At 34.2% G+C, this 68965-nt stretch overlaps 5 protein-coding genes across 14 annotated transcripts; 2 read left to right on the plus strand and 3 right to left on the minus strand.

Moving 5' to 3' along the window:
- Window positions 1-3747: 3747 nt before the first annotated feature.
- LOC132629961 (polyadenylate-binding protein 7-like) lies at window positions 3748-8154 on the minus strand. 2 transcript variants are annotated; one of them, XM_060345406.1, is made up of 6 exons: window positions 7878-8154; window positions 5652-5770; window positions 5349-5542; window positions 4982-5214; window positions 4827-4887; window positions 3748-4301 (listed from the first exon to the last, which is right to left on the minus strand). In XM_060345406.1, the coding sequence occupies exons 1-6, from the start codon at window positions 8041-8043 to the stop codon at window positions 4274-4276; spliced, it is 801 nt and encodes a 266-aa protein (XP_060201389.1). In that variant the 5' UTR covers window positions 8044-8154; the 3' UTR covers window positions 3748-4273. The 2 variants fall into 2 exon arrangements, with proteins under 2 accessions (XP_060201389.1, XP_060201388.1); XM_060345405.1 differs by having other exon boundaries at window positions 3748-4306.
- A 1176-nt stretch (window positions 8155-9330) lies between these two features.
- LOC132629962 (uncharacterized) lies at window positions 9331-13675 on the plus strand. 9 transcript variants are annotated; one of them, XM_060345409.1, is made up of 6 exons: window positions 9370-9425; window positions 11347-11392; window positions 11723-11907; window positions 12002-12088; window positions 12178-12267; window positions 12606-13675. In XM_060345409.1, exons 5-6 carry the CDS (start codon window positions 12225-12227, stop codon window positions 13526-13528), a joined length of 966 nt encoding a protein of 321 aa, XP_060201392.1. In that variant the 5' UTR covers window positions 9370-9425; window positions 11347-11392; window positions 11723-11907; window positions 12002-12088; window positions 12178-12224; the 3' UTR covers window positions 13529-13675. The 9 variants fall into 9 exon arrangements, with proteins under 9 accessions (XP_060201390.1, XP_060201392.1, XP_060201391.1 ...); XM_060345408.1 differs by having other exon boundaries at window positions 9383-9425; window positions 11670-11907; XM_060345413.1 differs by having other exon boundaries at window positions 9383-9425; window positions 11670-11907; window positions 12017-12088.
- A 4235-nt stretch (window positions 13676-17910) lies between these two features.
- Window positions 17911-27328, plus strand: LOC132629963 (uncharacterized). Its single transcript, XM_060345417.1, has 12 exons — window positions 17911-18141; window positions 18754-18881; window positions 19592-19654; window positions 20598-20719; window positions 20954-21069; window positions 21158-21965; window positions 22417-23148; window positions 23297-23518; window positions 23649-23744; window positions 23829-24023; window positions 24229-24342; window positions 26765-27328. The coding sequence occupies exons 1-12, from the start codon at window positions 18047-18049 to the stop codon at window positions 27023-27025; spliced, it is 2952 nt and encodes a 983-aa protein (XP_060201400.1). The 5' UTR covers window positions 17911-18046; the 3' UTR covers window positions 27026-27328.
- Window positions 27329-28109: 781 nt separating this feature from the next.
- Window positions 28110-38600, minus strand: LOC132629964 (aspartic proteinase 36). The gene is made up of 10 exons (XM_060345418.1): window positions 37818-38600; window positions 36145-36274; window positions 35256-35506; window positions 34033-34260; window positions 33301-33463; window positions 32203-32276; window positions 31993-32089; window positions 31434-31497; window positions 29460-29531; window positions 28110-29154 (listed from the first exon to the last, which is right to left on the minus strand). The coding sequence occupies exons 1-10, from the start codon at window positions 38039-38041 to the stop codon at window positions 28982-28984; spliced, it is 1476 nt and encodes a 491-aa protein (XP_060201401.1). The 5' UTR covers window positions 38042-38600; the 3' UTR covers window positions 28110-28981.
- A 14112-nt stretch (window positions 38601-52712) lies between these two features.
- On the minus strand, window positions 52713-53687 carry LOC132629763 (uncharacterized). Its single transcript, XM_060345117.1, has one exon. The coding sequence runs from the start codon at window positions 53685-53687 to the stop codon at window positions 52713-52715; it is 975 nt and encodes a 324-aa protein (XP_060201100.1).
- Window positions 53688-68965: the final 15278 nt, after the last annotated feature.

Below are 68965 nucleotides of genomic sequence, written 5' to 3' on the forward strand. Positions count from 1 at the left end.
GTCCGAATTTACGGTCAAAATAAAAAAGTCTGACTCTCGAAATTCAAACTATGACATATAAATTGGGACAAAGGGAATATTTGATTGTGGGATTTGGATGGAAGTCAAAGATTAAGAGGTCTTTTGATACACGAGATAAGGTGGAATATCAGAAGATAAAGTTTGGAATTAAATTTAGAGATAACTGTCAAAAACACACCCCGACTATTACTTTTTTTTTTTAGTTTCATACCTAAACTATCAGAAGGTTAGGAAAACTACCTAAACTATCACTATCTAGTTTGCAAAACACACTTCAAATTATTCTTGAATGGCATGTGATCTACATTCTCCATTTTATATAAAAATGTTGCCAAGTGTTGTCCACGTGGATAATAATGTCACAATGGCACCTACATGGAAATTAAAAAAAATTGTTTTAAAAAACAAACTGAAAAATAATATTTTTTGTAAAAAAATATCAAAAATAAAAACAAATAGTTTAAAAAATGGAAAAGTTATTTAAAAAAAAAAAAAAAAAAACTGATTATTTAGTTTTCACATTTTTTTTTTAAAATCAACTTTTCCAATTTTTTTTTCTGATTTTCTAAATTTTTTTACAATTTTTTTTTATTTTTTTAAAATGCTGATTTATTTTTTAAAAATAATGCAGTTTTTTTAAAAAAAATATTAGTTTTTAATTTCCATGTAGGTGCCACGTGGACAATTTTTTGAGAAAATTTTAGCTTCACTTGTGTTTTGGAGAGTGAGTTCACACATTTAGTTAATGTGTTTTCTCAATCTTACGATAGTTTAGGTATAAAACTAAAAAAAAACTATAGTTAGGGTGTATTTTTGACTCTTATCTCTTAAATTTATATGTGTTTGGTTGACCACGCCCTTTGTGTGGGCTAAAAACGACACTTGGGAAAATTCAGTTACGTTTTGTTGAATGCAGCTGAAAACTGTAGAGAGAGAAAATGTGTTGCCGTTTCAGTTAGTAGAGAGAGAAAGAGTACAGTATAAAAAAATTCAGGATTTGGATGGGAATGATAGATTAATTGTTGATAAACGATTGATGATTGAGTCATAATCACTTGGGATAGTTTAGGGGGTGTTTAAGTTGTCATTTTAACCCATAAAATAATAATAGATTCAAGCTATAAAGTAATCAGTGTTAACATAATTTTTACCCCATCAATGAATTCAATTTAAACCTGTAATACCAGGTTAGTTTTCATTTATGTCAGATTATCAATTTATAGTGCACTTTTCGTTTTCTCGAGATTTAATTTATGATGGTCAAAGGAAAGCTCGTTGGAATCTTGAAATCGAAAAGTGTCACGTAAAGTGAAATGGAGGGAGTAGTTAAATATTTTATTTTTACTCAACAAGTCACACCACACACAACTACGAGAGATAAAGAGAGAGATAGAGGAAGAGGGGAGGGGGGGGGGGGGGGGGGGGGACGATCTCTACTGGTGTAGTTTTTCTTGCATTCAGAAAAAATAAAAGCAAGCTTTGATTGTTATAAATTCTCGTGTGATACATACTTGCAATATCATGGTCAATATGTAACTGTTATGTGATTTTTTTTTTTTATCAGTACTGTATGTTTAATCATCTTTAGCTCCTATAAATTTTTCTAATACAATTGGATGTGATTTCAAACTGAAGTTAAGTGATCTAAATGAAATGGTTGATTATTCAACCGCCCAAACATCCATTCCCTCCGTGCTTCGCCCGCCCTATCCATCCTCGCGCTGGCAGATAGGGGCTTATCTATGTGATTCACTAGGCTTGCCTGCGCCTTTTGGCTGATTCTATTTCCTGCTGGTTAGCGAATCTTTTCTGGTAGTACGAATTACTAGGCTTCGCCTCTTTCTTCACTGCCACTAGCGCTTCCGGTGCTCAAACAACACCTATTCGTGCGCAGTATTATTTTCAGTATTTATAAAAGGTTTTATCTGTTGATTGTTACCTTTCTGAAAAAACAAAAACAAAAAAGATTTTATCTATTGCTTCAGTTCATAATCTTTTTTAATGCATTTTATTGTTATATTCTAAGTTTGCTTTCCAAAAGTACATTCTTACTGTATAGATAAAGGAATGTTGTCTGTGAAAAACCATCAAACAGCAGTTCTACTCCGAAATAGTGTTCTGTAACCAAATTTTTTAGCATCTTTTCTTTATACAGCCTTTTGGCTAGAATCTAATGACAGGGCAAGTGAAGAGGCCTTAGTGATCATAATAATCCTAGTTGGTAGTGTTTCTACACTATGACTCAAACATGAGCATTTTTGCAGCATAAACTAGAGCATATGAGCTAGTTTCTTGAAGCATTCGATATTAAATCTGCTTCCGGACTAGGAATACTGACGTTTAGTACCATATTGCACATTAACAACGTGTATGAATCTAGTCTGAGTTGATTCCTTTATAGGGAGAAATAATCTATTTGAAGGCATCTGGTATCTTTCCCATTGTAGATCTTGAGACTTGTTTTGTCTTGGTGAAGCTCTCACTATCATTTTAGATTTTTAGATTCGGTTACACATTTACACCTTTAAAATCTTTTGGCTGTGATTGAGTCACATGTTTACCAGTTGGTAGAGTGTAGATGGGAGATCTTATATGCTGATAATATGAAAGTTCTCTGATCAAACAGAGATTTGTATCCACCTGTTTTGTGGAGCCAAGTCAAAGGCCACTACACTTCCTTTAGACGTTGTATTGTTTTAGTACTCACCATTTTTTGTCACTTTTAACTTATCTTATTAGCTTAGGAAGTTAGTTGAGCTGTATTTATAGTAATTTTGTAAAATTGCCCCTCGTTAGTTTCTTCTACAAAGGAAGAAAATTTGTGAATTGATATTTCATTCTTGTGGCAAGAGATACAAAAAATTCACACATAATTAGGTTGTCAAATGTGCCATTTTTTGGCTTTCCATCGTGCTACTGTCTTTTGTTATTTTTGAAATGGTAAATATGTGGCTCAAAATGGGGCTTTCCATCATGCTATATTCTCATAAAGTGATTTTTCCTTTTCTTTTCTTTTTTTCCATGTAGAATTTGAAAGATACCAGCAGACAAATTCATTTAGAACTACTAATAATTGCACTCATTCAAAGTTCTATAATCTATATTTTACACCAAAACTTGGATTTTTTTTTAGCACCATCTTTGAATATATGTTTTCTGTTTCATTTTTACCAGACAAGAAACCTGAAAGTTACTTTATAATATGGGAGGATGAGACGATTTCTGCATCAAATAATAAGTTTTCCTAGAGAGTCTAGGATTTAGATTATTAATAGAAGGCTCTTGGTCTTTTAACTTCCTTTCTTCTTTATTTTGTCCCAACTTTCTTTCTTACTTTCCTTAACCGCTATTTCGCTTGATAAGCAACAACATAGACAACGGTAGCATTCAGAATTCTTCATTTTCACAAATGATACCCCTATTGGAGGGCCCTCTGGTTCAATTTATGTGACAAAATTTAGCTTGGCGTGAAATTTCAGTGAAAATGAAGACTTAAAAATATTAAGTCATCAAAGTTATATACAAGATTGGAGTCGTCATAAGAACATGTACCAGATCAACTAATGCTAGAACGCAGTTGATGCAATGTCTGTGTGCTTGTTTCATACGAGAGAAGAATCTTAATATATAGTCAGACATAAATACTTTTTTGGTTAAAATAATCTAATGAGAAAAGTGTATAAATTTTGTGGGGCTGGGGATGAGAGACAGACAGAGAAAAGCACATTAGTATAGCACTCCACACTTTCCATTATACTGAAACAATTCTAAAATCTGTTACTCCCCATAAGACAGATGGGAAAAGGATTGAAAACTTAACAAGCAACAATGCTTACAACTGCAAATTGCTTTTACAATGATGCAATGTGCATACAGAGAAACCAGTGCATTACAGGAAGCCCAGACCTCCAAAAAAATATTTTTTTTAACCTTCTACAACAGCTTGAGCAATATATAAAGCAAAGAGCACAAATTGCTTTCGGCTGGCTTAAAGTCCCACGTCTTCACTTCGCCATCCTTAACTAAGATACATGGCAAGGCACGATAGAGACATCTAAAGGACAAATATTTTCGACGGAACAATCGTGAAACCTCTTCTCCTATACACGTGCAAGAGTCACAACAGAGACGATATCCAAAGGACAATTTTTTTATTTTTTTTTTGAGGTCAGAAGAAAGGTAGAGGCCTCAGTAGTAAAGAGAGGGATATCAGGCTGAAGATCCGGTGGGTCCCGCAAATCCTTGTGCATGATTAAGCTGTGATTGAGCTTGCCTGTCCTCTTTCCTTAAAAAGAAGCAGAAACCAAAAATCCAGAGTGTTCATGCAGAGGAAAGATCGAAAAAGGAACCATAAAAGAGGAAAAACTAGGTTAGAAATTTAACATGATTTAGAGGCCTTGTCTATTACAAGTGCAGCAAGCAGGCAGCATCATTGACCCTATGTGGGACAATGATAACCTGTTTAGCCAAGCTTCTAAAATCAGCTTATTTTGAAAAGTACTTTTTGCGAGAAACAGTTTACGTTTGGCCAATTGATTTAAAAGGTTGGCCAAGCTTTTAAAAAGTGCTTTTAAGTGTATTTTTTTTCAGAAGTGCTTTTCAAAAAAGTGCTTCCGGGGAAAAGCTACTTTTTTTAGCTTCTGAAAAACCGCTACTCCTATGACGCACACATTTGAACCCTATGACGACATTACAACAACATACATACCCAGTGATAAAAAAGTGAGACACAAAAATTCAGTAACACATATTTTTTCTAGAGTAACATATATCTTTTGAATAAAGGAAACGAGGAAAAAAGATACCTGGTAACGCCTTTGCGCTCTGTTTTCTGTTGTGCTCTTGCTACATGCAAGATCTTGCAGCCTGCCCAATGCGCACAGGTCATATACAGACTCTTGAACATTGTAGATGTTAGTTACATATGAGAATATGACAGCACGACAAAGTCATAACCTACCAAGTTTTGACTCATTCATAGCTTCCACTGCTCTCCTAGCATCATCTGGATTCTCAAAGTTCACATAACCAGAACCTTTTGAACCTCCATTCTTATCTTTCGGAATGCCCAAGCTAATAATTTTCCCAAATTCAGAGCACTTCTCTCTAAGATGCTCTTCTGAGATGTCAAGATCCAAGTTCTTGATGAACAAATTGGTATATATTTCATCAGGGCTGGGCTTGCCTACATATCTATCCATAAATGGATGTAAAACATTTGCATATTTTGGACAAAACAAAATTAAAAGCGTGCAAAAGAAACAATTGATTCTTTATGCTCTATCAAAGTTCATCATGATCGCAATAAATTAGAAAATTGCACATACATCTGCTTTCCTCCAACTTCAGATTCATTGAGCTCCTCAATAGCAGCGCTTGCACTGTCCTCAGTCTCAAATTGGACAAATCCACATCCTTTACTCCTTCCATCCTCAGAAACAGCAACTTTACAGGATAAGATATTTCCAAACTTCTGAAATATTTCTTCAAGCTTCGCGCTATCAATTGTATCATTTAGATTCTGCAGCAAAATCCCACATCATTTTCACATGGGGATCAAAGCGATAAGGAAAAAAAGAAACTATTAAGATCTCAAAATAAGTGACTCCTATCCACTCCTTAAGAGGTACCTTGATGAACACATATGCAGGTTTACTTCTTCTCACATCAGAATCACGACGAGGCCAACTAACCCTTATAGCTTTTCCCTTGAGAGTGGAATGATTTTTCACCTCAATAGCACGCTCAGCTGTTTTCATTTTAAAAAACAGTAGAAGCTTTCCAAGTAAAAGACCAACTCACACAGAATTCCCAGAAAAAAACAGAGAAACAACAAAATCTCAAATTACAATTAATTGTTCCCTTAATCACATTACCAACTAATTCATTGTAACAACTAACTTCAGCAATAGTGCACTGAAACGACTCACATCAGAGAAACTATTCCATGACTAATCAACATCATAAAAGCCTCGATCGCATGATAGAACTATCATATAGTAGATGCATGGCTTGAAGAAATAGCATGCATGACCAACCACAACAAGGTAAATACAATAAATAAATAAAGGGAAAAGGTGAAAATATACCCCTCAACTTTGACATTTAGAGACGATACACCTCTCATTGAAAGAATGGTGCATATATACCCCTGCCGTTACACAAAGGGCGCAAATATACCCTTTTCATTGATAGAAGTTTTAAAAAAATCATTTAGCTTATTTTTTAAATTAAAAGAATGCTACGTGGCTTTAAAAAGTAAGTCTACCCATTTTTTTGAATACTTATTTTTTAGCATGCATGAGCAACCACAACAAGTCTACCATTTTTTTGAGTTCTGTTTATAACGAAAAACAGAACTCGCCAATGATTTGAGACAAGATTAACTCTTCATATCAGTCCAGTCAGACAGGGGAGGGCTTGCTATCAAGACTGCATTTCCAAAATCTCAATACCTTCTCATTTCAACTAAATACAAGATATCTAGCTTTCCTACTTAAAAGTAGAAATTCAATCCCGTTATTATCCTTCATATTTCATATAGATAACGAAAAAGCGACATTTTTCCATAACTTAAAAGACATCTAACCCTGCCTTCTCCTATTACAAATGTATATTCAAAACCGGAATAGTGCAGAACATCCAACCTTTTTCAAAAACCAATAGTTTCTTGACCCCCTGTTTGGATGGTGGTTTCCCGTGGTTATGGTTTTCTAGGAAACCATGTTTGTTTCCATTATTCTTAAAATTATGTGGTATCGTGTTGTAAACCCGTGGTTCATTCCATGGTTATATAACCATGAAAAGTCCCAATTTTTGAAACCACGGATTTGGTGGTTTTTCCGTGGTTACGTATTTCATTTCTCCATTATATCCTCCACCCTCCACCCCATCCCACCCCACCCCCACCTTACCACTCACCCCCACCCCCACCCCTGCCCCCCGCTACCACTCACCCTAACCCCATCCCGCCCTACCACCCACCCCCACCCCTAACTACCCCACTCCTCTGCCACCTACCCCCACCACCCCAACCACCACCCACTATCCCTCACCACCGCGCAACCCCACCCCACAACAACTCACCCTCACCCTCATCTCACACTACCCACCCCTCCACCACCCCTACCCACTACCCCTCACCACCACCCAACCCCACCCCCACAACCACTCACCCCCACCCTACTACCCACTACCCCCACTCTCATCTCACAATCACCCACCTCACACCACCCACCCCTCCCTCACCTACTACCTACTTATTTTTTAAAGTTTCTATTTTATTCTTTACCTGAGTTTTATTAATATATATAAATTATTTCTAATTAAGAGTTAAGGGTATTTTAGTAAACTTACAAGTTATTATACAGTATCATACAGTCAAGCCAAACAATACAAATATTATTAAACCACAAGAAACGATACAGTCTATCCAAACATTGTATTCATTAATACAGTACAAGACAATACAACACCATACTGTACATTAATGAACCACGGGAAACAACCATCCAAACAGAGGGTGAGTCAAAACAATAGTACTACTCCGTAAATACATATCTCAGTCATATAAGAATTCAAAACACGAAATTCTCATCGGAATCCGTCAAGCAAATAAATGTCAAAACAACATTTAGCACTAACAGTACAATCGATACCAAAAAAAAAAAAAAAAAAAGAGGCGCAACGGCGTAAAGAAGCAGACCTAACAAAAATAATTTCTTGTAACAAAATACGTATCTCAGTCAGGATCGATCAGTCATATAAGACGGAATTCGCCCTGCAAATAGATGAATCGCGACAAACGGAACAGAAAAATTAACAGTAGAAGCGATTCAACAGAAGAGTATATATACCGTAATCATGATGATAGAATTTAACGTAGCCGTAACAGAGTGAACGGCCAGTAGATGAATCGCGACAAACAAGAACGGCTTCGAGACCTTCGCACTCTATGAATGCGTTGAAGAGGTCGAGGTTAGTAACATCCGCGTGAAGATCGCCGACGTACAACTTCGCCATCGGAAAATTCAGTAACAGAGGAATAAATATTGCAACTCAAAACTGTAGAGGGAAAGAGAAAATGTGTTGGCGCGTTTCGCTTTAGTATAGAGAGAGAGAGAGAGAATGCGGCAGTAATTCGTAAAGTACTTTATATACTCTGCTGAAAACTTCCCCTAATTTGGATGGGAATTAGGGGTTCGTTTCTAATTTTTATATCATATTTGATAGAAGGTATAAATAGATAAATTTATATCTTATATTAAATATAGTATAAAAATTAGTGTTGGATAACTCAGCTTATACCTTTTTAATCCACTTATACTGGGATTATTTTATACCATCTTTTAGATTGTATAAAATAATCTCTTATAAATTAGCCTCGGAATTATAATCTCTGGACTATTTCGACCATCTACCAAACGACCCCTTAGAGATTAAGGGGCCGTTTGGGAAGCGGGGATAAAGGTGGATATTAGTGACTCTAGATGTAATATTCGGGGACAATAAATTTATACTACTATGTTTGGTTGGTGCAATAAATTTATTCTAAGATAAAATTGTGGCGTAGATCAAATAAAGTATAAATCTAAGGGAAAATTACGCTATATGTCTATTATTAAAAAAAAAAAAATTACGCCACGTAGCTTATATTTTGAGTTTGTTAACGGATTTATCTCATATTTGTGTATAAACATCTTTTTATACATTATTATACACTTTATATAAGATTGATACATTATGTATAATACTTTCGTATGTACTGTGAAATGAACTATTATTGTTTTCTGTTTATTGACCATATTGCAAAATTTTACTACTATCACCTTGTATTTACACACACAAAAAATTCCTTATTGAATTTTTATAATTAATGATTTATTGATGCAAGGGCGGATAACTTAATTTTCTTATTAGATAAATAACTAACCCGTTAAGAATTATTACTTCCTCTGTCCTAATTTATACGTTATAATTTGACTGGGCGTTGAGTTTAAGAAATAAAGTAACACTTTTGAATCTTGTGTTTTAAAATAAGTCACAGATATTTGTGTGGTTTCCCGAAATTGACCCACGGCACAGCGCCCATTCGCTTCGCGCGCGGGAAGGCAACGAAGTTCAGTTCATGAGACCGCAGCGCAGTGGAGTGGAGCAGCCGCGTAGATATCTCGTTAAGCATAAAAGGTAAAATTTAAGTTAAACTTTTTTCTAAATAAGTAAACGTGTCATTCATTTTTGGACTGACTAAAAATGAAAGTGTATCATATAAATGGGGACTGAAGGAGTATGTTATTTACATTTCTACCCCTATGTTACAGTATAAAGTATATAATTAGAATTTAGAATCCCTAAAGGCTGAAGCTCCATTTAGTTCACTCTTAACGAGGTCCACAACCCTTCAGGTAAGTTTACTTTCGTATTTTCAGTTAATTTTTGTTTCTTCAATTTAAATTGAAATTTTAGATCTTTTACTTTTCTTCACATACCCCAATTAGTTGGTTTTGGAGTTTCTAATTGGGAACTAAATTGAAGAGTTCCATTTGTTAAAACATGTTGAAATTTGGAGGCTCTTAATCTAACAAACATGACTTATTTTCAATTTAAATTCAAGACATCTGTTTGTTAATTGAAAAATCCTGTTTGTACTGGTAATATGTTGCTCGGGCGCTCCAAAAATGTTGCCCCACTGTGTTAGATTCTTCAAAATGCACTACTTTTGGAGAATATGATACGCACCCGTCGATATTTTTGAAGAGTACGAATAACATAGTTGAGGACTACATTCCATTCACCATTTTATATGTAAAATGAAGACTCAAGGATGGGTAGTAATGGTTTGTCAATTTAGGCCAGATGTAACTTCTAGGCTCTAGATTGGTGTTGATTTAACCAATAACAGACCGATACCGAATGAACCAGTATCTTAACTATTGGCTAGAGAATTAGTACTTTTAGAAACCGATAACTGATAAACCGAATCGTTAAGTGCAAATATCCAACTGATTATCCCGATAAGCGGCCCTAGTCTCTTGAGTGAGGTTCGATTCCCCAACTCGTGATCCCCTTTTTATTTCTCCTCCCCCCCTAAGTTATTTCTATTCCTGCTATATATAGGCCAACAAGGGTGTGTTTTGATACATAGATGGCGATAGTTCAGGTAGGTAAAGGGAACAACTGATAGTTGGGGTGTGAAAATCGCGAAAAAAGTGATAGTTTAGGTGTGTTTTTGACCATTATCTCTTGTAGTATTGGTGAGTTTTTATGGTCTTGATTTTCTTGTACCTTGTCATTTCTAATGGGATCTGTAGTCGATGATTTGCTTTCAAATTTTTAAATTTCTCAATTTCCTTTCTATGTTATGTCCACTTAGTTTTTCTATAGTTCTTGCTTTTACTTTTTTAAATGCATCCAGTCGCTAATGGGATTTTGAATAGCATTTTTCTTGGTGGATTTTCAAATGCATGACTATAGCTACATGAATTTGCATATTGATGCACCAAGGGTATTTGATAAAATGCACTAGCACTACAATTTTGCAGTCTTTATCGGTAACATTAGATTCTATGTAAGATTATTTTCCCAATGATCGAAATCTGAGATTGCTTTTGATAGTTATATCTATAACTTCATGTTCTTATTAATGCAGAGACATGTGTAGTAGGAATTTCGTCGTGGTATTGGTTGTTTCCATTGTATAAGTTTTTATACATTTTTTTTCCTAGGGCAAAACATAACTTAGCACTTAAACTTCTCCTGAAAAGTCATTTACACACCTTAATTTTATGGGCTTCCTCTTACCCCTTATTTTACCTCCCTAAAAATGAACCAATCTCATGGTGAGCAGTGAGTCTCATGTTTTGCAGTTTTCACGATTTGATAAGCCCAATTGGAGAACCAATACCACGTTTTTATGGACCCCGTTTTGCAGTTTTCACGTTTTGATAAGTCCAATTTTCAAATTTTTTTCTTGTGTGTTTTCTACCTTATATGGGTTGACACCACTTCCTTGCCGTACCATCACCTTAAGGGGGTATTAGTTCCACTTTTGACAAGAAATAAGGGGGGTAAGAGGACATCCCTAAATTTAAAGTGTGTAAATGACTTATTTGGATCTTGATTTAAAAAAAAAAAAAAAAAAGACTTATTTGGACAAGTTCAGGAGCCAACTTATGTAGTTTTCCTTTTTTTTATTCCTTCTGTAGTTTTTGTGCAACATCAGGTTCATGTAAATGATTTTTAGTACCGCCACAATGTAACCACTAAGGTGTTTGATCATATGCGTGAAACCACTAACAATTTTTTGTTATATTTCTTTTTCAACAGGTTTTCCACAACATTCTGATCCATATATCATTCAACAACTCAAAAGGTACATTATTTATTTCAGTTGGACAACCTCAGTAAACAACATATCTCTATCATTTATAGCTGTGTTAAAGAAATATATTTCAAATGTATGCAAGTTGTTCCCATCTGTATTTCTATTAAGAGCATTTTACTATTTGTCTAATGTTGTGTTAACTAGAAAAATTAGATCTAACGTATGGTGTCAGATTATACTAGCCTATAAAATTTAATTTAACAAAACTATAAACTATTTTGAAGAAGGAATGTTTAGAAACAAAGATAATGTGGATTTATTGCAGAGACATCAAAGAAATGTGGAACAACAAATTGCTGATAGAAATTTGCGCTGTAGTAATAGATATGCAGAAATGTAGATCAAGAGAAAATAATCATTGTTGTTGCAACTACAAGATAGAAGAGTTGAATTGAAAAACAAAGACTCCTTCATCATTAAAGTAATACAGTCTCTTCTCTCAAAGTTGATAGCCAACCTCGAAAATGAAGTGCACTTACAATTATCAATCCTTCATTATCAAGGTTAGGAAACCACATTGTTATTCTCCTTTTGCTGAAATACTTATGTACAAATTAAATTTATATATACGCATGATGTCTTATGGGTGTTTATCAGATGCTTTTCATTTAGTAGCTACAAATGTAGCAGTTGCTTTCAACAAAGGGAAAGATATAGATGATTACTTCTATATCTTTTAAGTAGGTGAGTCCAGCAATCTTACTTCAGATATTCTGACAATATTCATTAGCTCTGATAATTAATTACACATGTCTAAACGTTGGCTCCTCCAGAAATAATAAAAGGAAGTATTTTCCAGAAGAAAGCACCTTCAGCTGCCATGGCGAATATACGAATGATAGATATAGCCGTCAATTTCACTGGTGAGTAAGCAGCAAAAGTCCAAGATGCAATATTTCTGCACAAGTTTTTGTTTTCTTGTCTTCATTATCCATGGCCATTCCCGGAATTGTATTCCGGAATCATGTTTCAACGTAGAATTGTTACAATTTTTCGGAATTTGAAAAACTCCACATACCTGTTTTCACATTTTTCACTTCAAATCACTCACAAAATTCAACATTTTTCCAAACTGTATTCATGTCAAAATACAATCCAAATTTCCAAATACCATTTTTCGATCTCCAAATAATACTTTTTTGAATTTCACATTTTTTATGTCCAAGCGCCCACTAAGTTTTCAAGAAACCACACATTTCAGATAGCATGTTCAAAGGGATATACAATGGCAAACAATATCATATGGGGGACATTCAAGCTGTGTTGAAGAGGGCGTGGAATGCTGGAGTTGAACGAATAATAGTCACTGGTGGCTCTCTTGAAGAATCAAGGGAAGCTCTTGCCATTGCTGAAACAGATGCAAGACTTTTCTGTACTGTGGGTGTGCACCCGACGAGATGCAAAGAATTTGAAGACCGTGGGGATCCAGAAAAGCATTTGCAGGATCTTTTGACATTGGCTAAAGAGGGAAAAGAAAAAGGAAAAGTGGTTGCGATTGGTGAATGTGGGTTGGACTATGATAGACTTCACTTTTGTCCATCTGATATTCAAAAGAAGTACTTTGAAAAGCAGTTTGAGTTAGCACATACAATGAAGCTGCCAATGTTTCTTCACATGCGAGCAGCTGCTCAGGATTTTTGCGACATTCTTCAACAAAATAAGGATCGGTTTGTTGCTGGGGGAGTTGCACACTCTTTCACTGGAAGTGCTGAAGATCTTGATAAACTTCTTTCATTTAGTAATGTTTTTATAGGTGTAAATGGTTGCTCTCTCAAGACAACCGAGAACCTTGAAGTTGTAAAGCGTATACCTGTTGAGCGAATGATGATTGAAACGGATTCACCATACTGTGATATCAAGAATACACATGCTGGGATAAGTTACGTGAAATCATCGTGGCCTTCAAAGAAAAAGGACAAGCATGATCAAGAATGCCTTGTCAAAGGTCGCAACGAGCCTTGCTTAGTTCGGCAAGTGCTTGAAGTTGTTGCAGGCACTAAAGGTATCGCTGACATAGACCAACTAGGCAACACACTGTACCACAATACGTGCAGGGTTTTCTTTCCTCATGATTTGGACTCGGCAGCAGACGCCCTTCTTGCTAGTGGCAGGGAAGCTCTATGAAGTCGCGCGTTTAAGAGAAAAGCAGCACTCTGCTAGTCTGGGCGCTCAAAGTGTATTATTTAATATTCGAGTAGTATCTTATTGTTCATTTTTACTACTAGTTGTTGCTTCACTTGCTATGTTTACCTTGCTATTTTGTTGTCATTATTTTCCTTTCAATCATGCTTTGATTACAATTTTTTTGAGATGAGGTCTATCGGAAACAACCTCTCTACCCCAAGGTCTGCGTACATCCTACCATCTCAAGATCCCACTTGTGGGATTACATTGTGTCTGTTGTTGTTGAGAACTCAACATGATATGCCACAACTCTTAGTTACCTGCAATTTTGTGGCTTATGTAGCTTAATGATTTCCTCCAATACTTTGTTCACAATATAAACTTATTATTCTGGGTCCGTGCATAGCACATAATAATTCCTCTCTGTCAAAAAAAAAATGCATCTAGAGCAACCTGCTTCGCATAATTTGACTCTCAAAGTAGCACTATTTCCGTCCCAATTTATGTGATATTGTTTGACTGGACATAGAATTTAAGAAATAAAGGAAGACTTTTGAATTTTATGGTCTAAAATAAGTCAAAACATATTGTGTGATTATAGATTATCTCGTTAAGATAAACTGGACACGGAGTTTAAGAAATAAAGGAAGATTTTTTAATTTTATAGTCTAAAATAAATCAAAACATATTTGTGTGATTATATATTATCTCGTTAAGCGTAAAGGTAAAATTTAAAGTTGTCAAATAAAGAAGTGTACCATTCTTTTTAGGACAGATAAAAAAAAAAGTATATCACATAAATTGGGACCGGGAAGTAATTGCATAACATAAAGTGTTAGACTATCAAAATTGTAACTGCATGACATGAAGTGGGACATATGGAATACCTTTAATTTCTTCTCTTAAAAATAAAAACAGAAAAACAGAAGATATACTACATTGACGTCAAAGTGATGAAGCATTTATAATCTGAAATTGAGAGGAAAAGAAAAAAAGAGAATAAGAAAAAAAGAAGAAAAAGGAAAAAAAGGAAAAAAAAAAACATATTGACGAGTATATATGATTTAATAAACGACGTAGTTAAAAAAAAAATAGCGTAAGTAAATAGAGATTAATTTTGTACAAAAAGTTGTGCAATAATTCTCGCCTCCTCTAGTAGTTAAACTAGGAAACATGGGATAAACTTATAATTTGATGACAAATATTATCTTTTAAGGGTTGGTTTGGTATGTTGGACAAGTACAACTAATTCCGGGATAAAATTTATTATCTTGTCCCTTTTTTTGTTACTAATTCTGAAATAAATTATATGTAATTAGATAGTTTTAAGATTAGTTTACTTGAATAAAACAACGAAATGACAAAAAATACCCTTAAGGTCCGTCATACTCTTTTTCTACTAGATAAGGTGGAGGGTATTTTTATAAACAAACAACTTCATTTTATAAATTATGCAGTGCATATTATTTTTAATACAACAAACCAAATAGTCAATAAGAAATAATAACAGGATAACTAATTCCAACATAACTAATCCTAGCATAACTAATCCCCTCAGATTCTTTCTTCAAACCAAACGACCCCTAATAGTAGTATTCTTTTAGAAATATAATAATTTACGGCAATTATTTCTCCTTTTTTCTCATTGTAACCAATAGGAAACTAGGAAAGTGGAATTCTTTTATCTTATCTCCCATTATATATTACTCTCTTCGTCTCAAATTATTATCGTTTTTTATTTTACACGCCCCTTACCACCTGTTTGGATGGTTGTTTGTCGTGGTTCATTAATGTATTTTTTCTAATTGTTCTTAAAATTATGGTGTTGTAAACCCGAGATAATTTCGTGATTAAATAACCATGAAAAAGGCTAATTTTTATAACTACGAATTTAGTAATTTTTGCGTGGTTACGTATTTCATTTTTCCATTACACCTCACCGCACCAACCCCCACGCTCCGCCACCTCACCCCACGCCACTCCCACCACCCTCCCTCTTCATCACATGTAAACCCACCCACCCTATCACCCATGATATGATCCTAAATGGCACAAGAATGCTTAGAAGGACGTGGGAAGATTGGATGATAGCATGGGAAGAGACTGTAAAGGCTTCTACACTAAGTAGCTAAAAGCGCAAAGGGCTAAAAGTGCAAATTGTGGCTATAAGATCCAAATCATAGCCAAGATCCCAAATTCAAGGCTAGGGATGTAATTTCGCCACAAATTGCAGGACAATTGGTGTTTGAAAGATGAAGATTCCATGTTGGGCTAATTTCACAATTCAAGTCATTATCCTTAAAGAAGACTACCAAGTAAGGCACTTACTTCATTAATGGTATTTTTGTAATTGTTAGTCTAGTTTTCTTTAGCCTAATAGTATAAATACTAGCTTTAGTTTGTTTCATTACTTGGCTTATGTTGAATTGAGATGAATACTCTAAATTGAGTGATAGTTTGTTTGGCTTACTAGCCTTTAGGTTTAGACTTAATTAATGGTGGATTCCATTGTTGGTTTTGAACCGATTCCCATTAATTTCATGAAGAGTTGTTCATTTGTGAATTGATTTGAATCACTCTTGCCTTGAATTCAAGTAGTATATGTTCTTTTAGGATTTGAGTTCAATTGGAAGGGTTTGGATTTCATATATCCAAGTTTGCTCATAAACTCACCCAAATTGGGTCTTGCTTTTATACTCTTTTCACATCCATTTTTCTTCTAATTATCTTAATTTCCGCATTTTTTATTGAATTGGTGTCTTCCCCAATTCGGTTGTTTATCAACCCACCACCACATCACCGCTCACTACCCCTCACCACCCCCATCCCACCCCACACCACTCGCATTATCCAACCAATGATCACCCCTATCCACAACCTACTCATTTTTTAAAGTTTCTATTTTATTCTTTATTTTAGTTTTATTATTATATATAAATTAGTTTGTGATTAAGGGTTAAGAGTATTTTAATAACCTTACATGTTATTATACAATATCATACAATCAAACCTAATAAGAAAAATGTCGTTAAACCACAACAAACTATATTGTTTATCCAAACATTATATTTATTAATACGGTACAATACACTTTACAATATAATATTGTACGTTATGAAACCATGGGTAACTACCGTCCAAACAAAGTCTAATAGTATTCTTTTAGAATGATAATAATTTACTGTAATTATTTCTCCTTTTCCGCATTGTAGCCAATAGGAAACCAGGAAAGTGGAATTCTGTTATCTTATTCTCCCGACATGTATTACTCTTTCCGTCTCAATTTGTTAGAGTATGTTTTGATAGGCTTAAAAAAAGCTTTGATGGGCTTAAAAAAGGTAGCTTATAAGCTGAAAACATTTTATAAATAAAAAAAAAAAAGTTGGGTAGTCTAACTTTTTTTTTTGGCTTATAAACTGCTTTAGATAAGTTAAGTCAAACGGGTCCAATTAATTTTTTGGGCTTATTTTAAGTACAAAATGGCTTTAAACTGACCAGCCAAATACTCAAAAAAGCTGAAAACAGCTTATAGGCAACTTATAAGCCAATCCAAACGGGCTCTTAATTTATTTAAAGCTATTTCCTTTTTAATCCGTGACAAAATAAATTACCTCTTTCCTAATTTGAAAATAAATTCACTTTATGAATGATTTACAGCCACACAAATTTTCGAGGCTTATTTTGAACCATAAGTTTCAAAAGTCTTCCCTCTTTCTTAAATATCGTGCCTAATCAAATGAGTTCATATAAATTGAAACGGAGAAAGTATTAATTAACAAGGTTTTTTGATAAGTTATAATTTCTCCATTAAATGTTTACTTTATTTTATGTATCATCTCCATTAATAACAAATAATTTAAATATTTATTTTTAATAACTAGCTTACCGAGGACATGACCTTAGATAGGAAGGTGTGGAGGACCCACATTAGGGTAGAAGGCTAGTATATAAGTCTCGTTATCTTTCCTTATTAGTAGGTGCATTAGCGCATTATAATTTCTTGTGCTTTGATTTATGTTATTATTTGCTACTTTCTGTACTTTGATTACTCTATTTTATCTGTGCCGCTTTCGTGATTGGCATTTCCATATTGCTTTGAATTCCTTGATTATCCTGTTTTACTGTGTCGCTTGCATTATTTCATTGCAATATCGTTTTAAATCTTTTAATCTTATCTGACCCCCTTTTTATGCTTCTATTGAGCCGAGGGTCTCTCGGAAACAGCCATCCTACTTTGGTAGGAGTAAGGTCTGCGTACATTATACCCTCCCCAGACCCCAAGATGTGGAATTTCACTGGGTTGTTGTTGTTGTTGTTGTTGTTGTAACTAGATAAATAATTTAAGATGGAGAGTAGAAAAAGAAAAACAAAACTAAATAAGAAAAAAGTACTGAAAGCCGGCTAAGTTAAACCCCAAAGAGCTGGAAAAATACAAAACTACTTCACAAAACTTCACTCAGATCTAAATTATTATTATTTTTTTTTCAGTTAAATTCTAACAACTAATCGCCATTAGCGATGGCGATTAGAGCTTTACTTATGTGTATCATCTTGTTTTCATCGTATTACACTACCTTCTCTCTCTATGAAGATCAAGTCGGACTCATGGACTGGTAATTTGTTCAATTTTAATCATTATACGAAGTAAATAATTCAATTATATGCTTAAATGAGTGTTTTTCATGATTTTTTATTGTGTAGGCATCAACAGTATATTTGACTTTCAATCACTACTACTCAGCAAAAAAAAAAAAAAAAAAAAAAAATTAATTGTATGCTTAGATGAGTTTTTTCATGATTTGTGATTGTACAGGCATCAACAGTATATTTTACTGGTAATTTTTGCGATGTTAATCAATATAATTTAGGGAAAAAATAGTTAATATATATTTAGATTCGATTTTTCATGATTTTTGGACTGGTATTGTTTGTGCTTTCAATCATTATAATTTGGAAAAAAAAATATTCAATTGTATGTTTAGATAAGTATTTTTCATTATTTGTGATTGTATAGGCAATACATAGGCATCAACAGTATATCGGACTGGTAACTTTTCGGATTTCAATCATTATAATTTGGAAAGAAATAGTCAATTATATGTTTAGTTTCGATTTATCAATAGTATATTGGACAGGTAATGTTTGCGATTTCAATCATTATAATCTGGAAAAAATATTCAATTGTATGTTTAGATGAGTATTTTGCGTAATTTGTGATTGTGTAGGCATCAACAATATATTGGAAAAGTGAAGAAGGCAGTGTTCCAAACACAAAAGGCTGGTAGGAAGCGTGTTGTTGTATCTACAGAAGAGAATGCAATCGCTGCCCTCGATCTTCGTCACGGAGAGATTTGTGAGTTTTTGTTTGGATTGTGTTTGTTGAAATTAAATGCTTATTATGTTTCATTCGATGTGAATTCGTTGAATTGAATTTGTTGCTTATTTTGTTCAATTATGTATCGTTTTTTGGGAGAAAATATTTACACGTTTTAGTCCATATTTTGAGTTTGTTACCCGGTTTAGCCCATATTTGTGTATAAACACCTTTTATACACTATTATACATTTCTATAGTAGGTTGACACATTATATATAATGTTGTATAATATTGTATAAACCGAAGATATGGCTACGTGGCGTAATATTTTATGTTGGGCTGTATATTTTTGAAAATATGTCACCGCGAGATTTGTGAGTTTTTTTGGATTATGTTTGTTAATTACTCGCACCGTTCACTTTTACTTGTCACGTTTCTCTTCTCAAGAGACAATTTGACTAATCTTCGAAGCTAAGTCGAATCAGATTAATTCAATATTTTAAAATTAAAATTTAGATATTCGAAAACTATACGTATAGTACTATAAGTTGCAATTCTTCTCATATTAAATATGATGAAAAAAATACATCTTAAAATGTTAGTCAAAGTCCATTTAGTTTGACTCTCGAAAAGCGGAACGTGACAAGTAAAAGTGAACGAAGGGAGTAAATGCTTATTATGTTTCATTCGATGCGAATTTGTTGGAATTGTTGCTTATTTTGTTCAATTATGTATTGTTTTTTGCAGTTTGGAGGCAGCTTTTGGGAGTCAATGATGCTATTGATGAAATCGATATCGCCCTGGGAAAATGTACTTTCTTTGTTTCTCTTACTAGTTTTAGTTATTTAAAATTTTAATTTTGGGTGAAAAGATTTACTCTTGGCAATGTTTGCTTCATGCTAGTTGGATTGTCGACTGAGACTAGGTTGCTAATATCTCTTTGTTTGGTATAAAGTGTGGCTGCATCCTCAACTGTGTGCTCTTACAGACAATTATGAAGATTGGAAAATTAATTTTGAGTGAAAAGATTTACCCTTTGCAATGTTTGTTTCATGCTACTTGGATTGCTGACTGGGACTAGTTGCTAATATCTTTTTGTTTGGTATTAAGTTTGGCTGCATACTCAAGTGTGTGCTCTAGACACAATTATGAAGAGTTATAGACAAGTGTATGCTTCTTTTATATGGTAAATAAGTGGTTTTACTTGGGACTATGCAAAAAGAAAACGACTAGCTTAGTATTAGTTTGTCTCCATATTTACTTATTTGTTCACTGCGACATGGTAAAAACACAACTTGAAATAGTGGAATATGATGACTATGAATCACTAACGACGGACCATGTCAAAGACCTTTTCTGTAGATAAAGTTAGAAGAAAAGTTATGTCTATAATCTTTCATGTTACTTGGACTCACTATATCTGTTATTAGACATAAGTAAGCAGCATTAATCTTGTTGGTGTCCCTGCTGCGAAAGAAACACATCTATAGCCTTACCACTGATTAATTCGCTTTAATTAGAGAACTCACCGAATAGTTTTCTGTTGCGATTTTAAGAATCGCAGGCTTGACATCATGCACTCACGGGAAAAGAATGAAATTATTGCTCTTTTTCCATCAGTAACTTATTTTTACAGTTATGAAAAATTTCCTTGCTTGATGCACCTTAGCCTTTGGAGGAAATGGTGAGCAACTTAATTTTGTTAGTGAAGCAAATATTCATAATAACTACCTTACTTTTTATTTCTTTTTAGACGTTGTCACCCTATCATCAAGAGGAAGTGTCTTAAGAGCTTGGAACCTTCCTGATGGACAGATGGTGTGGGAGTCATTCCTTGTTGGATCAAAGCCCTCAAGATCACTGTTGTTGACTCCAGTAAGTGCAAAAAAATCTGATTTATTACCTATCCTGTTACAATACTTGTGAAATGTGTATAACACCAAAACCTACCTTTGCATTTTGCAACTTATAGATGATTTTATGCGAAGTAATTTCAGATAAAACTTGACAAAAATGTGTTTGCCATGTTAACTAAGCTGCTGAGAAGTCAGTGAGATCGATATACAAATTTTTTATTATCGATATACAAATTTTTTATTCTCTTTTCAGACAAATTTGGGAGCGGACAAGGACAATGTGGTTCTGGTTTATGGCAATGGTTGCCTGCATGCTGTTTCAAGCATTGACGGTGACATCCTCTGGAAGAAGGATTTAGCACAGAGCAGGTTAGGGAACTTCACAAAACTAATTTACTGTTCTTTTGACCTAAATATATGAAAAGGTCCATCTAATTTATAGTTTCTTTAAGTGCAGCATCAACATTCAACATTTGGTTCATCCTGTAGAAAGCGACACTATATATGCTTTAGGAATTCGTGATACTTCCCAGTTTGAAGCATATGTAATCAATGTTAGGAATGGTGAACTGCTGAAGCACAGTAGCGTGGAATTTCCTGGTGGATTTTCTGGTGATTTGTCATTACCTACAAGTGACAAAGCAGTCGTGCTTGATTCATCTGGGTCAATTTTAGTCTCCATAAGCTTTGTTAGTGGAGAAATTAAATTTCAAAAGGTCCAGATTTCTGATCTTCTTCAGGGTTACTCTGGTGCAGCAGAATTATTACCTTCCAAACTTGCAGGAATGGTTGCCGTAAAAATCGACAGATCTTTGTTGTTTGTTAAAGTGAAAGATGAAGGCACACTGAATGTGGTTGACACAGTCCCTCATGTTGAAGCTGTAAGCGATTCTTTGTCTTTTGCTGAAGGCCAAACCGCTTTTGGGCTGATTCAGCAAGATGGCGCTAAAATTCAACTTACTGTGAAGTCTAGTAATGATTGGAAGAGCCATTTTCTGAAGGAAAGTATTGAAGTCGACCAACAGAGGGGACTTGTGCACAAGGTCTTCATCAACAACTATGTCCGAACAGATCGAACTTATGGATTTAGGGCTTTGATTGTCATGGAAGACCATTCACTATTGTTATTACAACAAGGTGCCGTTGTCTGGAATAGAGAAGATGCACTTGCATCTATTATAGATGTAACAACCTCGGAGTTGCCCATACAGAAGGATGGTGTCTCTGTTGCAAAAGTGGAGCACAGCCTCTTTGAATGGCTTAAGGTATGAAGCGTTTGAAAGGGTTTAAGATTTAGTATATCTCAACGAGTTTAAGATTTAGTATATCTCAACGAATCTTAATTTTCCCAAACTTATAATCTAGCTTGTAATTTACATAGATCTCTTTATTGTCGTTCTTCGAAAAATCGTAATATGATCTTTGGTTTGTTTACTTTTTTCTTTTTTCTACTTTTCTTTTGGGCCTTATGTGAAACTCCATTATGAGGCAGTTTGTAAAAGTGTATGTAATCAGTTGTCTGTATATTTGAGGTCATAATATCTAGTATAAGAATTTTAGTGTATCATCCCTAGTGATTGCTTGCCATAGGCGTAGTAAACATAAACATTGAAGTGCGAACTTGTGTTGTTCAATTTGATGATAATGTTGATATTATTACCTTTCTATTCTGTTCAATGCCTGATTTGTTTCACTTCTTTATTCTTTTGTTGGAAGGGACATTTGCTGAAACTAAAAGCGACTTTAATGCTTGCAACTCCCGATGATGTAGCAGCAGTTCAGAAAATAAGGTTACAAAGTGCTGAGAAAAGCAAGATGACCCGGGACCACAATGGATTTAGGAAGCTACTCATTGTACTTACACGAGCAGGGAAAGTTTTTGCACTTCACACAGGAGATGGTCGAATTGTTTGGTCTCGACTACTAAATGCTTTCCGTAGATCTGGAACTTGTGAAAGTCCAAGAGTGCTCAAGTTACATCAGTGGCAGGTGCCCCATCATCACGCATTAGATGAAAACCCATCAGTCCTTGTAGTTGGTACATGTGGACATAATTCAGATGCATCTGGTATTCTCTCCTTTGTTGATGCATACAAAGGAGAGGAGCTTAACTACTTAGCACCTGCTCATTCCATTGTGCAAGTTATTCCTCTGCCATTTACTGATTCAACTGAGCAGCGACTACATCTAATAATAGATGCTGAGGGGTATGCCCACCTGTACCCTAGAACTCCTGAGGCAGTTGGCATTTTTCAAAAGGAGCTGGGAAACATATATTGGTATTCAGTTGACATAAACAATAATCTGTTAAAGGGGCATGTGGTGAAGAAAAATTGTGAACAGGAGATAGCTGATGGCTACTGTTTTGAATCCAGTGACCTTTGGTCTGTTATATTCCCCTCAGATTCAGAAAATATCATCGCTACTTCAACCAGAAAATTAAGTGAGGTAATCTATTGCTTCTTTCTTAGAAGATAATTGCAACTTAAGCAAAGAAAATTGAGCGAGGTGCCTTAGTTAAACTTACCGCAGATTGTGCTGCCGACCCTTCAGATTGTAAGTTTATCTTTTTTTTCCTGTGTCTCGGTCTTTTCAGGTTGTTCATACACAAGCTAAAGTTAACGCTGACCAGGATGTATTATATAAATATATATCTAAGAATTTGTTGTTTCTGGCCACTGTTACACCTAAAGCAATTGGTGACATTGGATCAGCGACCCCTGAAGATTCCTGGCTTTTTGTTTATCTTGTTGACACAATAACTGGCCGAGTGCTGCACCGTATGTCTCATCATGGCTGTCAGGGACCCGTACATGCAGTAAGTTTTCCTTGTCTCAAACCCTGTATTACTAATTCATTTTTTCTTGTGAAGATAGTATCTTTCTATCTTGATGTTCTTTTCTATTAAAAAAGTTACCAAGTATCATGACGAGCCTCTCTCTCTGAAGGTCTTTAGCGAAAATTGGATTGTCTATCACTACTTCAACCTACGTGCACACAGATATGAGATGTCTGTTGTTGAGGTCTATGATCAGTCTCGCGCGGTACATTTTCCCACGAATTTTCATCTTTCTATTTGTTCTCTTTAGCCTTTATTTATCATACTTACACATTTGTAATATTTGTAGGACAACAAAGATGTCCTGAAGCTTGTTCTTGGAAAGCATAATCTTAGTGCACCTGTTTCTTCGTACTCGCGTCCTGAAGTCATGACTAAGTCTGCATCTTACTTTTTCACACATAGTGTGAAAACTGTAGCAGTTACCTCAACAGCAAAAGGCATTACTTCCAAACAGCTGCTTATTGGCACAATTGGTGATCAGGTTAGATTTGCCAATTATCCAAACACTTTTAGCTTTATTTCATGCTATATCCTCTTGGTTAATTGGTCTTGTCATTTGTTATTTGGCGTGTATCTCTTTTGTGGTAGGAGTCCCATTGCAAGAAAATGCTTTCTTTATATTTGTTCAGGGCCGAGAACGACATTTATCTTAGATATCTCATGCTCCATATGTTGGTATTATGCAGGTTTTGGCACTTGACAAGCGTTTTCTTGATCCTCGTCGAACATTGAACCCTACTCAAGCTGAAAAGGAGGAAGGGATTATACCTCTTACTGATACGTTACCAATCATGCCACAGGTGAGAGCTTCCTTTTTAAGTTTGTCTCATAGGAAAAAACACATTGTGTTTTGTTGATCAAAGAACAGTACTTTACATTGAGTATGAGTTTTAATAGATGGAACGCCATAGTGACGAGATGTTCCCATTTTGTGCATTTATATGCATAGAGTAGAATAGCTGCTTAAAGTGCTGCTTAAATTTATATGATAAATTCGGTGAATTTGTATTTCTTGATCTATCTATGTACGCCTTTGTTTGATTGGAGTGAAAACATGAGGGCTGGAGGAGGGGACGTAAAAGTGGAGGGTATGTGCCATTTCAGATGAAGTAAAACATATGGGTATTCAACAACAACAACAACATACCCAGTGAAATCCCACAATGTGGGGTCTGAGGAGGGTAAAGTGTACGCAGACCTTACCCTACCTCGGAAGGTAGGGAGGCTGTTTCCGAAAGACCCTCAGCTCAAGAGAAAGCATGGAAAAAAGGTCAGATAAGGACAAGCAATTCAAAGCAGTATGGAAATGAAATAACGAAAGCGAAAAACCATGATAAAACAGTCTGAAAAAAGAAGCAGTAGCTACCATAGATAAATAAAATAATTGAAGTACAAGAAACAACAGATAGTAGCATAAACAAAGGACAAGAAACTACAAGGCAAAACTGCGATTGCTAGACAAAAGGGTAAGCGAGACTACCTGCTAGCCTTCTACCCTATTCTGCGTTCTCCATAACCACCTATCTAAGGTCATGTCTTCGGTAAGCTGGAACTGCGCCATGTCCTGTCTAATCACCTCTCCCCAATACTTCTTCGGCCTACCTCTACCTCTCCTGAAACCGTCCGTAGCACTGGGGCATCAGTGTCTCTCCTCTTCACATGTCCAAACTATCTCAGCCTCACTTCCCGCATCTTGTCCTCTACCGAGGTCAGTCCCACCTTGTCCCGGATATCTTCATTCCTATTCATATCTCTCTTAGTGTGCCCACACATCCATACAACATTCTCATTTCCATAAGTTTCATCTTCTGAACGTGAGAGTTTTCGACTGGCCAACACTCCGTCCCATACAACAAAGTCGGTCTAATCACCACTTTGTAGAACTTGCCTTTAAGTTTTGGCAGCACCTAAGACAAATTTTCTATGCAAGTAACAAAAATATAAACTTTGTATTTCATTTTCAAAAAATAAATTAAAATAGTTGGATACCTTTTTTTCTCGTTATAGAGTTGGGCACTCTTTCATCTCAGATTTTTCAGTAACTGGATGAGGAGGGAGTATATTATATTTGCTTCAATTCCAACTTTATCAAAATACTGCAAAGAAATCATCAATAATCCACCTAAGGGAAGTAAATCAATTCCTGTCTTCCCAGTAGAAACCAAACATTAAGCGGTTCTACTTTGCTTTTACTAATTAGGTAGTATTCACTGTGTTATCCTACCATGTCTGTGAAAAGCTGTCAAATAGCAGTTCTACTCCGAAATAGTGTTCTGTAACCAATTTTTTTAGCATCTTTTCTTTATACTGCCTTTTGGCTAGAATCTAATGACAGGGCAAGTCGAGAGGCGTTAGTGATCATAATAATCCTAGTTAGTAGTGTTTCTGCACTATGACGCAAATATGAGCATTTTTGCAGCATAAACTAGAGCATATGAGCTAGTTTCTTGAAGCATTCGATATTAAATCTGCTTCCGGACGAGGAATACTGACGTTTAGTACCATATTGCACATTAACAACGTGTACGAATCTAGTCTGAGTTGATTCCTTTATAGGGAGAAATATTCTATTTGAAGGCATCTGGTATCTTTTCCCATTGTAGATCTTGAGACTTGTTTGGTCTTGGTGAAGCTCTCACTATCATTCTAAGTTTTTAGGTTCGGTTACACATTTACACCTTTAATCTTTTGGCTAGGATTGAGGGTAGATTGAGTCACATGTTTAGCAGTTGGCAGAGTGTTGATGGGAGATCTTATATGCTGATAATATGAAAGTTCTTTGATCAAACAGAGATTTGTATCCACCTGTTTTGTTCTTTTTGTAGCTCTCATTAATGTTTAAAAAATTTATATTATGTCATATGCATACGAGTTGACACTAGTAAAACTAAGTTTAGATGAGAGACCTCGTATGCTAATATAAGGTGCTTTGATCAAACAGAGACGAAAAACTTTATTTTGTGCCTCACACAACTGACACTAGTTGTGTGTGGCTTCTTTTGTCTCACAAGTCAGTTGACCCAAGTCTTACACTTTTGGGTCCCCTAACTTGTGAGACAAAAAGAAGTCTCACACAACTAGTGTTGATGCGAGGAACAAATATAATTTTTCGTTAACTTTCAAGAACCAAAAGAATATCATAAATTGGCATCTTAGACTTGCATTCAGTATGGCGAAACTATTAACACTTGGTTCTTCATAATTTGATGGCTGCTCTTGCAGGCTTATGTCACACATGCCCTTAAAGTGGAAGGCCTTAGAAGCATCATAACTATACCGGCAAAGTTAGAGTCAACCACCCTCGTCTTTGCTCATGGAGTGGATCTCTTTTTCACTCGGCTCGCCCCTTCAAAGACATACGACTCTCTCACTGATGATTTCAATTATGCTCTGCTTCTCCTTACCATAGTTGCCCTAGTTATAGCGATTTTTGTAACATGGATTTGGTCCGAGAGGAAAGATTTACAGGAAAAGTGGAGATGATTCATTCAACCAACAAAGTGGAGGCAAGTCGAAGGCCATTACACTTCCTTTAGTCGTTGTATTGTTTGAGCACTCACTATTTTTTGTCACTTTAACTTATCTTCTTAGCTTAGGTAGTTAAGCTGTATTTTTAGTAATTTTGTAAAATTGCCCCTCGTTAGTTTTTTCCTACAGAGGGAAGAAAATTTGTGAATTGATATTTCATTCTTGTGGCAAGAGATACATAAGTTCACATAATTAGGTTGTCAACAGTACCATTTTTGGGATGACAAAAATGTCAACATTACCGTTCTTGGCTTTCAATCGTGCTCTTCTTTGTTTATTTTATTTTTCTTTCCTTTCCAAAAAGGTAAATATATAACTTTATTTGTGCCTCGTACAACTGACACAAGTCATAGGGAAGGGTGGAGGATGAGACGATTCTACAATAAAAAATTAGTTTTCCTAGAAAGTTTAGGATTTAGATTATTAATAAAAGGCTCTTGGTCTTTTAACTTCCTTTCTCCTTTATTTTCAACTTTCTTACTTTCCCTAATCATTATTCACTTGATAAGCAACAAGATAGACAATGGTAGTATTCATTATTCTTCAACAGAAGATAATGAAGAAGTTGAACTTTCACAAACGATACCAACTGGAGAGCCTTCTGATTCAATTGATGTGACAAAATTTATCTCTACACGAAGTTTAAGTAAATGAAGACTTCAAATCATTTAGAGTCATTAAAGTTATATACAAGATTGGAGTCGCAAGAACATGAACTAGATCATCAACTAATGCTATCAGTCAGTTGATGCAATGTCTGTGTGTTTGTTTCATAGCAGAGAAGAATCTTAACATATAGCCCGACATAAACACACTTTTAGTCAAAATAATCTAATGGAAAAATACCTATTCGTGTGTGTGTGCGTGTGTGTGTGTGAGAGAGAGAGAGAGGGGGGGGGGGGGGGGGGGGGGGGAGAGGAAGAGAGAGAGTCACATTAGCATAGTACTCGACACTTTCCATTATACTTGAACAATTCTAAAATGTGTTACATTGCCCATAAGACAAGTGGGAAAGGAATTTCTTGATAACAAACAAGGATTGAAAACTTCACAAGCAACAATGCTTACAATTGCAAATTGCTTTTACAATGATGCAATGTGCATACAGAGAAACCAGTGCTTTTACAAGAAGCCCAGACCTTCAATTTTTTTTTTTTTTTGAACAATTCTAAAATGTGTTACACTGCCCATAAGACAAATGGTAAAGGAATTTCTTGATAACAAACAAGGATTGAAAACTTCACAAGCAACAATGCTTACAATTGCAAATTGCTTTTACAATGAGGCAATGTGCATACAGAGAAACCAGTGCTTTTACAAGAAGCCCAGACCTTCAATTTTTTTTTTTTTTTTTTGAACAATTCTAAAATGTGTTACACTGCCCATAAGACAAATGGTAAAGGAATTTCTTGATAACAAACAAGGATTGAAAACTTCACAAGCAACAATGCTTACAATTGCAAATTGCTTTTACAATGATGCAATGAGCATACAGAGAAACCAGTGCTTTACAAGAAGCCCAGACCTTTAATTTTTTTAATTTTTTTTTTTTAAAAACCTTCTACAACAGCTTGACCAATATATAAAGCAAAGAGTACAAATTGCTTTGGTCTTCACTTAAAGTCCCACGTCTTCAGTTTGCCATCCTTAACTAAGAGGCTATTTACATGGCAAGGCACGATAGAGACATCTAAAGGACAAATCGTTTTGAGGTCAGAACGATCGTGAGACCTCTTCTCCTATACACGTGCAAGAGTCACGACAGAGACGATATCCAAAGGACAAATTTTTTTTTGAGGTCAGAAGAAAGGAAGAGGCCTCAGTGGAAAACCTAGTAATGACACAATTGCTAGCCAACTACAGTGATATTAGTCGGCGAAGCATATCAATTAAAGGAAGTCAAAACTGAAATTAAGTTAAGAATGGGGAACCAATCATAAGAACCAATAATAGCAGAAGAACACTAGTTCTAGTGTGCTGCAGATTGAACTGCACATTGCCTGATGCACCGTTCACGCTTAACTGTCCAGCATTGATAAATTCGCCCTTGCCAGAGGTTATGGACACATTCACAGGCGATGAACCTATGAAAAAAGAAACATTAGTCATGAAAACCATTAAGAATAGAGAACCAAACCCACCCCCACCCCCACCCCCACCACAACATAACCCAAAACCCCAAAAAAATAAACAGAAGAAGGATTTTTTTACATATCACCGCTGACAAACATAAATTATACACATATATACTGTATACATATATTATACATCTGTCGCCTATTTTTCGGGGTGGTGGCGATACTGTGTAAAAATCCCAAAAAAATAAAAATAAAGGGCAAAATAGAGATAAAAGCAATGTTGACTTCAGATATGGAAAAAGGGGACTTACAATCATGGTCAGCCCATCCAATCCTTTGTCGAGCCAAATCATACACAACGATTTTATCTTTCAGAACAAGATCTGAAAAAACAATAAGTCCAATCTAAATTCTTGTTTGCAGAGCAATGCAATAAGTCAGCTGACAAGGAATAATGGTTCAAAGCATAGCCAGCCAATTTTTGAGCATTTTTACTTCAACTCATCCAAATTCGTGGAAACGATTCACTTGGGCTAGTCGTGTTAAAAGGTTAAATCTCCCAATTTAAGCTAACACAGGATAATATACTAATAAAGGAGCAGAAAAAATATAGCCAAAATTTAGTAGGATGTCTAGGAGGGATTGAGGTCTACTATATAAAGCATATGTGACTATTCCCTTCTATTTGATCCATTTAATCACTAGCAAATACCACTGGCGGAGCCAGAAATCTGGCTAAGGGTGTTCAAAATTATACAGTAAATATTTTTTTAATGAGTGAGTGCACCAAAAAAATTTAAATCGAACTACATCATAATTAGCTTTGCGGTTTTGCATTGTAGTTTGTCTTCAAAGCATAATCCATCACTAAATTCAAAATGAATTTTGGTTTTTTGACGAAATTTTTAGTTGAGCAAAGAAAATCACAAGACACAAGTAAAATAAAAAAGTTGGAAGGTATCAAAAGAGAATAAAAAAAGAAACGGAGAGGAACGACACAGGAACCATCTTCAATAGCGTTTAACAGGAGGAGACAATGAGATTTTAAACAAACCTTTTGAAGTAATTAAAAAGCAAATAAAACAGACTTATTATAAATAAAATTTATAAAACTATTAGCCCTTCTCGTGAGGGAAAAAACATTAATAAATTTAGAAATATTTTTTTATAAATTTAGTTGAGATATTTTCAGGTATATACATAAAACTTAATAGTAATTAATATATTAATGAAATCATGAATATAACCATCTTTATTATAGTTATAGCCTGCATTAATCTAAATCACAAATATACACTTACTTTGTTATTATACTTTAAGTCTAATATATTAGAAAATACTTAACAGAAAATGAAGTAAAGAAGGTATTTGCCTACTTGGATCCCATTTAACGAAATCCAATGGGGGCTCCATCACCTTAACGGTGCTTCATCCCCCCATACATCGTATTAGTATACTTATCAACAGCGTGTTTTAAATTCAAAATGTGAACAAAAATGCTTTAACGATGGATCGAACCCGCGAGATGAGACCAAATTTGAACACTCTTTGCCACTGAGCTGCGCCGTTTGGTTGTGCAAAGGGTGTTCAATGTAAGTATATATCCACAAAATACAGTATATGACCTATACACCCGATATAATTTTCCGGTGAAGGGTGTTCATCTGACCACCCTTGCTATAGGGTGGCTCCGCCCATGGCAAATACTCGCTCTGTTTCAATTTATGTGTCATACTCCCATTTTTAGTCTGTTTCGAAAAGAATGCTACTTCTATATTTATTAACTCCTTAATTTCAACATCCTACCTGACAGGTTTAAGACACGGGATTCAAAGGACATTTTGGCAAATTACACACATACTTACTTAGTTTAAGACCACGAGATTCAAAAGTCTTCCTTAATTTCTTAAACTCATCACCTGGTCAAACTAAGACACACAAAATGATATGGAGGGAGTAATCTCTAAATCATACTTATACAATACTAACAAACACGTCTCTAAACAAATTATAAAGAATCCTGACAAAAATCAACTAAGCCCTATCTCAACTAATCTTGTATTATCGCAAGACCATCTTAACATCTCAAGGCCTTTTTACGATATTCAATTAGTGGACATGTAATGTTCGCTCTGACATATTATTGTTGGTCCAAAAACTGTTATCACCCACCATTGGCATTAACCCACAGAATGATGCAGCAGATATTAGAAGATATATTGATAAATACACCAGGGAACCAGCTTGGGTTGAGAAATAGATGTTGAAGTAAACAAGGAACCGACCTCCTAAGATTGTTACACCTTGCTCCTGTTTTTCAAAGCCAATGCACCACATAGCAGCACCTTCCTGTTAGAAACATTCAATTGAGTCACTTAAGCTTTGTAGTTCATATAACATACAAGGGCTGCATATAGCATTGTTGATATTATTAGCTGTTTGGTCAAGCTTTTGGAAAGGCAAAAGTGCTTCTTTCTTTTCTTTTTCTATTTTTTTTTTTAAAAGTGCTTATTTTAGAAAGTTGAGGTGTTTGGCCAAGCTATAGGGGGGAAAAAGTGTTTTTGAGTAGCTGCAGAAGTTGTTTTTCAGAAGTTAAAAACAGTAGCTTTCCCCAGAAGCACTTTTGAAACATTGACCAAGCACAAATGGGTGCTCTATATTGGCAGAAGTGCTTTTCAAATTTGATAGCCAAACAGAAACTGCTATAGTACTTTTTCAAAAACACTTCTGACAAGAAGCACTTTTCAAAATAAGCAGATTTTAGAGCTTGGCCAAACAGGCTAATCGTCTCACATGAGACTTCAAAAAAGACATTCAAGCACAAATACAGATTCCGATACTCACAACAAAGCCCATATGCACAAGGTAGTCTGCTGGTCTTAATGCCATCGATGCACCACCCTCAAAGTTTAGAGAAACTGGGGGAAATATCTCCGCTATGCTGTTTCAGAATGAAACAGGGTTATCATATTCGAGTCAGAAAAGCAGTAGGATATAGGCATTTTTGTCGTTAAGGCTCAAAGTAAATATCTATCGAATTATCGAAGAGTGAACCTTGAGGAAACTAGAAAGCACGGTTTTCCTCGTGAGACGATTGGCCTAGCTGACGGTGAAACAGCAGCAGCTATCTGCAGATGAATGATAAAACAATTTTCAGGATAAATGCTAAATCAGCTAATTAACCTTCCTAGCAAAGACACATCCCCCAGTGTTGACTTAAATAGGGTTTTGAACTATATTGATCTGGATAAATGAAAATACATACTTAATTTACTTTTCATTTAGTTCAGAAAAAAGAAAACATAAGATTATTTTGTGGATACTTGAGCCTAAATCCATATCTGATTTAACATTAGTGGAGCGCGAGTAGATTTGAAGGTCATCTGGTCAAAATGTTTTTTTAAAACACATTAGTAAAAGGTACAAAACAGTATGTGATTTTGTTCTTCCTTTCATATAACATAATATACACAAAACTTATAAAAGATATACACAATACAGAATAAAATGGACATGACAGTAATGTACTATAGCTTCTTATTATCTAAAAGCCTTAGCTAGTACTATACTCCCATCCAAAGTTTATTGTCCTTTCGACTTGGAACTAGAGTTAATTTTAGGGATCATTTGGTTACTGGTTAGGGAGTTAAATGCCAGCATAACTAGTACCGTGTTTGGTAGCATTTTAGTCGCTATGTATGAAATTTAGCACGCTAAGTACGGTGTTTGGTTACCAGTTTACAGTTTCACATAACTAAAACATGTATATGTTATGAGTCAATTTATCTCTTATTTTAAGCAAGGTAAAAGATGGAACAACTAATACATGAATTGGTAATACATGCATAACTAATCTCTGCATTACTAATATTTGCCTAACTCTAACCAGCAACCAAACGACCCCTTAGAGTTCAGGATATGAACTGCTTAATAACAACTGCAGGAAATGGCGTGAATATTGGTTTCTTTTTTGTTCTCTAGTGCAGGAGATTTAAATTGAAGACATTAAAATGTACACTATGGATCCGCACAACTTTGTTCTAAAACATATGTGGTCAGAACTTTGCTTTTTGACAGGTATGAGGTCAGATTTACTATTTAGGAGATGTGGATATAATTTTGGTATATGCAAAGAGAGCAGTTGGAACTTACAGCACTGACAAAGGGATCATAAGCTTCTGTAGCGATATAAGACAAAGTTGTACCAGAATCCACTATAGTTCCACGATTGCCAGTTGTCGCAAACACCGATGGATCAACAGGCACCAACTGTCCATTAACAGCAATGCTCTGCAGATATACATTGTAATGGGCTCTGCAAGAGTGGTGAAAGGATAAATCAAGCTCGCTAAAGATCATCTTTTTTCATATGCCTTTTAAATATTTTGAACTGTTAATTATTGTAAATTGTAGTACTTAAGTAGTTTCCAAATATGTAAATTTTATTTTCAACCACTTAGAGATTCTATGTCCGCATTCACAGTCAAAATTAAGAAATTTTACTCTCAATCCGAACTATGCCACATAAATTGAGACAGAGGGAGTATTAATTAGGAAACATGTGAGCCCATACATCAACTATTGTATTTGTGAAGAATAGAGGGAAAATAACAATAAAAAAATGGTAAAAGCGGATCTCAAACAATTTTTGAGATACACACACACACACAGAGTAAGATTTCATTGCTATCATCTTCCCCAGACCCTAAACTATGTATCTATAGAGGCAAAACCAATATTATATCGATGAAGTTTCATAAAACTCAGGATGTAGAGAGCATGTGATAATTTTGCAGAAAAAAGCACAATAAAGATGAAACTATTAAATCTCTATATTCGTCATAACCAAGAATAGAAACTTCATGGTACTGTAACAATACGTACTGTGACGGAACAAGGGGACTATATACGATTCTTGGATCCAAAATCTCACCAAGGACTAGTATACCTCCACCATTTCCCTCTCCTTTCAAGCAATGTGAAAATATTTTAGGAGTAATCCCACGAGAAGACAGTTGAGATATTACAGAAAGACCTTGTTGACCAAACCCAAATATCCCATCAATTGCTCTGTCCGTCTTCGTCAAGTCCCCAGACTGAGAGGTGCTGCACCTGTAATAACAACACATGGTTTTTTCGTAAATTCGGACAAAGATATTTCTGATTAAAAAATGATGCACAGCTGTTTCGAATGAAAAGTTAACTATGTTGTATTCTCGGATTATAAGAATTGCTCGATCAGTGTAAGTAAAAAAAGGGGTATTTCAAGCCTTACACTGGTCTTACTCTCAATCAGTAATCATATACTCCCTCCGTTTTATTTTATGTGTCTTAGTTTGAACTGGGGTATGGAGTTTAAGAAAAGTAAGGAAGAATTTTTGAATCCCGTGGTCTTAAACTAAAGAAGTGTGTAATGTACCAAAATGTCCTTATATGCTGTGGTCTTAAATATGTCAAGTGGGATGTTGGAGTTAAAGAATTACTAGGTTGACCAGTTTGGGGAGTCACACAGTTTTTTCTTTGACTTAATTTTAAACATACATTCTTCCGAGTATTTTATAATAAAATTTACATATTTGAAAACTATATAAAAAGTACAATCAGTTTGCATAATGAATAATTCACAATATATGAAAAGAGTTGGAGAAAATCGTAGTCAAATAAACAGCTGTTTGACTCCCCAAACAGGTCAACCTTCAAACAAATTGGGACGGAGGGAGTACTAAAAAGGAAAGTAAGACACATAAATTGAAACTGAGGGAGTACTAATTGAGATAATCCTTCTTTTGCATCTCAATAACCAAACAAAACTGGCACCATCAGAATAAATTTAAATAAATAACCAAACAGAATCAAAAGAAACACAGGAATACTTGAACACATGCAAACTCAATTAAGTTATATATGAAGAAGTCTGCTGATACTCAATATTACACGCAACAAATGGGTATATTTAATCCAAAAGAAATTCTATCACATGTCTTACTTCATTTATATTGAACTTATCCATAGCTTAATTGTAACATATCTACCTTTTAGTAGATATTGAGATTGGTTCACACAAGAAGACGTGCTTAGAGTCTATATAAGAAATACTAACAACTCACCCAAAAACAATTGGTGCTGATGAGTTGGCAATCAACGAGGTTCCCAGGACTGTATCGAAATATAGTAAATCAGCTACGTAATGGCCAGTTGTGCCACTCCCATCTCCATACGTAAAGGTGTACCCACACTGATTGGTTTCAGTAGAGCACTCAGCAGAGGCAGTTCGAACTATAGAGGCGCACACTTGGTCTTCACAAGAAATGAGAGTAGCGGTTGATGAGGCGGCAGCATTGTAGAAGTTGAGCTCAACCTGCATGCACACAACAGTGTTAGAAGCTTGTAACAGAAGGTTAGATGATGACAAAACTGGTCCCTTATGTCTGAGGGTAGGTTCAAAATGATCCCTTAAGTATTGACTTTAACAGTTTTGGTCCTTAAGTTTGTCAAAAGTTAACACTTTTAGTTTTTCTGAAATATTTACAGAACCCTGTCTGTTAGATTTGACGGATACCATAGCAGGAACTCACATTTAGAGGTACAATTTTTGTAGTTTTTGCTACTTCAAAATTATTTCTAGAGTCTGGTGCAGCTTTTTGAGGTGTAATTTCTGCTATATTTTATATATTTTTAGTGTCTAGTGTAGCTTTTTGTGTTGCATATTTTAGGATTTTTTTTTTTTGAATAAGGTAACATTTGTTGCATATTTTAGGATTTGATATGACTTTCTTGGTTTTTATAGTTAAATCGCTTTTTTTTTTTTTTTTCAATATTTCTGTCAAATTATCAGACAGACTTCGGTAAAGATTTTAAAGGACCTAAATTGTTAAGTGCATACTTAAGGGACTATTTTGAACCTACCCTCAAACATATGGGCCCATTTATGTCGTTTTCTCTACTTTTTACAAGAAACTAAAGAAGCAATAACAAGATAAAAGGAAGATGGGTTACCCCAAGTCCACTTGTCCGAGGACAATCGTCGCATGCACTGCACGTGACCCACATGATATCACTACCAGTATCAATCTGCACGTTGTATTCTCTTGGCGGAGTTCCGAGTCTTACTTTCGTAAAATAAAGGCTACAAATACAACAAAAGCATAGAAGTGAAAAAAAAGAGAAATGACGGTCGACAATATTGGTAATGTAAAACGACACACACATCTACATAGATTACCCGTCATCCATCCTCAAATAACAGAAGAAAATGCCAAAGAGATGTAAGCTAATATTCGTAGTTACAGCAACATGAAACTTATTAATCTTTCCTAAATATCTAGCATCAGAATAAGAAACAATAAAATTTAAAGCAAAATAGAACTATCACTACATCAACATCAACATCCAATCGACAATTTACAAGAAAGCACCTAGAAAGAAAAAACAACACGACAAATTCATTGTTTTTAAGTATTTTAATACACTGAAAATCATTATCTTCTTTATCTTTTCCAATTATCGTGGTGTCATGGCCAACTTGCGTGCAGCTCGACTAATTCGACTTGGTACCTGCTACCTCTCACAAGCGCAGGTACCGAGTAACTCTGTCCACCGAGGAAGAAATCACCTAGTGTTTTTTTACTGAAATCAATATCTCAAAGAGAATCCATAAAAATGTAAGTTCAAATCTCAAACCCATAAGTCCAATTAAACTAAATTACCCACAAACTAAAGAAAACACAAACTTTACCTCAGAATTCATGACACCAAATTCACAAAATAAATAACACAAACATAATAGGCCATAGCATCCACACATTTCACAGAAAGTTCAAGTTTTCACATCATCAAGAATCAAACTTTCCCAAAAAAGAACTTGCTATATCAACAAACCAAAACTCTAAAAACTAAGAAATATGAACAATATAGTCTTATCAATTCAGGTCATTTTTGCAAAATAGGCAAAAATCTCAATAATAGGCCATAGCTTCCACACACTCAAAGAAAGTTCAAGTTTTAACATCATAAAGAATCAAACTTTCCCAAAAAGAATTGTTATATCAACAAACCAAAACTCTAAAAATTAAGAAATATGAACAAATTACCCCACAAGATAAGGATCAGAGGAACCAACAGCAGGAAAATCAACATTAGTACAATACCACCAGCAAAACTCTGCAACATTCGAGCATGTCTAGCTTTATCTCTAGCTCTAATTTCCTCCAACTCCACTTTACCCTTCACCACCACCAACAACATACCCAGTGTAATCTCACAAACGGGGTCAGAGGAGGGTAAGATGTACGCAGACCTTACCCCTACCTTTGTGAGGTAGAGAGGTTGTTTCCTGTAGACTCAAAATTCACAAAACAACCTGTGCAATCCCACAAGTAAAGCAGATAGAGACACTGTTTCCGATAGACCCTCAGGCACAAGTAAAGCAGAAACACAACAATTATGAAAACATACACGGTAACACAACAGGATAGTAAGAAAACTGAAGTCATAATTCACAAAACAAATAAAATAAACACAATACTCTGCAGCTCCCACACATTTCACACAAATGTTCAGGTATCAACATCATAAAGAATCAAAACTTTCCCAAAAATTCTTGCCATATCAACAAACCAAAACTCCAAAAACTAACAAAACATAAAAAAGGAAAAAATGCAAATGCTTACCCGACAAGATAGGGGTCAGATGAACCAACAACAGGAAAATCAACAATACCACCAGCAAAACTTTGCAACATTCTAGCATGTCTAGCTTTATCTCTACTTCTAATTTCATCCATTTCCACTTTCCCTTTTAGTGGAATAATCCTTTCCAAATTAAGCACTTTTGCTGCGCTGGCGGCGGCGGCGGCGGCCACAGCCACCACTAAAATTACAGTCAAGAATTTCATGAAAAAAAAAAAAACAGGTTCTTGAAAAAGCTAAAATATTTATGAAAGTGTATAAATTATGTAAATATAACAACAACCCACTCCAAGAAACACTAAAAAGATGGGATTTTTATATATTTGAGTATAGCCCAGTTCAAGAAACACTAAAAAGGGGATTTTTATCAATAAAAAAAGATTCCTGGAAAAGCTGAAAAGCTAATATGAGTATAACCAAGTTCAAGAAATGATAAAAATGTGGGATTTTTATGCATAAAATGGATGAACAAGAACAAAAACAACAATCTTTATTTGGGTTTGGGCTTTCAAGAGAGAGAGAGATAATTTTTTGAAAAAACTAAAATACTTAATAAAGTTCACAAATTATATAAATATGAGTAAAGATGGGTTTTTTATGAATAAAGTGGATGAACAAGAACAAGTTCTCAGTAATCTTTGTGTTAGGTTTGTGATTTGAAGAGGAAGAAAGAGGATGTCTTGTTTTTTTTGTTTTGGTTTTGTTTTTGTTTATGTGTGTAAAGAACGCAAATACATGAACAATGAAGATTTATATACTGGGTAGTGTATAAAGACAGAAAGCTTAAGTAGTGAGTAATCAAATGGTGAAGCTTAGTTAAATGTCCAAAATGCACTTTGTACTTATTCAATTCAATGAATAAATCACACAGAGGCAAATTCCATTAGACAAATCCCGTACCACCAGCTCGACCGAAAAAGCATGCAGAGGATTTCGACCTCGCAACCCTAGTTCAGGGGCGGAGCTAGGTAGGCTGAACCCTTTCGGGAAAAAATTACAATGTATATGTAAGGTTAAAATTATTTTTTATGTATATACAATAGATATTGAATCCCTTGGCTTCTTTGTGTATTTATTTTTTCATATTTTTGAATCCTCTAGGTAAAAATACTGGCTCTGCCACTGCTGCTACAGTTAATAGATCTCTTGCTCAACGGACTCGGTCTCAACAAATATAGGATTTGAATCAATGTTATTGAATTTCGGCCAAGTCTCTAAACTGTACTCTAGCTCCCAGGGGCGGAGCTACGTTGGGCCAAGACGCCCTTTGGCGAAAATTTACACTGTATGTATAAGATTTAAATTACTTGTTATGTATATATAGTAGATGTTGAAATTCCTTAGTTTCTTCACGTGTTATTTCTTTATATTTTTTAATCTCCTTAATAAAAATTCTGGCGTCTTAGTACATGCAGGAGAGGAGAGTTGTTAGAAGCTAGAGTGTACATTATGCCTATCTTGACAGGTAGAGAGGGTATTTAGGGGGGGAAATTTAAAAAAAAAATATTTGGTCTTAACCGACAGGATTAATTAATGAGATTGGAGCAATTAAAGGATTTATATATAAGAATTAAAAAAAAGTGGACTTAATAATTGTGAAGTAGCATGGCAATGTGGATAGAGACTATAGAGTATTGAGTGGAATCAATGTCAGAAGAGTGAGTGCGTAATTCACACGCTTTTTCGCCGTGTGCTAACGTTAACAGATTACATAGGAAAATTGAGTTCCAATTTTACAAGTTAATCAAACTTCTTTCCCCCCTCTTTTTTGTGTCCATTTTCTATTATGAATCATTGATTTGTGGAATACTGTTTGACATGATACTATCATAAAGTTGATTATGGATAAGGTTTAGCACAAAAAACATGGTCAGATGGATAAAAAAATTCGTCTTTAACTAATCTCTTATGGATCATCGAAAATAAAGAAATTCTAGGGAGGAAATATATTTCCTTATTTAGTGGATACTATGCGGCGCGTATTTAGATTCATCATGTCAGTGTATTAAATTATTTCGTGTTTAAGCTCTAAAAAGAAAGAAAATCTTGATAGGGACGCTTCACTTTTAGTGAACCCTTCAAGATATGATAAGATGGATAGAATTCTTCTCTTTTAATCTAATGTTCAAGTCTCCCTACCTTCCAAGATAAGAGTAAGGTCTGCGTACACTTTACCTTTCCTAGACTCCCGCATTGTGAGATTTCACTGGGTATGTTATTATTGTTGATCATCGAAAATGAAGAAACTCTAGTGGAAATATATTTCTTTCTTTAATAAGTGTTATGCAACGAATTTAGATTAATCAGGTTAGTGGATTAATCAATCTAGTGTTCGGGCTTCAAACATGAAGAAAATAGGAAAATCTACATGAGAGCAAACATCTGCTCTTATTTACCCTAAAATAGCTAGAATTTGTAAAAATTACAGCCCGTAGCTAGATTTTGATTTTAATTATAATACGTAGCTAGATTTTTGGCACATGTTTCCACGCATTGGAATTTCAGCACGTACTACCTGTTTGTATGAAAGCTTAATTGCATTTTAAACTTTTTTTCCTTTTTCTAATGCTGTGATAATTTATTGTAGATCCATCGCCAATCCTGCTATTAACGTGAATGTGGTGCAGTATTTTCTCGATCCCCAAGTTATTTTAGTTCAGGGTCTTCTTTTGTTTTTGAATAAGTTATACATAGTTGTATTCCGACGGAATTTTTTTTGGAAAACTAGATGTATTTGACTAATTTCCATTCGAATTTTGGATGTATTTGATTATTTTTTCCTCAGATATGAGTGTATTTGAGTATACATCAGGCCGGATACATTCAAATACAGTCGAATACATTCAACCTTGCGATGTCTGGCGGCGACCTTGTTGATCGAAGCTCGAATACACTCGAATACAACCACAACAAAAGGATAGATCAATAGATAAATACACTAAAATACACAATTCCGTCGTGTATTTAAATGCACTGGAATATGATCGTTTTTTAATACACATGCATTCAAAGAAATTAAGGTTGCTTGTATTCAAATACACGCGACATCAAATAAGGTTGGATACAACTGAACAGTGTATTCAAGTACACTCAAATACAATGAATTGTTCTAAACTAGTTACGAAATGTAAATACATAAAATGTAGCTACAGATTGTTAAAAGCTCTTAAAAGGTAGTGATTTATATAAGTTGCCCAAGAAAATACCGGGAACACTTCCTCTTATCATGACCTGTCCATGATACTCGAATTCAGATTAATCAAACTAATAAGCTCCGCAATTACTAATAAAGCTTTAAGACTTCCTTTCTTGTGCGTAAGATTAAGAGAAATGTTTAATTTGAAAATTTTCAATTTCACTAAAAACAAAATAGACAGATGATTTGTATAATTGATCTAACTAGTTTGAAGTTCTACTTTAATTCACTGGTTAGTAAGTATTTGCATATGACACGTAGAAACAATCGACAAATATACTAGTGAACAAGAAAGAAAGAAACTAAACAAATCTTAACTAAATAAATCCACAATTGGTCTGAGTTTTTTGTTAATAAAAGCTAGAGTATTAAGAAATAAAAATTAGTTTGACTGAAAGAATTCATGTTAATATTCAAATTTATTGGTCAAGTTTACAATAATTTGTTTAGTTGAATCATTCTTGAGAAACATCACAGCTCCCTTTCCCTATAAACTTTGTTAGAAAAAATCGTATGAAATATTTTGACAAGTTTCAAAATAAAAAAATAAAAAAGTGTGAAAATTTCAAAATAATAAAAAATTAGTGGGCAGACAACAATAGGCACGAGGACATGTACAAACAGTTAAGGGGTAAATTTTGGTCCTACAATCTAGTGGTATTTGGACCTTCATCAGTAATTGAAAATGAATATTTATTTTGTATGTCAGATCACAATCACCTCTCATTGCGTCCAGAAAAATATGCTGTAAGTAATTGGCAGCAGACACAATGTTGACAGTTGACTCATTTAGGAGAAGGCAAAGACCAACATTCAGAATTAAAATACTTACGCAAGATCTAAAAATACTATCCGTTGACAGTTGACTCATTTATGGGAAGGCAAAGACCAACATTCAGAATTAAAAATACTTACGCAAGATCTAAAAATACTTTTATGATTTTTTTTATATTCTTTCAAAGTTGTATAAGATCTAAAAATACTTTTATGATTTTTTATATTCTTTCAAAGTTGTATAAATAAATTCTTTTGTTCTCGTAAGCATTTAATGAGAAGGCAAAGACCAACATTCAGAATTCAGCGCATTCAAGATTCAGACTCGTATTATTTATCTTTTGTGTATTCTTCAAATTTTTTACCATGTTTTTTCAGGTTTTTAAAAAAAGAAATTAGTATTTTTATTCATTTATTAGCGGGATTACTTTAAGAGTGTATTATTTAAGATATCATTATTATTTTAATTTTTTTTCTTTTAAATATGTTTTAATATGTGTTGTTTGAGCCAAGAGTCCTCCGGATACAACATCTCTAATTCCACGAGTTTGGATAAGGTTTGCGTACACTCTACTCTTCTTAGACCCCACTTGTGAAACTACACTGGATATGTTGTTATTTTTGTATTATTTTAGGAGTGTATAGTTGGCTAGAGTGAGAGAATGGGACACGGGGTTTAGTAAATAATCTTTAATAGCTGCACTACAAAGTTTTAATGAGACTAACTTCTTTTCTTAATACAATTATTGAACTTGTTATTTAATACATTAACTATAACCCGAAAACAAAGTAACACCTATTTTCAAAGACATTCTCCATAATTTGAGTATAAGTTTTGACAAAACTTAACGTGAACAAAAATAAGAGTGAACAAAGATTACTTGTCCCATAATTTTTACTACAACATTAGATTTTAAACTTATCTTCGCAACTGTATTCAAATTAAATACTATCACGGGGTTAGAATTAACAGTGATAAATGTTAAAGTCAAGTTTAAAAACTTTAGTGGGTGATGGAGAGGCTAATTAACATATTCCACAATCTTTTTTAATATAGTTTACAACAAAGTAAAGGATAATTAATTTACAATAAAAAATAAGCTTCTAGATTTGAACTGTAATAAGCTGAATTGTGATATCTAACTATCTGATCGTTCTACCGATTGCGAATATAATCATTTATGTTAGCTTTGCTTCTTTTTGAATATATGAAAAGTTGAAAACACCCAAAATATACCTACAATGTAATTCAAACCATGGTAAAGAATGAGCTAGCTTATTCCCCTTCTTTTCTGTAGTAGAAGTCTAAATGTGATAAACCAACAAAGGTTGTGGCGAAGTAATAAGTATTTCTCATTCTTAATTAGAGATCTGGGGTTTGAGTCCAAATATGAAGTTGTTTTTGTTGTTAGAGAATATTTTACCTCTCAATGTGAAACTTTCCAGCGTAACCAAGCCCAAAGCGGGTATCGAACACTGACTAACAATAACGACGACAACAACAACATACCTAGTGTAATATACAAATGGGATCTGGAAAGGATAGGATGTACGCAACCTTACTCCTACCTTTGTGGGTAGAGAGGTTTCCGATAAACCCTCAGCTCAAAACAGGTTTGAAAAAGAAATATCGTGGGGATCGAACATTAAATAACAATAACGACAACAACAACAACAACATACCTAGTGTAATCTACAAATGGGGTTTGAAAAGGATATGATGTACGCAACCTTACTCCTACCTTTATGGGTAGAGAGGTTGTTTCCGATAGACCCTCGGCTCAAAACAAATTTGAAAGAGAAATATCAAAAGCAAAACATATAGTAAGAGAAACAAAGCGAAAGGTGACATCAAGTTGCTGGCTATGGGGTTCGAGAACCCACGCACACTCACGTGCAGAAGATCTTAAGTCTCCCCCCTAAACCTCTCGGGCAAACCAGGTTGCTGTTAGAAATTCGGCTATAATTTTATATAACTGGTAGTACTGCTTTTCTTAACAATTTTTCTCCTTTTTTTCCCTTTGAGATTAAAAAAACAAATCTTTGAACAAATTTTACTGCTGTTATTAATTTGGGAACTCCAGAAGTGCAAAAAGTTTTAAAAAGTGGCTTCCTTCTCAGAAATATTATTCTTTTCATTTCAATTTATGCGACGTAAGCACGTATTTTAAGGTATAAAGGAATACGCTTGAAACTTATGGTCTTAAATATATCATAACATTTGTTTGATATGAAATTTAAAAGTAAATTATTTTTAAATATAAAGATGTAACATTCTTTCTTGAATGAACTAATACGGAAAAATATAGATTGTCACATAAACTGGAAGCTAGGGAGAGAGTTACAAAATTTATTTAAATTGAAAGAGAAAGAGATTGATATTCGTGTTGATTTGATCAAGCAATAGATAACATTTGGAAAAATCACACCATTTTGCGTCGAAGTGAAAAGAGAAAAAAGAAAAAAGAAAAAAAAAGGACAAATCGTGCAAGTCGTTTGTTTAGTTGGTTTGTAATTGATGAGTAAAAGCCACAATATCTTCTTTCATGTTCTCCTACCCACTTTTCCATGAATCATAAATTAAAGTGCTTGTAGTTTGCTGGCATTTTTGTAGTTTGTTAGGTTTGATTTTATGAGTTGGCAAAGTATTGATATCATTAATCCACATGCTTATATCTTTTTAAGTTTGTTAATTCGCAGATAGAATGGGTTAAGAAAGATTTTTCAAATAGAAAGAACCAGTTAAATACATTCTTTCCTTTGGTTAAATCCTCAACATTATTACTAATTAATTTTTTTTTTTTTTTTTGGAAAATTTTTCAAATAGAAAGAACCAGATAAATACATTCTTTCCTTTGGTTAAATCCTCAACATTATTACTAATTAATATTTTTTTTTGTGGCGTAGAAGTCGCACGAATGAAAGTCTGTCACACGAATGAAATCTCTTCCATCACAAATTATGACGTAAGCTTGACCATTTGAATTGACCTTAAGCTCATAACCCTTCAGAGTACAATTGAACGGCCTTTGGCTGGACTCCAAAGTGAAATAGAATCATCAACTTAGGTCATAAGCCTTGTTGAACGCTCATTGATCTCGTCCAAATAGATTACTAAGTTATTATGAAAGTATACATATATCTATCTTGATCGTAGACAATTTAACGACCAAGATACTATAATTCAAGTAATAATGTTCCTTGTTCAACCACCGAAAGCTGGCTCCTCAATATATTTGAATAACTATGTAATTTTTTTTTTTTTTTTTTTTTTTTTGTGATTATGGAATTGAATGAGAATCAATGAATTTTCATTTATGTGCAAACGAAATGCCTTAGAATTGTAATGCACCTCCCAAACCTACATTATTCTTCAATTTTCTTAATACGACATAATAAATTTGACAATACTAAGTCAGTTTCATATTCTATTCCTTCTCATTCTTGATGAGCCCAACCTTGCCATTTTTTTTTTAATTTTAATACATGAAAGTAAACACTTTTATTTTATTTTTATTTAAAATTCACTTCTCAATCTCTTGCCTAAACCTTTTTCCCTTTGTTTTGTTTTTCCTGGGCCTTTTTCTTTTTGGTTCACCGATATTAATCTAACTTTTCCAAAAACAAACTTTATTCCATTCATGATATACCCATGTTGAATACTAGTTCGATTTATAATTTCTTCATGTGAAGAACACCTAAATGGTTGAAAAAAGTGCTTTCTTGTCCCACAATTCTGCATAATTAATTATCATAAATCAGGGTGAAAAAGAGTTCTTTGTACTCATAATATAAAAATAAATAAAAGAATTAATGATTAGCAAATTATTAATTATGACTTCATGTTGCACCTTACGGCTTGTTTTTTACCCATTGAGACATATTTCCCTTTTGCTTTTGTTTGTTGTCCCACGGTACTTTTCCTAATTTAAAACTTCACCCCTTTTCTTTTTGAAATCGTGTTCGTTATGAGAGTATATTAATTACCATTTTTCCCTTTCTTAAATGTCTCACTTAATTGACAATCAACTCATTCAATCACCAACGATAAATTTGGAAAAATAAATACACAACTTCTTGTAATCTAAAACCTAATCTTATGTGACTAACTGAATTTGTCAAATCTATATATAATCTAATATGTTAAATATTTTGAACAATAGGAGCCAAACCGAGTTTAAGGTCTCATTTGTTTGACTTAATAAAGGTCTTAATCATCATCATCATCATTTATATCTCAATTATTAACTGTTTTCGTTTTTTAGGTCTGAAGTCTTAATCATTCAGATCATATAATTCATAAAGTTTGTTTCTCTTTTAAGAAAATTACAATCACTTAATATGGTCTAAATAGACCTAATGATTAGCATCTCTAACAAAGTTAGTTAATATTATTAAGATGCTATCGATTCAAGGATTTCTACATAGAAGAGATTTCACACTACTCCATCCACTTTCACTAGTAACCGCCACCACGCAACCACCATCCATCACCCACAATCACCATATGGTTTTAACAAAATATTTCCTTGATATAGTATTATATTAATTAGAATGCTATATGAATTTTGTACTTATTACTTTTAAACAAAGACAAGTTTTACACATTCACATGTAAAGAAAATAAATAATCTTATTTATTTTACTCTTAATATTCATATACTTATCCAATATTGAATCTTGGTACAAGATGAATAGATGATTGCTTTTCGTGCTAAGTGAACTTTTGTAAAGATCCCAATTCCCAAGTTATGTCATTTTAACCTTGAAATCTTTTCCGGCATAACTCATACACCAATTTATGGGGTCAAATGTACATATGTATTAAGTACAAAATTTGATTACATTTTAGCTAGAATATATAATTTTTCTTCTAAGTTTGAGTTCAGATTCTTTTGATATTATGTGTCAAAGATGGAAAATCTCTTACACACCAAAACCTTTTTTTAGGTGTATTTATTATTCGTACAAGCATTGGAGCTCGACTATCTCTGGATTTAAGCCGCATAGGGCTCATTCGGGAGAAGAGCTTCGATTAAGAGAGGAATAACCCCACCCGCTGCACTATATCTTTGGTGGTGCATTTAATACACATTACTTCCATGTTTAACCACTTGTTCTTAGAAATTATATTACACGCGTCAATCAATCTATGAAAATATACTTAAATCACAAAAGTTGAAAAAAAAAAAAAACTCCCTCTCCCCTCAGCTTCCCCAATTGCAGCATTCGTTAGGCCATCTCCAACCCTTCACTCCAAATCTTTACTCCAAAATGGAGTAAACTAACTCCAACCAGTACTCCAAAAAAAAAATATTCCCTTTTATATTCTTCTCTCTCTTCTATATTATACTATTATCTTTTATTTAAATTTTATTTTCTTATTTCCATTAAACGAATCCTATTTTTTTTTTCTTTTTTACATATTCATCCTATGTAATTCATATTTCTTTCTTATATAACCATTTAAAATAAATAATTTTATACCATAATTTTTTAAATAATATGATTTGTAAGCAAATATTATAGATTATATATATTAACGGATAATTCAAATAAAAGTGAAATCATTGAGATACAAGATAATTCAATACATATTACATTATGGTAAAATTTAGTTTAAGTACTACTTAAATATTCAACTTCCACCTCTAGTATGCTCCCATAAATGATCTATTAATGCATTACGAAGTGCAAAATGAGCATCTTTGTCCTTAATTTTTTTGTGTCGACCTAAAAATTGTTCAAATTGATGATTTTCATCTATTACCACTTCTTCTGTTGGAGCTAGACCTTCTCAAGCATCTTGAATTGATGCATTAAGATCACGCTCATCCTCGATTATCATATTGTGTTGTATAATACATGTAATTATTATATCATGTAGCACTTCTTTTCTCTAAAAACGGGATAGTCCTGCAATAATTGCAAAACGAGCTTGAAAATTCCAAATGCACGTTCAACATCTTTTCGACATGATTCTTGTTTCATCGCGAAAATTAAGATGTAAAATTAATATTATGAAGATATTACATAGACATAATTAGGTATATATAATATGATAAATTAAAAGGGTTAAATAATAAAATTATAGGGAATAGTGATGGAGTGGATGAAGAGTGTCACTCCAAATTTGGAGTGACACTGTTCACCCTCCAAAATGGAGGCAAATTTGCAGCTAGGTTGGAGTAAAATTCCTCCATTTTTGACTCCAAAATGAAGTTTGAAGGTAAAAATGGAAGTGGGTTGGAGATGGTCTTAGAAGCCCAGCAAATGAGTTAATTATTTGAATGTTCATTTAAGTTATGAAAATTACTCAAGTACAGTCACTTTTATTTTCTTATAATAATTAATTCCTCTATTATCCCGCAAAATTGCTGCTACTGAACAAACACTTTCACAATTTGGTTTCAAACTTTGATTAGCTATCCAATTGAGCACTAGACGGTATAAAATAAACAACAAAAGAAAGAATGGAAAAAACAAAAAAAGCCAGAGAATGACTATTTTTACACATTAATCATTCTATTTACTACTGTGCTTAAATCCAAATGCAGGATCTTGGTTGGGCCAAGTTGTAATAATTTGGGCAATTTGCAGGATTGCCCTTCGCTGGAGGTGGTATTTAATTTTTACCCTTCAAAATAATGGTCTTTAAGCTCTGCCCTTATTTCTGCCTTAAGGCAGAATTTGCAGTCCAGTTTCTGCCTCAAGACAAAATTTTACTAGACAGATTTGCAAAATTCTACCTTGTGATTTTTTTTAGTTACTGAGCTATGATTTGAACTCACAACCTTAGGATGTTAGGCGAGGGGTAATACTTAAAGACCACCAATTTGATGGGCAAAAATTACAGACTGCCCCATATAAAGGGCAATCCGCGCCAAAAAAAAAAAAAGTAATAATTTGAGCTTGAGTAAGTTCGATTGAGAGAATAATTAAAAGAGTAATATTTTTGAGTGGCCAAACAATGGAAAACACCCTTATTGTTGTCATGAAACATTGGGTAACATATCTTATTCCCAAACTCCCGTTATCTCCCAGTACGTAAATCATATTGTTTTCGAAAGATATTGGATTATAGCACCCGGATAACGAAAACATTCGTTGGTTATTTTTGGCTAATTCGCTAATTTTAGGGGCTATTTGTTTAAATCTTATCTGAAAGAGCTTATAACGCCAAGTTTTTGTTTTGTGTTCAAGACTTGTAACTTGCTGCGTACAGGGTAAGTTTTAACAAATAGCCATAACTGCTAATAAAGTTAATTTTGATAAAGGTTGAAACCAGGAACTCTTTGGACCAAAAGAGCTAATCGGTATTTTTTGGGATCATTTGCTTTTGTCTCTATTTTGTGCTGGTTTTTAGTTTTTGGCCCTCAAAACAAACAACTATTTCGCGGGACATAAATTTATATTTTCGTATCATAATATGCACATGCAATTATGTCGGTGCCTCTAAAGAATTTATACTCACTAGGAATAAGTTCGATTATGAAGAAAATTTTTTTTAAAGAACAGACCAGCCCATTTGTTGGAAAATCGTGCAATTTCTTAAACCTTTTGCCATTTCTGCAAAAGGTTTAACAAAGTGATTTTGACAAATAGACATTTCTATGACTGTTGTTTGAAACTTAGCAATAATTCCATAACTGTTGGACGTGCATTTTTACGACATCTTACCCTGAGACTCACCCCAAAAATGCTATTAAAAACACTTATTTGGTGAAAAAATTATTGTGCAGCAATCAAAATCAACTTGCACAGTTACTGGCAAATTATTGTAATATATGATTTAACGCGTTTGACTTTCAATTAATTAAATTGACTATTTATTACGGTTTTCGTATGAAATATTTTATATTTGAATTATTTTTAGAAGCATATTACCCTTAAAATTGGAGTGACAATACAAGTTTAATATACCAAATGGGTAATTAAACAATGGAACGATCAATAATTCTGAAAAAAATGAATATTTATAAGCAAAGATATCAAAAGTGCACATTTCAAGTAATTGAACGTTAAATATGTTTATTCAGATATCAAGAAGACTAAATTAAAGATTACCGATAACGGAAAGATCAAAAGTGCCATTTACCCTATCAAAATTTATAAGGAGTTATTACTCCTTCCAATTTATGTGCGACATTTGACTCGACACATAGTTTAAGAAATAAAATAAAAATAAAAATATGTGGTCCAAAACAAGTCATATACATTTATATGGCTATAAATTTTCTGATTAAAGATAAAATAAAAATTAGATTATTTCTTAATCAGAAAGAATGTCATTTTTCAAGACCAATTAAAAAAAAAAAGTATGACATGTAAAACGACACATTTTTTTTTTTACTTTTAAATTGCAGCTTAGCGTCTTCGTCGTTTCAAATTTATGTTTTATCCTTCAATGACAGAAAATATTCAAGGACTAAGAATCATTATTTAAGATGTTACTTATAAGAGAACATTATTTGTTTAATTTAAACTATTTCATCTAAAATTTTGAAACCAAATCATCTAGAACCACAAGCTTAAGTTCTCCTTCTCATGTTCAGCGAAATAAATAAAGGTTGACTAAGACCATGAGAGTCACTCGTGATTTTTTTTTTTTGGTAGTATCGATTACCCAGATTATATTATAATCAAATAAAATCATTATACTGCTTAATCGAAATCAGAAACTGCTCTCTTTCCAGACCAAATACCTAAGAGACATTATCTGAGTATACATGTAGAAACAAATAATTTATTTTAGGTACTCCATCCGTTTTAATTTATGTGATATAATTTGATTTGACATAAAATCTGAAAAATAAGGGTTGACTTTTGAAACTTGTTGTTTTAACTCTACTATAAAAATAAGGGTTGACTTTTAAAATGCATAATATGAGAGATAGCGAAATTAGCTCGTGAGAATATGATAGATGGTTAAGTTGGGCGGGTCATCGACAACCTTAGCTCATGAAAATATGATCCGGCCAATCAGGTTAAGTTTAGGCAGGTCACATTTGTTAATCCTACTTTTGTTTGCGCGGATTGCCCTTCATTTGGGGTGGTCTTTAATTTTTGTCCTTCAAATTGGTGGTCTTTAAGTTTTACCTTTCGCCTAATACTCCAAAGTTGTGGGTTCGAACCCCAGCTCAGTAACAAAAAATAAAAAAATAAAAAATCGCAAGATAGAATTATGCTCATGCAAATTCTGCCTTTAAGGCCCAAATTCTGCCTTGTAGCGAAATTCTGCTTAATGGGCAAAAATTAAAAACCACCAATTTGAGGGACAAAAATTAAAGATCACCCCTAGCGAAGGACAATCCTGCAAATTGCCCTTAATTCTATCTATGCTGACCGATCCAAATTTGACTCATTTAAAAGTTTGGTTGATTTGGGCTAAACATATAGCATAAATTGACTTCTGTGGAATCTCGTTAATATTTTCTACTATTAGAAGAGCCGGTTAGCTCACTTTTTCGTTGTCAGTCCATTAAACAAAACAAAAAAGTGTGGGCCCCATATTAAACACAAACCAATATTTAAAAAATAAAAAAGTGGAACCCACCATCTCCAAAGTCACGGAAAAAAAAGTGGACCCCATATTAATAAAATCAAGCAATATATTAAAAAAAAAGTGAATCCCATATTAAAAAAATAAATAATGTCAAAAAAAGGTGCATCCCATATTTTAACTATATAGAAGCATGGGTTTCCATGCTTCATCGTCAGGCTCCATTTAAAAAAAAAAAAACTGGGCCCCAATCTTCTTTAATAGTAGAATTTAAAAAAAAAAAAAAGGTAGAGCCCAAGCTTCTCTAATGGTAGAAAAATTGTACAAAAAATAATTAAGGTGGGACCCACTCTTCCATAATAGTAGAGATTAAAAAAATTAAGGTGTGGTCCGCATGGAGAATTAGGAGGCAGTTGCAAAAAAAAATATGATATTTAAATAGTGATAATAAGTTCAAAAAATGGTAAAGGTACGCTTAGAGAAAATGTAAAGAAGAGAAGTTCAGGAAAAAAATATATTCTCCACAATGCTCCATAATAGTAGAGATTAAAAAAATTAAGGTGTGGTCCGCATGGAGAATTAGGAGGCAGTTGCAAAAAAAAAAATATGATATTTAAATAGTGATAATAAGTTCAAAAAATGGTAAAGGTACGCTTAGAGAAAATGTAAAGAAGAGAAGTTCAGGAAAAAATATATTCTCCTGAACAAGTAATATATTCTCCACAATGCTCCTTCCTTTGACAAAACCAGTCTGCTGAGGTGAAATAATATTTGGTAACAACTTCACCAATCTCTCATGAATAATTTTGAAGAATACTTTGCTGATGAAATTACTCAAGCTTATAGGCCTCAAATCAGAACAAGTAAGAACCTCCTTCTTTTTAGGTAATAACACTACATTAGTGCAAGTAATGTATCTAGGAAGTTCATGTCCACAGAAGAAAGCATGCACCATATTGATGACATCTTTAGATATGATATCCCACGCTGCCTGAAAGAACTTCCCAGTGTACCCGTCAGGTCCTCCTGCACTATTAGCATTAAGCCCAAACACAGCCTTCTTAATCTCATCTTCTTCAGGAAATTCAGTAAGCTCACTATTTTGATCTGCTGATATCAGATTTGGAATGTTATCCAGCAACTCAAAATCAGTAGCCTCTTTTTCTGCAGTAAACTGATGCTGAAAGTAATTAACAACTTCCACCGCAATATCCTCTTCTCTTTCTAGCCACACTCCATTCTGATTCTGAATTCTGTTAATTTGTAGCTTCTTTCTTTTGCCTTGCACATGAGCATGAAAGAATTTTGTATTTCTATCCCCATCCATAAACCATTGCATTCCTGATTTCTGTTTCCAAAAGTGCTTCTCTACTGCATAAAATTTTATTAGTTCTGCTTGCACCTTTTATAACCTCTCTCTATTGGCACCAGAAGGATTCTCTTCAAATTCCTGTTCATGAATTTTAACTACTTCTTCTAGTGTATCAATCTGTCTGAATATGTCACCATAAGTATCTCTGCTCCATTTGGATAAGATTTTACTCAATTTCTTCAATTTACTATGAAAGATGTAAAAAGGATCTGACCCATGAAATCCTGACCAATTATCCTTCACCATATCCATAAAAGCAGGATGCTCAATCCAGAAATTCAGAAATCTGAATGACTTTTTGATTATAGTGTTGTCCTCTTTACAATTAATCAACAAAGGTGAATGATCTAACCCTTGTTTAATAAGATGCTCCACTTCAATATTCGGATATAAATCTTGCAGCCTCTGATTAGCTAAGCATCTGTCTAGCCTCTTGAAAATACATTGTTCATCTGATCTTCCATTCCACCAGGTGTACATGCTTCCTTTGAATCCCAAATCGGTAAGCTGACAGATATTAATACACTGATTGAAATCTTCCACTTCCACAAAAGGCACTTCTAAACCTCCAAATTTCTCTATTTCATCCATTATAACATTAAAATCACCACCCACAAGCCATGGTGCATTAACAGTGTTAGAAATATGAAGAATATCATTCCATAATGTTACTCTAGTTGCCCTATCTGTGCTGGCATATACGATAGAAATGACCATTTCTTGGCCTCCAATCAATTTTGTCAATTTCAAAGATAGCAATTGTTCTGTATTCTTTTGGGTCTCCACCTGATACTCATCATCTACAAATACCCAAATTTTGCCATTACTATTATGCCAAGCAGTTGACATTCCCACCCATAATTTATACATCTCAATGTGTCTTTGATGCTGAAATGGTTCCATTAAAGCAATAAACTTGAACTTTTTCTGTCTGTTTAACATCATCACTCTTTCAAAAGCTTGCTGAGTGTTAACAAATCTAATGTTCCATATTAATGCACTATTCATTGAGAAACTTTGGATTTGGAAGCTGTTTTCCTTGTTTGTATACCTCCTACACCTGCTGGAGGCACACTTTTACCTCTGATTGTTTTTTTTATGTTCTGCTTGTTGGTGGTTGCAACTTGCTTTGGTGATATGTCTCCTTTGGTCATAGCTTTTTGTATGCTTTGCGCTATGTTCTCTTCATCCAGTTCATCATCATCACCAATTTCAATTTCATTAGTAGTAACCTGTGGTTGTTGCTGGCCTCCATGCTCAAATTTTTTTACAGTCAACTGTGCACTTTTCTTTCGCCTGTCCTCCACTATAGTACTAGACTTACTCTTGTCATTCTCCACATAAGCAATCCAGTTTTCCCTCATAGCTTCTCCAATTTGTTCTTCTTGACACCTATTCTCCCCCTGTTGACCTCTATTGATCCTTTTATCCACTTCTGACGATGAAAGAGTATCATCAGGTTGTTGAATCAACTTTTCAGCCTCTTTAACACTTTCACTTATGCTTGTATCAGGTGGTTTATCAGGCACTTCATTTAAATCCACATCTTGCATTATTTTAGTCTGGTCCTGTCCCTTCTCCACATCTGCTGCTTTAGTTCCCTCCTCCTCTATTGCTTTGCTTTCCATTCCTTTGTTTACATGATCTTCTTCAGTTGTATTTTGATTACTGGTTGTGATCTTTTCCTTGTTCTCATTAGATGTTGGTACCTCTGCATGTGTTTCCACTCTTTGTTGTGTTTGATCATGCTTGCTATTGACTGCTTCTTGTAACATGCTGCCTTTCTCCTTATTTTCTTTGTCCCCAGATTCATCAGATGAGTTGCTCTCCACCACAATTGGGGCTTTGCTACCCTCTTCCTTCGTCCTATCTACAGATGATTCCACCAAAGGTTTTGATGACTGTATTTGTTGATTTCCTTGTTCTTTGCATATTTCCAGTGAAGTTTCTTCATCTACCTTTGATAGTGCCTCAAAAGAATTTCCCTTGTTCAGCTCCTTCTCTACTGTCTTTTGGTGTGTATTATCCTCTTGTTTCCTTTCCTTTTTTCCCCTCTTCCATACCTTGCTTGTTGATCTTTTTATGTGTCACTACATTCCATTCCATTTTATTGTTATACCCATGATTCCTCCCATAATAATTGTTTGTTCCCTTCCATCTTGCTGCCACTGATTTAGCAGGTTGAGAACCATTATTCTCAAAATGTTTCCTGTTCGGTTTGGTAGCTGCTTCATCTTTAGTATTCTCATTAACTTGTTTCCGCTTGGCTTTTTCAGGTTCCTTATGCTGCTCCGACTTTGGTTCCTCCTTCTTGGGCCTATATTCAGGATGCACCACCCAACAACCTTGTATATCATGCCCCTGCAGTTTACAATGTGTACAATATTTTGGCAAGTAATCATATTGGATTCTTTGCCATTTTGCTTGTACTTCCCCATTCTCCTCATCAACACAACTGATGTGAATCCTCTTTGGCAATTCCTTCAGTAAATTTACTTCCACTTTCACACGTGCACAACTTGGTCTCGTCTGATTAGTAGTAGCTTTATCAAGTATCAATGGTGTGCCTACTGCTTGTGTCAAAGTAAACATTGATTCTCTATCAAATAGATTTGTGGGTAGTCCAGGGAATGAGATCCATGCAACTGCTATCGTGGTTTCCTCCTCTGGGTTAAACCATGGATTCCATATTAAAAATTGTACAGGATATATCCTTCCCCTATAATGCAATTCAAATGCACCAGATGTTAGGGCTGCATAATCTTCAAGTCGTGAGAGTCTCAATAAAAGATGTCTCTCCTCCAAAAAAACAATATCACACCGCCCTTTAATCCCCAATTGAATGGGTAGAAACTTCCTTATTTCATGTAAATCTGGTCTGCCATGAGAGAATTTTGCAATAACAACATATTTTAGGTTTTGACGTCGCGATCTTTGTCCATGCAAACGTTGGTTCCCCATGTAGATATGTTAAAGGTTTAAGGTTTAAAGCTTCCACTTCTGGAGGTGGTTGTAAAGCAGATAGAAAATTAAGAGTAGGTGTATTGTCGTTTGTGGAGTTGGTCGATGGCAGACCACCCCGTGGCTGGCTGCCGGCCGCCATGGCCATACAAGATTGGTCTAGGGTTTGGTTATTTTAGAAGAGAGAGTAGTCTTAGAAGAGAGAGTGTGTGGCGGCTAGGGTTTTAAAATTTACGCGCACTATTCTTAAGTCCACTGTGACAGAGATACTCATGCTCAGATAGCTTCCGAGCAGCGGTTTTTGTTCCCAAGTTTATTAAATACAAAGATTTTATGTCTTTGGACGATGTGGGAACTTTAATTCCTATTCACGCACCGCCAACACTAACCCAGCCACGAAAACTCAGTCCCCTTTTTTACGCTAATTGTTTTTTAGCAAAACATGACCTTTTTTACGCTATATTATAGTAGTAGCTCAACAATATCATTAATGTTCTGCAACTATTTTTATTTTTCATCTCTCTTCCATCAATGATTTTGTCATAAATGATTATTTTATTGGCACTTTCTTTCTCTTCCAATTACGGTGGTTTTACACATTAGGGGTATACTTTAATTTTATTGCTAAATTGAATATTTAGTGGATAGCTTAATATACTTCCTCCGTCTCAAATTATTTATCGTTTTTTCGTTTTACACGTGTCTTATTAATTAAAAGGGTCATTTGACTAACTTTACCCTTATTTATGTCTAAGTTATAATTTTTTTCATTGAATATTTACTCTATTTATGTGTCATCTCCATTAATGACGAAATTCTATTAAAGGTAAATAAGAAATAAAAAGTTCTAAAACAAGAAATAATTTGAGACAATTTTTTTATAGTAACCACTGCAAATATTGTGAGATGGAGGGAGTAGCTTTTTACCTTTTAATTTGTGGAGTCCTATAGATTGGGGAGAGATGAATTTTTGGCCCTTTATAAAAAAAAATTAGTTTTATGATATTTTTACAAGAAATCTTCATTTTTTACACAAAAACACATAAGATATCTAGAAAAAACATTTTCTTCTATTCAAATTGTAAGAGGTCAAGAGATCACACGAGATCCTATGTCCTTCTTAGATTGTGGACATCATTTATTTGTTTTCACCTATTCGAATAGGCCATGAATATCTTTTTTCTAACGAATGAATGAATAAACACATACATTTTACCATTATTATATACCGTTTGTCTTGTATAATCAAATAATCCTGATTAAATTCGCAATAAACTAGAATTATTTTGTAAATATATAATTAATTCTATTATTATACTACCTTTTATATAATATTGTAAAGTAATATACATTAAATATGGAGGGGGGGGGGGGGGAGTCATATTTTTGAGAGAGAAGGGTGCAATTAAATCCATTATTATACTACCTTTTAAATAATTTATCAATTGTAACAAACATATAGTTAATGTTTATCAAAATTGACAGCACTACTCGCAAAGAGAACTTAAAATATCCCTTTGGTTCCTTAGTTAGCTGGATCCAACTAGTCTTGAAATTCTCTTTCTTGGAAGGATACATTTCAGATTTACTTTTCAATTTTACATTTTGATTTTCAAAGTTTTTTTTTTTTTTCCGGCCGTCAAATCACAGACCCTTGGGCCTTTGGTGGGATAAAAACATTTTGCAGTATTTTCTTTTAAACCTCATAACCGATACTCCTGTATACTATCTACCATAAATAAACTCCCCGTTTTTCTCAACTAATTTCTCAAAAAACGCTAATCACACTAATGGAATTCTTTTTTACGTTAGCTGAATTCGTTTTGGTCCTTTCCTTTACTTTCTAGTGTCTTTGTTTTTCTAGTGTCTAGTCGCATCAATATCGTTAATTTAAGTGTATTATATTGAAAAATTAAATAATACTTGACATTTTATTAAAATAATATGATATAATGTACTCAAACAAGCGATATCACAATTCAACATGATTAGTGTCTTTTAACATCGTCCGCGCCCCGCACGAATACTAATACTAGATTGTATAATAATTAAGATCTTGAATGCACTTAACCTCTAATTGAATCCTTAATGTTTCCCAACAATTAAAAATTATTTCTCTTTATGATTTTTTCAAATATAAAAGAGGTCTCTCTTGTCCCAAAAAAAAAAATGACACATAGCTTGAAATTTATTGACAGATTTTTTCAAGTAGTTGTTATACATTATTTTCAGTAGAATAAGAGATATATATTTTTGTATTTAATTCTAGAAAAAAAAAAGAAAAAAGATCTTTATTAAAAATAAAAAAAATCTCATCAGAAAATATTAGATAAAGGGGTTATTGTTTCCATTTAATATGTGAGAGGGGTATCATTTCCTAATATTTAAATGTTAAGGGGATAAAGTGAGATTCACTCTTGTGAAGTATACTAAATTATCCATATATAATAAATAAATTACTTTTTCATATTGATTAAAGCATCCATGAGTAGTAATCCTTTTGACATTGAAAATCACAGTACTAAATTACTGTGTCAATTTTTGTTTTGAATACAGATACTTGCCAGGTTTTATCTAAAGGTAGAATTGAAAAAAAATAGTTAATTTTTATTTTAATTTCCTAAGGTCGCATTTATAAAATCTTTTGACTGAGGTGACACTTATTATGGACAGATGAAGTATATTATAGTGGAATATTATTTTTGAAACGGCAAAGGGACAAATATACGTACCCTGTACTATGAGAAAAGGGTCAAAAATATACCTCTCGTTATACTTTGGATTCAAATATGCCTCTGTCATTATACTATAGGATCAAATATACCCCTCATCCGTTAAAGTTATCGAAGATGGACATCCAATCCTACGTGGCACTAACATTTGATGAGGTGGATGCCACGTGGCATGCCATCTCCGCGTCTTAACCCATTCTACCTTCACCACTTAAAATTTTCTTACCCTCCACATCTAGATAACACTGAAAATCAGAAACCTCACCTAACAGATCTACAAGTCGAATACATAGAATAGAGGTGTAACAATTAATCACTAATTAGCTTAGGCGAAAGTAAGCTATATCTTCCATGCGAGATTCAAAAAAAACATTCTTCAAATTAAACCTCAACACAATGTTAAATCTAGATAACACTGAAAATCAGAAACCTCACCTAACAGATCTACAAGTCGAATACATAGAATAGAGGTGTAACAATTAATCACTAATTAGCATAGGCGAAAGTAAGCTATATCTTCCATGCGAGATTCAAAAAAAACATTCTTCAAATTAAACCTCAACACAATGTTAAATCTAGATAACACTGAAAATCAGAAACCTCACCTAACAGATCTACAAGTCGAATACATAGAATAGAGGTGTAACAATTAATCACTAATTAGCTTAGGCGAAAGTAAGCTATATCTTCCATGCGAGATTCAAAAAAAACATTCTTCAAGTTAAATCTTAACACAATGTTAAATCTAGATAACACTGAAAATCAGAAACCTCACCTAACAGATCTACAAGTCGAATACATAGAATAGAGGTGTAACAATTAATCACTAATTAGCTTAGGCGAAAGTAAGCTATATCTTCCATGCGAGATTCAAAAAAAACATTCTTCAAATTAAACCTCAACACAATGTTAAATCTAGATGACACTGAAAATCAGAAACCTCACCTAACAGATCTACAAGTCGAATACATAGAATAGAGGTGTAACAATTAATCACTAATTAGCTTAGGCGAAAGTAAGCTATATCTTCCATGCGAGATTCAAAAAAAACATTCTTCAAATTAAACCTCAACACAATGTTAAATCTAGATAACACTGAAAATCAGAAACCTCACCTAACAGATCTACAAGTCGAATACATAGAATAGAGGTGTAACAATTAATCACTAATTAGCTTAGGCGAAAGTAAGCTATATCTTCCATGCGAGATTAAAAAAAAAACATTCTTCAAATTAAACCTCAACACAATGTTAAATCTAGAGAACACTGAAAATCAGAAACCTCACCTTATAGTTCTACAAGCAACGCACCTAAACTGAGTAGAGGAAAGAGTGAAAAAACAAGGGAAGGCTATCAAAATGAGCGGGAGAGTTTTAGAAGATGGTAGAAAGGGGTCAATATGTGCTCTGTTTTAATTAAATCGGAGGTCGAAATTATGATTTTACCCCTCGTCAAACCAAACCTTTTATTAAAATTAATTGTAATACCAAACACACTTAAATTTATGATCTGGAACTCTGCCTAAAGGACAATATACCTGTGTATAATGGAATCAAATGGACCAAACAGACTTAAATTTATGATCTGGAACTCTGTTTGGTTTTTAAAATCTAAAACCAAATCAAATGAGACCCAAACCAGTTTCGGTTTGACTCAATTCACCGGTTCAGATTGATATTTCGGTCTCATTTGAACTCCCCTCCCCGAATCGTTTAGAACCTAATCCTTTCACTTATGGCCCCTAGAATGATTAAAATAGCAAAGGGTCAAAAATGTCCATTCGAAATGGTTTAATATCTCTCTCTATTGGATCACACTTTATTGATAAAATTTGGATTAAAAATGTCCTCGGCCCTACTCTTAACGGAATTATGAAATGCATGTGTGGGGTTTTAATTAAATAGGTGGTACTAATATATCGGTTTACGTGTATTAGACTCAACCCATAAATAAACCATATCCATTCGTTCGAAATTATTTGAGCTGGATTTCTAAGTATCTACCAAACTGAGTTTATCCTACATCTGGAATTTATTCAAGCATATTTGCACATGCATTCAATAAAAAAAGTGATACTTCGTGTGTATTTTGATCATTATTTGTAATTGAAATGACATAAAAGAAGGCGAATTGTTCCAAAAGTTTAATGATTTGATTTGACCCACCTATGTTACATAACCAAATTAAAAAGAAAAAAAGGTTCATATTTTGATAACTTAATTACACCACTGAAGTTTCTGCTATATTTATTAAAGAAGTTCGAAGGATCAACTTTTAACTGTATGTCGAATTAATGAGATATTATGATGCGCCTCAAAAGTCAACTTACGTTTCAAACTATATACCAACCACATTTAGATGCCACGTTTTGTTAAAAACAATTAGCCTAAAAATAGGATTGAGGCTTCATGGCCTGGGTTAGTGCAGGCGGATAGGGGTTTGGGCGTGAATTGGACTTAAGTTTTACCATAACTCCCACATGGGTAAAAAAAACATTAACAATTTTTTCTTTTATAACCTTGTGAATCAGAGTCTCGTTTGAAAGCTCTGTGAGCACTAAACTACCTTTGTCCACCTTGGGAGTCTAATACATTTATATTCATTCCGTCATTTCGCTCAGAAAAAGAAAAGAAATTGCTTCGTCAGCTTAGGACCTTTTTTTTGGGTTTTCGTAGCTCAACAAATCGTATCTCAAACATGTTGCAAATCATGGTATTAGCAATGCCAAGACTATTAATACATGCATTAAGTAAATTTGAAGACAAAATTGTACTTTAAAAAAATGGGTAATTTGCAGAGATGTTAGCCTCTTCTAGCAATTAGTGAAAGTTAAAATCTCTGCGAATTGTAACTTTTAACCTCCGCAAATTACTCATTTTTTTGTATGCGGGAGCGTATCTAGCATGGTAAGTTGGGATTCAATTGAACTCCTAACTTTCGACGCGAAGCGTAAATTTAGGTGTAAAAATTATTAAAACTATAATAACCAGTATTGTTAAAAATAGGATTGAGGCGTCATGGGCTGGGTTAGTGCGGGCGGGTAGGGGTTGGGGCGTGAATTGGATTGAAGTTTTACCTTAACTCCCACATCGGTGAATGACATAACAACTTTTTCTTTTATAAGCGTGTGAACTGAGCTCTTTTCTCCCAATGTCTAGGTTTGAGAGGCGCTGCTGCGGTGGTTTATGCGTTTCAAGAGCCGTCAGTAGTTTAGGAGTTTCCCTTGTTTTGCGTTTCAAGAGCCGTTAGTAGTTTAGGAGTTCCCCTTGTTTTTAGTTGAACATGCATCAATGTAGATTCGTTTTGCCAAAGCTATAAATCCATGTATAAACAATTTATACATATAAAGTGAATTTCTAAATAAAAAAATAAAGTTTTGCTAAAGCACATGCATTGATATAGATTCGTTTTGCCTGCTGCAGTAGCTCCTTCCGGCTATATTCTAGTTGAACAGTCTTAGTTCAATTTGAGAAGTCAAGGAGGCGTGAATGAGAGTATGTCTTGTTCTTGGTGCTTCGTGTAACACCTCGAGTCTTCAGACTAATGCTTGACTCGTACCATAAGAGTATAACAGCTAGAAGGTTAGAATGCGTTTGAGTAAGTTGTCGAGGGGCTTACTTCAAGCAACCATAACCCCTTGATCAGATGAGCATTTTGAAAAGCTTCCTTAATGAAAGTTGTAGTGCGTTGAAATACCTTTCCATTCATATAAGGATCAGGCCAAACGGAGATCGACACAAGAATTTATGTACATTACGAAAACACTACAGCGGATAGCCACTCGGGATGGCCAGGCGTCGCACAAAGGGAGGAAAAGGTTCTTAGGGTTAGGCTGCATGACTGGATGCTTAGAGAGGCCGAATGTGCTATACAGCTGGCCTCCACTCCTACTAACTCGGGTCTTGTTTTGGCTTATATAAGGTAGCTTAGGGTAGAGGAAAAGGATTTATCTTCTTCTCTATAACTCATCATTGTAACCCGAATATTATTCTCTTTAAGGCAATATACGGAAGTTCATTACTTTTAGCTTCTTAGATTGTTATTTCTTATTCCGTTACGGCTGTGCTCACCATCACTCCGAACTGGGCTCACGAAAGAGTTCTCGGGTTTGGATACGACCCACTTATCTTCAAATTCTAGAAAAACAAATCTCTAACTAATTATTTGGAGTTGATAGTTTACCCTAATTTTAGGAGTTACTTTTTACTAGGCTTTGTGGGCCTATTCTAGTTGGGCCCTTTGTCATGTGCTGCTTAAAGATTCTTCATTCTTAATACTTAAACCTATAACAACGATTAAAGATAATTATCAAAATGAAATTCACATTTTACGATAAAACAAAAGAAAGAAATTAAATTGTTTGAGGGAAAATAAGGGCAAGAAATCAAATTAAATTGATATTTGGTTTCCATGATTTTGAGCTGCCTGACCAGAGCTTCCAGTAAAACTCTTATTGTTTACAAAGAGTTTTGACCAACTATTTATTACTTAATTAATTATTCTAAGGTATCTTACATTGTTTTTATTAATTCTTATAATTCTAGACACTCATCAGTAGGCTGTACATGGATCGGGTTGATTCGGATTTTTTAAACACCAAACCAAACCAATTGCGTCGGGTTTTTAATGTCACGACCCGGCCCCGTGGGCCGCGACTGGTGCCCTATTTGGACACCCAAACAGACATACAAGCCAAATCGTCATATTAAAGCTTAACTCGGATTGCTTATTCATCTTTTAAACAAAACTGAAAATAAATAATATCTTAAGCGGTCGCGTATACAGAATATCATATCAAATCAAAAGGGTCGGCGGAATACACATCGCCGTACATATGCACATATACAAATATACAGGCCATTTTGGCCGTATCCAAATCTGATAGGTTGGCGGAATGTACATCGTAAGGTATGAAAGATATTAACTGAACAAAATTTGAGAAACAAAGCGAAAGACATGGTACATATATTATAAGTAAATTGACACTAGTTCCGTCGCCAGTTAAGGCCGGGACGTTCCAGCACAACGATGTTCGGAAAAAAAAAAGGGGGCGAGTACGTAAAAAGGGGGACAGTAATAGTAACGTTTGGGAAATTTTGAAGGAAAGAAAGAGACCTCTCCGACGTGTTATAATACCCCATAAGGCTAGTTGAACATTCGAGGACGAATGTTCTAAAGGGGGAGGGGGAGGATGTTACATCCCGTATTTTTGAACGTCGGATTAATTGTAAGTTGAGGTGGGGCCCACACGTCAAGATTTTTTTTTGGGACATGTGACAAATTATATGAATCACATATGTGAAGTTAAACACAACTCAAGAAGGACCCTTGGGCCAAATCAAAATGGAAGTCCTCCAAACGAATATTTTTAAGAAAACGTTTTCGGGTGACCTGACTTTGGGGGGTAAAAACGGTATTATAAGTTTGGAATTTGGAAAAATACCATGAAATAGAAGTTGTAGATAATTGAATTAGCTTTCCAACCATATGTCGCGGGTTCGCAAGTGACGATGGAATAAGGAGATATGGACGTGTTAAGGCAGAAAGGTCAGTGGGCTAGGCCCAATCCGAGCCCAACCGGGTTAGGCCCATTACCCACACCCTTTTAAATGAAATTTCAGGTCTTTCTCCTCATTATTCACACAAAGAAAACCAGAAAATTCTCGAGAGAGATAGAAAAGGGCTTTGGAGAGAAGAAAAATCAATTTGACATTAAAACTTTTCGTAACGAGAATACCACATGACATTAAAAAGTTTTCCAAACCAGTACAGAGAATACCACATGAGCTTACTCTAGCCCCAGTGTATGATGATCAAAAGAGCATTGGAGACCCATCTAGTTCAGCTATCAAATAATGAACAACCTTGTTAGCTGAACTATGGCTAGCAAATAGTAAATTCATTTTCAGAGATTATCTCCGCTGGAGAATGAAATTTTCAAGCTCTCATAGAACAGCGCACCTTTAATGGGAAGTTTCCCATCTATTTTTGATCTTTTTTTTCAGAGCGTCCTAAAAAGATTAGTAGTTTCTTCTTTCAGGCAATTTCTCAAACACCTCTAGTGCAGTATGTCAAATAACAAACTCAAATCCATTCTTACTGAAAGACCTAAAAGTGAAGAATAAACCATGAAAGCAGCATAGTCGAATACATAGAATAGAGGTGTAACAATTAATCACTAATTAGCTTAGGCGAAAGTAAAAAAAAAAACATTCTTCAAATTAAACCTCAACACAATGTTAAATCTAGATAACACTGAAAATCAGAAACCTCACCTAACATATCTACAAGTCGAATACATAGAATAGAGGTGTAACAATTAATCACTAACTAGCTTAGGCGAAAGTAAGCTATATCTTCCATGCGAGATTCAAAAAAAACATTCGTCAAATTAAACCTCAACACAATGTTAAATCTAGATAACACTGAAAATCCGAAACCTCACCTAACAGATCTACAAGTCGAATACATAGAATAGAGGTGTAACAATTAATCACTAATTAGCTTAGGTGAAAGTAAAAAAAAACATTCTTCAAATTAAACCTCAACACAATGTTAAATCTAGATAACACTGAAAATAAAAAACCTCACCTAACAGATCTACAAGTCGAATACATAGAATAGAGGTGTAACAATTAATCACTAATTAGCTTAGGCGAAAGTAAGCTATATCTTCCATGCGAGATTCAAAAAAAACATTCTTCAAGTTAAATCTTAACACAATGTTAAATCTAGATAACACTGAAAATCAGAAACCTCACCTAACAGATCTACAAGTCGAATACATAGAATAGAGGTGTAACAATTAATCACTAATTAGCTTAGGTGAAAGTAAAAAAAAACATTCTTCAAATTAAACCTCAACACAATGTTAAATCTAGATAACACTGAAAATAAAAAACCTCACCTAACAGATCTACAAGTCGAATACATAGAATAGAGGTGTAACAATTAATCACTAATTAGCTTAGGCGAAAGTAAGCTATATCTTCCATGCGAGATTCAAAAAAAACATTCTTCAAATTAAACCTCAACACAATGTTAAATCTAGATAACACTGAAAATCAGAAACCTCACCTAACAGATCTACAAGTCGAATACATAGAATAGAGGTGTAACAATTAATCACTAATTAGCTTAGGCGAAAGTAAGCTATATCTTCCATGCGAGATTAAAAAAAAAAACATTCTTCAAATTAAACCTCAACACAATGTTAAATCTAGAGAACACTGAAAATCAGAAACCTCACCTTATAGTTCTACAAGCAACGCACCTAAACTGAGCAGAGGAAAGAGTGAAAAAACAAGGGAAGGCTATCAAAATAGAGCGGGAGTGTTTTAGAAAATGGTAGAAAGGGGTCAATATGTGCTCTGTTTTAATTAAATCGGAGGTCGAAATTATGATTTTGCCCCTCGTCAAACCAACCCGTTTATTAAAATTAATTGTAATACCAAACACACTTAAATTTATGATCTGGAACTCTGCCTAAAGGACAATATACCTGTGTATAATGGAATCAAATGGACCAAACAGACTTAAATTTATGATCTGGAACTCTGTTTGGTTTTTAAAATCTAAAACCAAATCAAATGAGACCCAAACCAGTTTCGGTTTGACTCAATTCACCGGTTCAGATTGATATTTCGGTCTCATTTGAACTCCCCTCCCCGAATCGTTTAGAACCTAATCCTTTCACTTATGGCCCCTAGAATGATTAAAATAGCAAAGGGTCAAAATGTCCATTCGAAATGGTTTAATATCTCTCTCTATTGGATCACACTTTATTGATAAAATTTGGATTAAAAATGTCCTCGGCCCTATTCTTAACAAATTATGAAATGCATGTGTGGGGATTTAATTAAATAGGTGGTACTAATATATCGGTTTACGTGTATTAGACTCAACCCATAAATAAACCATATTCGAAATTATTTGAGCTGGATTTCTAAGTATCTACCAAACTGAGTTAATCCTACATCTGGAATTTATTCAAGCTTATTTGCACATGCTTTCAATAAAAAAAAGTGATACTTGGTGTGTATTTTGACCATTATTTGTAATTGAAATGACATAAAAGAAGGCGAATCGTTCCAAAAGTTTAATGATTTGATTTGACCCACCTATGTTACATAACCAAATTAAAAAAAAAAGGTTCATATTTTGATAACTTAATTACACCACTGAAGCTTCTGCTATATTTATTAAAAGAAGTTCGAAGGATCAACTTTTAACTGTATGTCGAATTAATGAGATATTATGATGCGCCTCAAAAGTCAACTTACGTTTCAAACTATATACCAACCACATTTAGATGCCACGTTTTGTTAAAAACAATTAGCCTAAAAATAGGATTGAGGCTTCATGGCCTGGGTTAGTGCAGGCGGATAGGGGTTTGGGCGTGAATTGGACTTAAGTTTTACCATAACTCCCACATGGGTAAAAACAACATTAACAATTTTTTCTTTTATAACCTTGTGAATCAGTGTCTCGTTTGAAAGCTCTGTGAGCACTAAACTACCTTTGTCCACCTTGGGAGTCTAATACATTTATATTCATTCCGTCATTTCGCTCAAAAAAAGAAAAGAAATTGCTTCGTCAGCTTAGGACCGTTTTTTGGGTTTCGTAGCTCAACAAATCGTATCTCAAACATGTTGTAAATCATGGTATTAGCAATGCCAAGACTATTAATACATGCATTAAGTAAATTTGAAGACAAAATTGTACTTTAAAAAAATGGGTAATTTGCAGAGATGTTAGCCTCTTCTAGCAATTAGTGAAAGTTAAAATATCTGCGAATTGTAACTTTTAACCTCCGCAAATTACTCATTTTTTTGTATGCGGGGAGCGTATCTAGCATGGTAAGTTGGGATTCAATTGAACTCCTAACTTTCGACGCGAAACATAAATTTAGGTGTAAAAATTATTAAAACTATAATAACCAGTATTGTTAAAAATAGGATTGAGGCGACATGGGCTGGGTTAGTGCGGGCGGGTAGGGGTTGGGGCGTGAATTGGATTGAAGTTTTACCTTAACTCCCACATCGGTGAATGACATAACAACTTTTTCTTTTATAAGCGTGTGAACTGAGCTCTTTTCTCCCAATGTCTAGGTTTGAGAGGCGCTGCTGCGGTGGTTTATGCGTTTCAAGAGCCGTCAATAGTTTAGGAGTTCCCCTTGTTTTGCGTTTCAAGAGCCGTCAGTAGTTTAGGAGTTCCCCTTGTTTTTTGCAACTCAACGAATCAATAATCTCAATTTAAAATCATAGTTTTTTTTTTGTCAAACATCATTCCCATGTAAACTCAATAACTTAATGAGGGATCGTTCGGTAGGATATATTAAGTATGATTAATGAAATTTTTTAGTTGAACATGCATCAATGTAGATTCGTTTTGCCAAAGCTATAAATCCATGTATAAACAATTTATACATATAAAGTGAATTTCTAAATAAAAAAATAAAGTTTTGCTAAAGCACATGCATTAATATAGATTCGTTTTGCCTGCTGCATGAGCTCCTTCCGTCTATATTCTAGTTGAACTGTCTTAGGAGGCGTGAATGAGAGTATCTCTTGTTCTTGGTGCTTCGTGTAACACCTCGAGTCTTCAGACTAATGCTTGACTCGTACCATAAGAGTATAACAGCTAGAAGGTTAGAATGCGTTTGAGTAAGTTGTTGAGGGGCTTACTTCAAGCAACCATAACCCTTGATCAGATGAGCATTTTGAAAAGCTTCCTTAATGAAAGTTGTAGTGCGTTGAAATACCTTTCCATTCATATAAGGATAAGGCCAAACAGAAATCGACACAAGAATTTATGTGCGTTACGAAAACACTACAGCTTCCCCAATTGCAGCATTCGTTAGGCCATCTCCAACCCTTCACTCCAAATCTTCACTCCAAAATGGAGTAAACTAACTCCAACCATTACTCTATTTTTTACTCCAAAAAAGAATATTCCCTTTTATATTCTTCTCTCTTCTATATTATACTATTATCTTTTATTTAAATTTTATTTTCTTGTTTCCATTAAACGAATCCTATCTTTTTTTTCTTTTTTACATATTCATCCTATGTAATTCATATAATTTGTAAATAATATAATTTTGTAAGCAAATATTATAGATTATACATATTAACGGATAATTCAAATAAAAGTGAAATCATTGAGATACAAGATAATTCAATACATATTACATTATGGTAAAATTTAGTTTAAGTACTACTTTAATATTCAACTTCCACCTCTAGTATGCTCCCATAAATGATCTATTAATGCATTACGAAGTGCAAAATGAGCATCTTTGTCCTTAATTTTTTTGTGTCGATCTAAAATTGTTCAAATTGGTGATTTTCATCTATTACCACTTCTTCTGTTGGAGCTAGACCTTCTCAAGCATCTTGAATTGATGCATTAAGATCACGCTCATCCTCGATTATCATATTGTGTTATATAATACATGTAATTATTATATCATGTAGCACTTCTTTTCTCTAAAAACGGGATAGTCCTGCAATAATTGCAAAACGAGCTTGAAAATTCTGAATGCACGTTCAACATCTTTTCGACATGATTCTTGTTTCATCGCGAAAAGAT

Source organism: Lycium barbarum, chromosome 3, assembly GCF_019175385.1.
Source record: "Lycium barbarum isolate Lr01 chromosome 3, ASM1917538v2, whole genome shotgun sequence".
NCBI lineage: Eukaryota > Viridiplantae > Streptophyta > Magnoliopsida > Solanales > Solanaceae > Lycium > Lycium barbarum.

Bases quoted from the DNA above. Each gene is read 5' to 3' on its own strand.
- LOC132629961 (XM_060345405.1), bottom strand. From the start codon at position 8,043: ATGGCGAAGTTGTACGTCGGCGATCTTCACGCGGATGTTACTAACCTC. The intron at 5,543-5,651 runs GTACCTCTTAAG...ATTTTGCTGCAG, and splicing joins CTGCATATGTGTTCATCAAG to AATCTAAATGATACAATTGA. The intron at 5,215-5,348 runs GTATGTGCAATT...ATTTATGGATAG, and splicing joins GAAGTTGGAGGAAAGCAGAT to ATATGTAGGCAAGCCCAGCC.
- LOC132629962 (XM_060345407.1), top strand. From the start codon at position 12,225: ATGGCGAATATACGAATGATAGATATAGCCGTCAATTTCACTG. The intron at 12,268-12,605 runs GTGAGTAAGCAG...CACACATTTCAG, and splicing joins TATAGCCGTCAATTTCACTG to ATAGCATGTTCAAAGGGATA.
- LOC132629963 (XM_060345417.1), top strand. From the start codon at position 18,047: ATGGCGATTAGAGCTTTACTTATGTGTATCATCTTGTTTTCATCGTAT. The intron at 19,655-20,597 runs GTACTTTCTTTG...ATTTCTTTTTAG, and splicing joins CGATATCGCCCTGGGAAAAT to ACGTTGTCACCCTATCATCA. The intron at 24,024-24,228 runs GTTAGATTTGCC...GGTATTATGCAG, and splicing joins TTGGCACAATTGGTGATCAG to GTTTTGGCACTTGACAAGCG.
- LOC132629964 (XM_060345418.1), bottom strand. From the start codon at position 38,041: ATGAAATTCTTGACTGTAATTTTAGTGGTGGCTGTGGCCGCCGCCGCC. The intron at 36,275-37,817 runs GTAAGCATTTGC...TTGTATTTGTAG, and splicing joins TCTGACCCCTATCTTGTCGG to CCTTTATTTTACGAAAGTAA. The intron at 31,498-31,992 runs GTGAGTATCGGA...TGTTTCTAACAG, and splicing joins TTGTGCATATGGGCTTTGTT to GAAGGTGCTGCTATGTGGTG.
- LOC132629763 (XM_060345117.1), bottom strand. From the start codon at position 53,687: ATGAATAGTGCATTAATATGGAACATTAGATTTGTTAACACTCAGCAA.